Source organism: Protopterus annectens, chromosome 5.part1 (genome assembly GCF_019279795.1).
Source record: "Protopterus annectens isolate FY-2018-M chromosome 5.part1, PAN1.0, whole genome shotgun sequence".
NCBI classification, from domain to species: Eukaryota; Metazoa; Chordata; order Ceratodontiformes; family Protopteridae; genus Protopterus; species Protopterus annectens.
Window position 1 is genome coordinate 470120375 of NC_056736.1, and position 72089 is coordinate 470192463.

Here is a 72089-nt window from a genome sequence, read left to right on the forward strand (position 1 = left end):
ACCCACCTGACACTTACTGGGTTTAATGTTTAACTCTGCCTTTTTAAACTGGTCTGCAAATGCCTGATGCCTGATCTTTAATGTTTTTAATAACCTTTCCTTTAGAACCAGTACCATTACATTACTCTAGGAAGGGGTCTATGTGTGTGTCACACAATTCACACCCACGAACAAGTCAACAAGTCTTGACATGTCAAAAGTTAAGTTGGCACCTTGATCAGTCAGTCAGTTGAAAACTCAACTCAACTGAAATTTCTAGCAATTTGCCACCTTTTCTTTGCCACCTTATCAACTGTGAAGGATATTAAGTGAGACTACAAAGTGGCAGATAGTAGGCTAGGCTTGAACAACTGCCTTCCATCCCTTAGGAGTCCACTTTTTATACAGCAAAACTTCCTTGTCTGCCTCAATATCACCTGCATAAGGAATATCAGGGACCATAGCTAGAAGTGGCAGATAATAGGCTCTAGGTTGTACCAACTGCCATATTTCCACACCTTCTACCCCTCCCTTAGGAGTCCACTTTGTATACAGAAATCCTTCCTTCTCATATGCAGAGTCCCCTCTTCTTTGAGCCCCAGGTACTTCCTTAGCCATCTCCTTCAAGCTTTGTAATGTAGGGTCCATAAGTTGAGCCTGTCTCAACTCTGCATTTGTGACCCTCCCAAGCTCACCTTCCATAGGAAGCCTAGTAACTTCTGACAGCTGTACCTCACTGTCAGTCTGAGTACTATCACTCACCTCCACCCTTGCAGTCACCATGTCCAAGGGAACATCAGTACCTCCCAGCAGCTGTGGCTCACTTTCAGACTTACTGCTACAGGATAGCTCCTTCTCTGAAACAGCCACCACACTAATCCCAGCTTCAGGTATGAGATCTGACTGGGTCTCCCCCAGGCTACCGAGCCTACATGCCTGTCTCCAAGCCTGACTAGGTGTCATTGCATACACACAAGGCACTGCATCATCACAGTCATTCCTTATCAGGACATCTGCAGGAATATTCTGAAACATAAGCTCCCCTTCCACAGGAACGCTAATAATGTCCGACAGTTGTGCCTCACTGTCAGTCTGGGTACTATGTCTCACCTTTGTCTTTGCAGTGACCATATCCAAGGGAACATCAGTACCTACCAGCAGCTGTTGCTCACTTTCAGACTTACTGCTACAGGATAGCTCTTTCTCTGAAATAGTCACCAGACCAGTCCCATATTCAGGTATGAGATCTATCTGGGTTTCCCCCAGGCTACCAGACCTGCATGCTTGTCTCCAAGCTTGATTGCAAGTCAGTGCATGTACACAAGGTACTTTGTCATCAAAGACATTCGCTATCAGGATATCTGCAGGAATATCCTCAAACACACCTAGCTGCATGCTTCTTCTTCCACCCTCCCAGTCAAGATGAACCAAGTGAAAGGTATTTGGAATGGGGTCCCTCCCAAAGCTCTGACTGGATTGGACTGTCCAAGCAAGTGCTGCTCTTCTCTAACTACTGCAGGCCTTAAAATGGTTATATCAGAAGCTAAGTCTGTCTTAGAAGTAACCTGTTTGCCATCTACTAAGATAGGATATACATTTTGTTACTAGACTGGCACCCCCTGTTGTTTGCAAACAATATACCACTGGCAGTTTGTCATCACCACTTACTGGCTCCTTCACCCTCTGTTTCTCAGCTTTCCTTGATGGAAACTTTACTGCTATGTGGCCCTTCTGGTTAAACTTGAAACATCTAATCCCTAACCGTGTACTTGGACTAGTAGGTTCCCCTGTTACTGGTGTACTCTGTTGGAGTGGTTTAGACTGCCCCCTATGGGTTCCTTTATGTCCATGTGCAGCATTGAGTATCCCTTTCTTACACATTGGTGCTCTGCTTGCTAAGTAGAAATCTCATTTTCTCTCCAATTCCTCCGCAGAGTTACACTCTATGTCTGTTAACCAGATTCTCATGTAATCAGGCAAAGTACTGAGGGTTTTTTCTTTCACCAAAAGGTCTGACAGTCCCTTAAAAGTGGATACCTGACACCCACTCACCATCTGTAAAAGTTAAGTACTTAAATCAGCAATATAATCAGATACACTTTCATCTGCCTTGTGTCTGTGTTCATGAAACTTTTTTTCTATAAGCTTCAGGTGTTAGATTAAAACAATCAAGAGGACATTTCTTAATGTTATCATAATTCAAACAATCTACATCAGACAGTTTTGACATGTCCTTAACAGCTTTACCATGGAGTAAGGAAGTCAGGAGCTGATCCCAGAGCTCATGGTCAAAATCATACTGTCTGCATACCCTCTCAAATATGTGAATAAAAAAATCATCTCCATCCCTGTATTTAGGAAAAAGTTTACTGACATTTACAACTTTTGGGGTCTGGTTATTCCCCTCCCCATTACCTCCATGACTCTCTTGAATGGTAAGAGGCTGCACTTCATGATAGTGCTGTCTGTCATTTTCCTTACTTCTAAATGTTTGACCTCCAGTTGTTAGGCTTCCAGACACAGTCTCTCTGCTGATTCCAGTTCAAGACATTTGGCCTCCAGTTCATATTGATGCTGCTTCTCCTCAGCCTGCAGTCATTTGGCCTCCAGTTCATATTGCCACTGTTTCTCCTCAGCCTCCAGTTCATATCAGTGCTGCTTCTCCTCAGCTTCCAGGTGTAGTCTCTCTGCTGATTTGAGTTCAAGATGCTTGGCCTCCAGGCACAGACTCTCCAAGTCCAGATGGATTCTCAGGTTCTCCAAAGTAAATGTGGACTGTCCCGTCTCAGCAGGGTGCACATCTCCAATACCAAACTGGATATCCTCAAAACAGCTGGTTTGAGCTGAAGCTAGAACTAAGGCTGAAATCATTGCTTCCTTAGTCAGGTTGGCGTACACCAATCCTCAGGCTTCACACTTCTTGGCCAACTGGTTCTTTTTCAGCTTACTATAGTCTTCTGCTGATATCTTTACCTACTATCCCTGACTAACTAACTAAAAATCGATAAAACTGTGGTGGACTGGGACTTTGTATGTTTACTTTGTGGTTCTCGAGAGTGCACATCTTAATGACAACTGCCTACAGACTACCGAAGTGCAATTAAAAATACCACATTGCTGTCACCAATTAATGTAATGTCCAGATAATATCCCACTGAACTGCCACCAAATAATGTGGCATCCCTTACTATCCTTGGTCAGGAACTAATGAGATTTAATCCTCACTACTGACTCCAATGTGAGACTGTCACTTAAACAGGAGTAATATTTCACAATTTTCCACTAAAAGCATGACATGAACATGATCTATAGCCAAAACTGGACTGCATACTTATGTTCACCCCTAATGTAACTCCTTATGACTTACTTCAGAGCAATGTGTTCCATTTCAAGACCTCTGATACACTCACACTTAAATAAGTTAAATCTCACACATCCAAATACTTGTGGGAAAGCCTGAGAAAAATTTCCAGCTGTGTGCCTTCCCCAAAATAATAGAGTAATGCTGCCACCAGTCAAAGTGTCTTCATGTCCTTCTAAATGGGTGTCCCATTATGAAATATAAATATTAAAATAACTTAAGCAGCCAGGCTTCTGGAGTGGCCCTGGGAATTATCAAATCAAGTATAAGCACTCTCACATAACTAAAGGAAAACACTGATTGTCCAGCCACAATGTAAGTTAATAAAAAATATTTAATATTGAGCAAAATGATTAAAAATATAAAACAGTAATTTCCAATAAAGAAACAGAGCTCAATAACCAGGAAAATGAAATCAATACTGTAGGATAGAATTCCAACATTTAGAAAAAAGTCTAAGTGTTGTAACTGATTAGTTATAATTTTCCTTTCTGATTAAAGAACACTGTCCCTGATGTAAACTAAATTACTACAGTTCTTTTTGAGTCCTTTTTTGGGTATCCACTGCACAGTATATCTGTCACTGGCTGCCAGCTGTAACTGCCAATTGACTAACAACTAACTGTCTTCAGCAGGCTCTTTTATAGACTAGCCTAACCGTCAATTGTTCCAGTTCTAATTTTTATTTCATATTTTGAAAATCAGCAACAGCTGTTTTCTAAAGGTTCCTTCCTATCTTTCAGCTTCTGACTGTAACACATAGCAACTGCCAACATTCTGATGACATCATCTGCTGATCAGCTGAATTTGAAACAGTTTGCCTTTAGAATCTCTGTTTGGAAACATGTACAGTTAGAAATGCAAAAGGACGTTGTTCAAGTCTGTAGAAACAGATTATAAATCAACATGTAAGAACTTATTTACATTATTATAGCTAGGCATGCTGGTATATAATGCACATGTTAATCTAAAAGTATATACAAAAACTCAGCAGACATGCTAGCACAAGTAACAGTGTCTAATTTCTTCACAGCAACAAAGTGCTATAACTGTTGGGTTGGGAGAGGGGCTATCTGTGGATGAAATAAATTTACTCTCATTTGGTAAGTTTACACAGTCTGGCAAAATAGGACCAACATATATTTGTGTGAAATAAGTTGGAATACTTGGGATACTGTGTGTTTAATAATTTGTTTCATTTATTATTTTTAGCACTATTGGGCAGCAGAGATGTGCGTGGTCTAAGATTGGGCATAATTACTTAGTGCATGGGCTTTCTGTAGATGAGATAGCCTTGAATGCCTAGAATGTATTTGTGTAAAACAAACTGTACTACTTTATGTTGACCATTTTATCATAGTTAGACATTTGAGGTGTATACAGTCAAGTGGCTGTAATTGATGGGTTTTGGACATTAATGGATTATAGTGACAGCATTCTAAATGGTCATTAATCAGGAATGTAAATCAAAAAGAGAGTGAGCATTTATGCACTGCCCCAAAAATGATGATGGTGGTGGGGGACAATTTTCACATCTCCTGCCACTGTGACAAAGGATGAATGCCAGTCACATTTTTGCTTTGTAATGAAGTTATTTAAACACCTGTTGTTGCTACATTTGTTTTCAAATTTTCTGGGATATTGATGAGGCACAAAGATGTTTCTGTGATTTCACAGATGGACATGGTATCACGCTCTGTGAATCTATGGGTACAGGCTTCAGTAGTTTTGCTTCTGGTGTTTGATTTATTCATATTTAACATATGTCAAACTCTTTGGCCTGTAACAGTATACTTGAACTGCTGGCATAAATAAAAAGTCAAATTTTAAAAACATTGTCAAGTAAACTTTTGAAATGATAAAAATGCAATAAATCCATGACAAATCAGTAAATGACATGTGAATAGCAGGATTAAGACATTATAAAGGAAAAGGTTCTGTTTCAGATCTGAAATGCCACCATTTCCTTATACATTCCAACAGAGTGCAGGCCGAACTGTTATTCAAGATAGTATAACATTATGGTATTTAAAGGGTCAGCATGGGAAAAATGTCAGTGTTTTGCATGTATTTTCAGCAGAGTAGTATAACAGGGGGTGTTAAATGTAACAGGCTATAAAGCTTATAGGCTGAGTAAATATATATATATATATATATATATATATATATATATATATATATATATATATATATATATATATATATATCATGAAATATAGTCCTGTATGCAAGGAACAAGTCATAAAAATGAACAAATTGATTTAACAGAGGAGATGAACAGGCATATAACATATATGTCTTAATCCTGATATTCACATGACATATTGCTACCAACTCTCCATCACTTGGAATAAACTTCCCCTTGAAATCTGAACCCTCACACACCCCAAACAATTTAAATCTGCCACCAATGAATATTTCAAAAGTCATTGGTCCTGACACTGCCTTCACCCTCCCTGACCACAGCCATCTTATATAGTCACCATCAAATCAGTTTCTCTTCTTTCCCCATAAATCCCCCCTCTCTCATTCTCATTCTACTCTTTTCCTTCTCTTCATACTACATTTTAACCTTCCTTTCATTTGTAAAACTACAAACACCGCAAGACTTACTGCTACTGTCTAACTAATATGTAATACTAGTTTTAATACCAAACTCACCAAGCTTCTTATGTAACTTCCTATGTATTAAAACACCTTAACATTACTGTTAGCTACTTTTGTTTTTAGACTTGTACATAGGTTCATAGGTTGGTACTAGGCTATTGGCCCTAGGGCCTATGCAAGCTTAGCCATAACAATTCCCTGGATATTTCTTCCCACAATATTTACTTCCCATGTTTTGTGATTACTATAAGAATCTATATTATCATTGTATTTTACTTTTTTGTTAATCTGTATGTACTTATGGAGCTTTTCTCCCCGGGCCTCAACTGAAAAAGGGCTTTGGCTCAGTTGGACAATCCAGGTCAACAAATGTAAAATAAAATAAATAAATAAAATAAAATAAATATGGATTATAATATAAACAGGAAATAGTATTTCAAGCTTAACGGTGTTATAAAAAAGTTAATAATGATACTTTACATCCAATTGTCATCCTACATGTCTTGCAAAAACAAAATAATGTAAGCTAACTAACTGGAGATCTGAGTTGCATAAAAAAAGAAACTCTTGTTTCTCTTAGGTTAATTTTCATCTGTCATTGCATGTAACAGTATTTCTTAATTAACTATGGATGTAATCTTTTTTGACCTGTTTAGATATTTTGGAGGAATTATCTAGTTGGTATTTTGCTTTCAATACAACTGTTTTAATTTATGCAGTTCCATGCCTGCCTGCTAGTTAATGTTGTAAAGCCTATTTGAGAGACACTAAACAGAATGTGCAGTGTATCCAATGGCAGCACAGAATAGAGGCATTTAAGATTTTGCACATACAATTATTTACACTACCCATTATGCATACCTCTTAACTTCTTTGATCAGGAATTGTGGACAAAATTTAAAAATAAAGGGAGAGCAAAGGCCCATATTAGGGACATGTTTTAAATATTAGTGTAATCAACTTAAAATGTTAATAGAACAAGTTTTGTATCAAGTTGTATTTTTTGAATATATGAGGAACATTCTGCAAAATTCTGGGCAGTTGAAAGGTATTCCATTAAGTACAGCTCCTGTATCAACAGCATATAAAAGTTAGTGGAATTTTTCTTGCAAATTAGTTTGTACAAGAAAGATATAACACTATTTTCTATGAACTGCTCTAGTAGCATAAATACCACCTCCTGTCTACCCTGAATAGAAGCTACTAGTCTAGTGGGACTGACCTGGTCAAAAAAAGATAAATAAACAATAAAATTAATTGTCAGAGGTAGTATTTTTTGGTCATTATTGTCCCTTATACTTCTTTTCTTTGGGGGGGGGGTCCTTTCTTGCACAATAATGTGCAGTCCATCAAAAACATAACCAAGAAAAATGTACACTTCACACAAGTTAACCTGTGAGCAAAGCTACTCAAAGATGGTAGCTTCCCAAGTTAAGTCACAAAATCAAGAACTAGAAATACATACTGAGGCAGACTGGGACATGAACATCTGCACCCAAACAGCAGCCAAATAACTTACTGAGGACCTAAGCCAGCAAATACTTTATTAAATATTATGGGAGACACACCATTACATCATGGAATAGAGTGCAGGTTCATTGGTGGTATGTGTGCGTAAGGGGTGGTGACAGAAAAACAACATCTAGGTGGCAGTAGAGCAGATGAAGTGGGCCAACTACAGCACCATGTCACAGGTTAGAACACTGAGATGTCAATCATGGTCTTGTAGGATAGTTTATGATGATCGGTGTTAGGTAGGCTTCATGGTATGCATTTCATTAACCTTTAAGAGATTTGTGCTAACCATAAGACAGGCTGTCTCTCAATTCACCCCAAACAATCTTGATCATTGTGGATGGTCTGGAGAAGAGTATTAATTGAGTCTTGGCAATGGGTGGGGAGAGCCTAAAGTTACCTTTGGAAATGTTCTAATATGTTCTGCTTGCATGGCAACTAACCAGTGCTGAAAAATGCCATGCTCCAGAACATGATGGGGCAGGCTTGGGAAAATGTACCATTTCAGACATAATGCTACATTATTGCCACCATCTCCCATACGAATAGTTTCTCCTCAAAGAAATGATGGATGCCTTGATCTCTTTTAGAAGGGTTTTCTTCAATCCTTATATATGTCCCATTAACATTCTCCTCTGTCAGGAAACTGAAGGTTGTTATGCACCTAATGATTAACGTGAAGATTTTGTCTGTTTTATAGTGCTGTACCAGGTAATTTAAATGTATTTGTAACCAAAGGATATGACTAAAACAAAACTGATATACTCTGAATGAAGCTGGACTGTAGTGATTTTATCACTAATCTTTCAAAATATGAAATAACAGTCTATGCCTCAAGCAATGTAACATGGTCCTCCACACAGCCTACATACTAATGCTCAGAGCTATCAATACACTATCCATTTTCTGTGATAGTAGACCATACATCAGGGTTGACACTATGCACATTGTCAATGTTTGCTTCTGTGCATTCATAGATTCAAGCTGTTTGCAGAATATACAAAGCATGGGGGACAACGTACCATCTTCCAGCTATAGTGCCCTGCAGATAATTCCTGTTCCTCATGTTGTTTTTCTTTTCAGCTTTTCCCTGTTAGGGGACAACACAGCAGAACTCCGGTCCGCTAATGATTGGCAGTAGATTTGTATGGTGCTGAGTTGCCAGCCCGACGCCCAACCTTCAGCGAAGGCACGCCCTTTCACACATGTCTTTTGGAGGCCACTCGACTGCAGGGAGGACATGCAGACTCCACATAGAAGGCACTCCAGCTGAGAATTGAACAAGAGAACCTCTTGCTGTGAGGCAACAATGCTACCACTGTACCACCGCGGATGATGATTGTATGAAATGCTGAAAAGTCTCCTGACTGACCCTGTTATCTTCTTGAGTCATGCTGTCCCCTGGTTCTTCTGACTTTAATGGAAACCTTCCACAACAAATCATTTCATGTTCAGCATAGCTTGGGCTGGTCTTGACACTCTTCTCTCTTATGTCTTCTAGGAAAATTGATTCATGCATTGTTTCTGTGCCATGGTTGCAATGCTATGAGTGTACGATTGTGATAGGTTACTCCTTATTAACTGGCATGGTGGATGGCTGGCCTTCTTAACCGCAGCATTAGGTTGATAGACAGCTTTGGTTGGAGACACTAGGGCATATCTTACAACTTTACCTCAATATGAAGAACAGTTCCTCTGAAAAGTCTGAAAAGTTCTCTGTTCCATGTTGCTCCATATGTCAAGAGCTTGTCAAATATTCATTAACATAAGAAATAGTGAATCATATTAATTCATAAAACATTTTCTAATAGATTTTAGCCATGCCCTGATTTTCTTAGATAACATTTTTGGTTAGCATTTCACAGTTTGCCCATTTGTCCCACAGTATGACAGGCAGTGTTATACATTTTACAGACAGAAGATTAAGAGTTAACTTTATCAATGTTGATGTCCATTGATTTCTTAAGCTACTGCTCTCATTTTTGCAGCCAAGGCTTTTGCACATTCATTTTAACGTAGTCAGTTTCCAAAAGCATCAAATCTAACTTTTGCATTTGGGGTCGACCTTATCTGACTGAAACTTAAAAGCTGTGAGCATAATTCTTCAGTTATTACACCATGAAATTCACTTACTCACACAAATGATCCAGGCACATGCACTTAAATAATAATGCAGTTCAAGGAAAAGAATATTAAAAACACAAACACTTCGACAAGTGGTTTTGTGATATGGTAACCTCCCCTGCAAGTGGACTTTGCTTCCCCCACTCCTTGCTTATATATACTTAGACCAAAGTTTTTCCAAGACAGAGGAAGAGTGATAATTCAGAAAAAAAATAAACAAATAATATGATTCACTCTTTCACCTACATGTTGTGATAGCAGACTGAATAAAAATAGTACATTTCAAGCCTATATATGTTACTACAATACATAGCAATCAAAAAAAAAAAAAAACAAGCAAATACTCTCTCAGACAATAATGGTTGAATTACAGAAAATTAGCATTTAAATTATTTAGGTATTGATCAGCTAAAGCGAAACCTTGCTGTTGACATACTTATCCAAATGATATATGTATGCAATCAATGTCAGGCTGTGAGGTTTTTCCCAGTGACCCAGCAGTAATGTATAGGCTCCATCATAACCTGAATATGAACACCTAACTTGCTTTTCTACCTCTTTCTAGACTTTTCTGCCTCTTTTGATAATTTTCTCAGCCTGGTCTTTTGAAGCTAATTATATTGCAGCCATGTTAATTCTGTCTGGTATGCTGACAAATGTCACTTCACATTTTTACTGTGATGCAGGTTCACTTGCAGTTAATCCAGGCTACTGGGCTTATGGAAACATCTTTTTTGGTACTGCCTTGCCAGTTTCTACACATTTTGTTGCACTGCAGTTGTTTCATTTTGTGTGTAAATGACATGCATGTAAACTTACAGCTCCGAATACATTATAAGTATTCTGGACTTTATTTCCTCAACTTGGCATTATGCCCAGTTTACTGCATACATACACTACTTTGTTTTATTGGCTTTATAGGCATAAGTCAGCTATACTGGAAGCTCTAGTCTACAGTAGTATTTCAACAGGATAGGGAATCAAGGAAGAACAGTACTCAAATAATAAAGTGTTAACTACAGTTATTGACTTTTGGTGCACAGAATTTTAATTCCTGCTGGGTTCGCTGAAGCTGCATGAGTAAAGACCCTAATCATCATGATCAGCACTATATCTGCACTTGAAATTTGAAGTTTTCTTTTGAGTACACTGTTGTGTATTATTTTGAGCGATAAAGTTGGACTATGCATAAGATTGTCATGCAGTAATGCTCCAAATTCAGAGAAATGGCAGTCTTGTTAAGCACCTTTCAGACCTCAAAAGGTACTTAATAAGCTCTTCATAAGTAACCCTCATTAAATACAGTAAATGGTCACCACAGAAGAGGAATAGGAAGCACAGATAATTAAAGGAGAACTGCACCCACAGACTCAAAAACATGTTTATTTCATCATGGTTTGGTGTTTCCTACATTTTAACACCACTCAAGGACTATTTACAGGTTTTTAAATATTCTTATACATAATTTCTGAGTCTGACCTCATGGGGTATAGCATCTTTAAGTGATCCTGATTGTTTAGTCTGCTTCTAGGTATCCCACAATGCAGTGCTTGTCTGTAAAAACTTACATCACACAGGCCTCGTTCTTCCTAAAGCTCCTGTCACTGCATTGATTTTACATAATACGCTGCTGCCTTTCAGTCAGTTTTAAGTAACATTTCATGTCATACAATGACTACTTAAAACACAAACAGTGCAAATGCCACAGGACAGACTTTCAAAGAGCTTTTTACTGCTGCTTCTGTTTAGAATGGGTAAATAGCAGTCTTTTGTGAAGCCTGAATTGTACTATTTCAATTCATCTCCCATCCCCCTTCCCACCTAACGTCCCTAGCTAGGGTAATTTGAGCTGTTACCTGCTGTGATTGACAGCACACAGCAGGAGACTTGACTCATGTACTGTTTCCTTGTTCTAGCCTTTACTTTCTGTATGGTTGGGGATGGACCAGGGAGCTGTGACCTCACAACATGGGTGAGTTTTTAGGATGGTCATGGTAATGTCAGTATGGGGAGGGAATTGGGCAGAAAACTACCTGTACTCATTTACCTTGAGGACATCAATGAGTTGGAGACTGCAGCAAGCTTTTTTAGGGCAGGATAAAAGTTTTTTGAAAGTAAAACCACCACAGTATAGTAAGGTACTATTCTAGTGGAAGGAGACAGTCAATTTAAATATTTTAAATGCTGTATTGTTGTTTATTCACAGCAGGGACTGTAAATAGGGAGGAAGGACAGAGAAGTTGAGCATTTAATAACAGAATCCCGTTGCTGTCTTTTAATTAAAACAAAATAGTGAATGAAGTACTTTTAAAGTTATTTACCATGCCTGCTGCTCTTTTGTGGTGGCTGTTCTGTGGCAGTAGTACATGTATTGTGGCTTTCAAAACTGTATCACATTTAATTTTCCTACACTTTTTTCCCTCTTACTTTCATGCACCACAAAGAATTGTAATTTAGTCTATCCACTCATAACCTGACTTGTTATGTGTTTTTTACATGGATGTCAAGATTTATCTCTTGAGGTTGTTTCAAAGGGTGTTTTTTTATTTAACTATGCCTTGGATACATAACAGGTTGCTTACAATTAAAGACCTGGTTATAATATTCTATATGCTGACTGTTAAAGTATTGCACTGGTTATATTACTCTTTAGCTATTGAATACTATATTTGTACTAGTAAAGAATGATCTTTTAATGGAACAAACAGAAATGGCTGATTGAATTAGTATGCTTTAACTTCAGTCCTCAAGTGATGTTTATCTGCAAGTCTTTTCACGGAATTGTTCATATAACCTATGCACTTTATACATTAGTGGTATTATTTATTGGCTGCAAACATTCAGTTTTATTGCCTTCCATTAATTACAGTGCAAAATAGTTTTTTTACAGTTAGATGCATTAGCTTATGCATATTGTGCAAACTATTTGAAACTGCCAGTCTCTTAATTTAGCTAAGCTGAATGTATATTACATTTACCATTAACTAATATATGTTTGTATTAAAGCAAGCATTTATGTGATTAAGTTCATAAAGTCCATAATTATTGTGTATTTCTAAAGTACAAGCCAAAGGCTTTTAGTAAATTAGTCCTTATTTTAATGGATCATTTTAAATACTCTAAGAGACAGTTGAGGCATAAATAACAAAAGGCAAATATGATGATCTTTAAAGAGCAAATGAAGCAAACTACTCAGCAACAATGAACAGTCTGTGATTTAAGTTTTATGTTACAGATGTTCTTATCAAGTGTGCAACCAGATACATAGCATATAAGCTACAGTAAGCAAATCCAGTTTTATGGGGAAACAGTTTCCCAGCTAAAAAGTATTGTGTCCCCTTAGAGCAAAACATCTGGACAAAGCCTAAAATGATGGAAACACAAATAGGGACAGATTTTAAATATTGTTCTTACAAACTTAGAAAGTTGATAGAATAATAGGTTTTGCATTTTCTGAAGGATGTGGAGTCCTAAACTCAAATATTTGTCATTATTTAATGACTTCAATCCTCAGCTATACATTTAGGATACAGGCAGTCAGCAGTAGAACTAGGATGGGTCCAATGGGACATTCACCCTTGGTGCAAAGTGTTAAGGAGTGAGATCAGCCAAACCTGATCACTTTTCAGTACACACTGGCATTTAGAAATAAATACTGATATTGCATTTGCAGTCAAAACTGAGCACTACAGTGCTCCATGTGTGTTACAAATTGTAGCAAATGTTTGCTACACATTTAAGATTTAGTTGTTACAATTTAAAACAAGAATATTTTTATTTTGCTCTTCTGATCCATGTGTTTTATCAACTGTAGCAAGCAGTTGCTAATTGCTATGGTTTAAAAAGAAAACAGATTCCTGTAGAAGAGCTTTTATTTGAGGGGAACCAGAATGGGGGACAGCACCAGGTACAATAATGGCTAGCTACACCTCTACAGTAAGTTATCCTCTCCTTTTCCCAGTTTTGCATAGGCCAGAGTGCCACATGAGCTCTCAGTTCAGTGTCAGTCAGATACCTTCATTGACATTCATAGCCACCTTCATACTTCTTCTCTCATGCAATCCATTCATCCCTTGACTGGATACCCTCAAATCCTCTTGCATTCCTTCTATTTTTCTCAAATCTGCTTTGCTAAATCATCTGCTTTCCTGCACATATGACTAAACCACTGCAATGTGAGCTCCTTGACCTTGTCTCTAATAGTGGCTACTTTGAAATCAACTCTGGCATACTCATCTTTTGCCTGTCTCACATTACACATCTTAATGCCTATTTCAGGCATTTCATCTGCATGACCTCACGCTTCCTTAACTGCCCTGCTGTCACTGCTCAGCTTTAAATGCCATAAAGCAGCAGCACTGGTCACACCACTGTTTTGTACACCTTACTTTTCAGTTTCCTTGGCATTTTTCAGTCACACACTACCTCTGACACTCCATGCCAGTTGGCTACAGTCCTACTGATTCTAGCTTTAACCTTATCATTCAGATTTCCCTTCTTCTCAGTTACATCTTTCAGATACTTGAACCTATTAACCTACTGCAGTATATGCCTGTTATCTCATTTTCCATCTTCATCTGATCTCTGTCATTTGCTGCCATGATAACTCTTGTTTGTATTCAGTTTCTTGCTATGTGCCTTAGATTTTGCATTCTTACTGAGGCTATGATTCTAGTGCCACATCATCTGCTAACAGCAATTTTGTTGAACTGCTGTCTCCTACCTGTTTGCTGTCATAATCTATTATTAACAGGAACAAGTTGAGCTCAGAGATGAATCTAGATACATACCCTCTCTTACTGGGAGTCCTTCTGTCAGTCCAAACCCTCTTGCTGGTTTTTTATTATTATTATTATTTCACTGGATCCCCTTACATAGCCTGTACTAATTCTACCAATTTTGTACAAATCTAAAAATTCAGATTATCACAGGACTGTCCAACTCATCTTTCTTAGGAACTTGTGATACATCTTCTTGATGCCAAGGGATACCCAGAGGGACTTTGTCTATCATTTAAGATACATACAATAGGTAAAAAAGAAAATTATTCAGGCACAGATATAGCAGTATATAAGGTTGGCCAGCATTCAGAAGTCTGTGGTGGGACCAATGGCATTCCTTCTTTATCAGCAACATAGATGGATATCCCTACATATGGCTGAGTTGAAGTTCCTTGGGCATTAGTTGACTAAATCATAAGATGCTGAGGAACTGAATGTTGATTACTGTTTTCCACAGGAAGTCACTGCCGTTACAATTTCTAATGACCTCCATTGCAGTAATTCCCTTCTTTTGTGAGATTTCTCTCTTTTTCAAGTTGGTGCAGCTTTGGAGTTGGTATACAGGATCACAGGATCATTAGAGGTTACTAGGCTAATGGCCCTACATCCTGCTTAAACCTAGCAATCCATATCCATGCCACTATTTTCCAAATTATCACATGGGCTCAAATGGTTTTGGTATATGCCTGTGCCTTAAGGCATCTACAAAATGCCTTTGTCCATAAGGGCCACAGGTGACAAGCCAGGGTAAATTTGTGATTTCTTATCATTGGTCCAAATTGCATTTGGATAGGCTAAGGGAAGAGGTCTGTTTCACATGAATGGGATGCCTGTTCCAGAGAAGGAGTAATCTTTGAGACACATACCTGTCCTTCCAACATATTTTATGTCACAGATGAGGTTTAGCTCCTTAGGTTGGGTAATACTAGTGATTGTTTTGTGAATCTGTAGCAGATCCATTAGGGCTGGATTGGAGAATGTCTTGCAGGTTGGGATAGATTGCCCCCTCAATATATATTTAAGTTCAGGAGGTGTGGGGGTTTGCCCCCACATTGGGTGTGCAAGGAGCAGGGAGGATTACTTCCCTGCAAAAAAACATTTATACTTTACTTTTTCATACTTTCTGCATTATGGTCATTACTTTTGGACATTTCTGCTTCGGATTTTTCTAATCAGCATTTTACAGTCAAACCACTTATAAGAACATTTTTGCATGCCAAAAGAAAATGATCAAATGCTATTTGCTTCCGCTAGGCTATCTCTAAAATCACACCTTTGCTTAGTTTGAGATTCTTAATGATTGGCTTTTTCATACATTAAATAATACCTTCAAAGATATTCTTGAGTTATGCTGAGTATGATTATAGTTATTTTTATTCAAATATATTATAAGAATAATATGGTAGTCTATTTGAAGAATTTTATTTTCCAGTCACATCTATCAATATGACATACAAGACACAGCAAAATAATCTTTAAAGACTTTATTTCTGATATATATTAGAACATTTTACAATAAGCATATAATTATAGGTACAAATTACAAAATATATTACTAAACTATGAAAATGGGGCAACATATAGCTCAAATTCAATACAATTTCATACCTAAAATGTAATGCTGTTATGCTTTGATCACAATTTAGGTAACAATAATACATGATGAAACCTAATACTTATGAATCTCCTTATTCATACGCCAAACAGTACCAGAAATACAAGGCTTAGGGACCTGATTCTTGTCTGTGACGTGAACAGAACATGCTGGAGAGACAAATATGTGTCCCAGAGACTGTCCCTCCTATGGAACAGGCTTCCCATCCATGTGAAGCTCAGTTAGTCTATTACCCAGTTTAAGGCAACCTAGACAACTGGATGAGGAATAGGAAATTTTCACTGGGTCTGGCACCAATGTCCCTTATGGACGGAAGTAGTTTATAAATGCCTGGCCCTCAGTGTGCTGTTTGGATACAGGACATCATTATTCTTTTGGGAAAACTTGGCTAGACTTAGAAAGGTTCTCTGGATCATTAAGCTAGCTATGAATCTATGAATCTATGATTATAATTTATTAATTGTATCCTAACATAAACAAATAGTATGCTTTTAGATGGGACCCTAAATTGCTTGAAAAAGAAGTATAAAATACTTATGTAACTGCATAGTATTGTACTCTCTCAGAAGCTTAAAAGTAGAGGTACTAGGAGCTCTGAATATAGTTAGTAAAATGATGGTGCTGCCTTTTGGTTGTTTTATTAAAAGAAAGAGAAGGAGAGGCAGGGAAGTATCTAGAAATTCTTAAAGGTCAGTCTGATTAGTTTAATAGATCAGTGGCTGAAAACAGACTTACTGGGTCTGCGTACTATACAACCTTATAGGCTTTGGAAAGGTAGTTGGTGCAACTTTGATACTCGCAAGTATAAGCCTGAAATGGTAAGGTGCAAAAATGGAGACATAATTATACTGACGTCTTTCCGTCTGGGACTATACTGTTTGCTGTAGTATGCCAATCATGTATTTAGTATATATTTATTTGTAGCAGGAGTGAAGGAGCACAGGACCCTGCAAAAATAACTTTAAAGAGAATAGCCATTGTTGAAATTCACTATTCTTTTATTTCACTGTGTTTTTCTTCATAACTCTGATACTTGTAATCATAGATCTTGGAAGTAGAAAGGAAATCACTTAATACAGCAGTAAATTGCTCATTCCATCCCCAAACAGTTTAGTCTTTTGAAGTTTTGGAACCGTATTTAATTAACCCTTTTTGCCTTTCTTAATGCAGACTACTGTTTAATTTTGTAGTTGTTTTTTTTTTTAAGATATGGTATATGAATGGCAATCTAAAGGAATATGCCAGATCAGAAAACAGTGAGCAACATAGATTTTGCCAACATACCATTTTCTCAATGGCAAAGTCAGCTTTGAAGTTATAGCATAAAGTGCAGTTGTTTAAGTAAACTTCCCATAACAGTAGATGTTTGAATGATCACTGCTGCAGTGACCTTAGCTATTTGGGTAATATCCTGCCAAGAATATAACAGCCAGACAGCTTCCAAAGTTTCAGGGTACCTTCCATAAAACCAAACTGTCAAGCAGTTCTAGCTGAGCTGACTAAAAGACAAGACTGGGTGCTAAGCCCTTCAAAAGATTTTATGCCAACACTGAGAGAGAGAGACTGAGCCCTGAAAGGATACTAGCAACAACAAAAAATAAACCAACATACTCTTGCAAAAGCAACATATCAAAAATAAGGGGCATGGAGAGAGGAAGCAGCTATTGCAGCAGTGATCTTTTGAACATTTACTGTTATGGTAAGTTTAATTACACAATTGTAGTATGTTCATCATATTGATTACTGTTGCAGTTGCCTTAGGTATATGGGTAGATTACCCAACTTAAATATATCTGGGAAGTGGAGAAGGAATGGTCCAGGAACCCCTAAAGAATGGTCATAGCAAAGCCTGATCTAGATTTAGAGAAGGAATTAAGCTTGTAATGCATTTGTAAACATATGTACACAGGACTGACTTGCTGCTTCTAAAATATTTCTAGAATCCCACTCTTTACAAAAAGCCATGAACGAAGCCAAGGCCCTGATAGAATGGCCCTTGCAGAGGTCAGAGCAATCAGTAAAGCAGTTTTCCCTGATAAAAAACTAAAATCAGCCAGATAAGCTTGGTCAAATGGAGAAAGTGTTATCTTCTCTAACACAAAATTAAGATTCCAAGGATGGACCATCAGTTTTCTTGGAGGCCTCTTACGAAAAACCTGTTTCAAAACATTTTGATAAAAAAATGCATTAAAAATGCATTAAAAGAGGAGAAGAATCCATGGACAGTATGCTGAAATGGCTGATAAATGAACATTGATAGAGGAGTAAGAGAGGCCAGCCATAGGATAATTAACTAACACAAATATTATAAAACCAAAGAACATCTGGCCCTGAATGTGTGCTTGTTATGTTGCTGGCACCAGTTGGAAAACCTTTTCAATTTGCTAAAATTGATTTTCTAGTAGCAGGATTTCTTGCCTCCATTGGTACCTGCTGCATGCCCTCAGTAAACAGGTGCCTAAAGGGAATCAAGTCTCTATCATCCAGGCTGTCAGCTGAAGTTGATTGGGGTCAAGGTGTATCAAATACCTCAAAGTGTGAATAGATTCCATCTCTGAGGAAGCTTGTGGCAATTGCCCCTGGCCCTAGCCATTTCCAAAAGAAGGGAGAACCATGGTTGCCTGGGCCAGAAGGGAATAACTACAATGATCTTGGGAGATTCCTTCTGAATCCTCAGAGGTACCCTGGGTATTAGTGGAAAGGGTGGAAAAGCATACAGGAAAATTCCTGTTTAAGAACAGAAAAAGGCATCTGTCTTCCAGGCCTTCTTCCATGGAGTACTAGAGCAGAATTTTGCCAGCTGATTGTTCAAAAAGGAGGCAAATAGATCTACTTGAGGAACTCAGCATAGATGGATCAAATATTGAAAGACCCCCTGATCTAGTTTCCATTTTTGTCCTGCTTAGCCTGTCTGCCAAATAATTTTGTACTGACAAAACGTAGGATGCCTGCAAAGTGAGATTTTGCTGCAAAGGTACATACCATTTACAAAATGGTTAATTTGCAAAGGGGGTGCAATCAGTTTCTCCCTTGCTTGTTAATTAACCACATGACTGTGGTATTCTCTGTAACACTTTGAAGAAGTCCAGGGGACCAAAGATGATTGAGAAAGTTGAGTGCCTCGACTGGGGCAAGCATCTCTTTTATATATTAATGCACTTGTGTCTGTCATTAGTTTTCCACACACATTGTACTTGTATCCCTCTTGAAACTTCTCCCCAAGGAAATTGCGATGTGTCTGAGCTGGCTGCCTGCTTTGGAGAAGGAAGGGAGAATGGGAGTCCTGGCTTTAGAGAAATTTCCTGATTCCAGTAAGTGATTTCTCTTCTGATAAACTCCAGAACTGGGATTTGAAAAGACAAATGATGTTGTTGCTTGGACCAAAGAGACTTTAGATACCATTGTATCTTTTTCATGTGGAGTCTTGCTGGGGATATTATAAGAATCATAGATGTTGTGAGACCTGACAGTGACTGAAATCTGAGTGGAAAATCACAGAATTACATCTAGAGCTAGATTTATTTTTCCTGTGGAAGAAAATCTGCTTTTAACTGAGGTGTCTATCTGACTCCTCAGGAACACAATTCTCTGTGAAGGAGCCAAAAATGTTTTTGAGTGTCCCCTTGGACAAGTCCACAGCCAAGTAAAAGATTACTGACACTTTAAAAAAGACTCTGCAAAAACAAGCAAATCATCTAAATATAGAAAAATGTAGATATCCTGTAGCCTGTAATGGGGTATAACTGGAGCTAGACACTTTGTGAACACTCTTGGTGCAATGAATAGTCCAAATGTTTTTTTTTTTTTTTCTTAAACAAGAAACATCTTTATTAAATTATCATGTATGGCATAGGCCATGTTACATTTATATAAATGAAAATAAATCATAGCAACACAATCTCAGTTGCAGACATTATACATTCCAAACTGTGTGACACAACTGTAGTTGCAAACATTATACATCACTTTTAACATATCCAGTCATTGTTAGTCAAACATTACATATCTCATTCAAATCCTGCCTTCTTTTAAACCTCAGTCCTCCTCTGCATGTATTGATCCCACATTTCCCATTTTTTTCCTATGTAATTTGCTCCTACTCTTTTCTAAAGATCCCAGTTCCAGATGTTTTATCTCTGTTATTATCTTCACTACTTAAAGTAAAGTTGATCTAGACTTTGATTTCCATTTTCTAGTAATTGCTTTTTTTGACAGCCATCATAATTAGACTCAGCAAGGTTACTATGTCTAGGCAATTCCGAGTTTGTATCATAGCTCAAAAAAAAAATAATTTCCCTAGTTACTCCAACTTGCTCACCCAGCACCACCAACAGATCAGTCTGCAAGGAATCTTTAAAGTCTACCAACTAATTATATTCCCAGAAACTATGTTCCCATTTATTTCTTTCTGTCCCATCGCACCTTGAACATTTAATGCCTACCTGAGGAAAAATTCTTTGAAGTCTGCTTTGGGTATAAAAATACCTATGTAAGCACTTCCAGGCAAAGATCCAACATCCTCTAGATTTTGTTGCATATTTGGGAGACATAAATATATCCTCTCATTGTTTCTTTGTGAATTGTTTATCTAATCTCTCTTCCCAGTCCTTCCTAACCACCTTTGATTGAATCTTATAGTTATCATACACTATTTTATATGCTCTACTAATTATTCCTTTCTTAATGGCAACTTCTGTTCCAGATTCTACTAAAAACTCTATCAGTGCTGGTGTTTCATTTAGGACCCCCCTATTTCTTTCTCTTTGCCTATACTCTTATATCAGTCCTTGATATGGAAGGCAACTGTTAGCCTGCAGTCCAAATAAGTTATTGGTATCTTTCCATTCTATTACCTTTCTCTCTCTGGTTATTTGCTCCAATACCTTGGTTCTTTTGCCAGTTTTCTTCAATGCATTCCCACCCCCTCTTGCCTATTGCATGTATCCCTAATTGCAGTCATCCCTGTCAGCAAAATCTCTTTTCTCTACTCCTGTGTTGGCTTAGTTCTTAGAAGACCTTCTGCTACTTTATGAATATAATATTCTGCATAATTATTGTTGTTCTCCGTAAAGGTCTGCATCCAAAATCCCAGCCTCTCTCTGCTACTTGAGCTTCCACCTTGTTTCATCATCATCTCTTTCCACTTTGAATTATAGTTTTCTGCTTGTGCTATGTATAGGAGCCTTAACTGTATTGCTCTGAAATACCCCTTCAACTAGAATAATCCCAATTCGCCATGTTCTACTGGAAGAATAAACTAATCCCACTTGACTCTTGCCATCTTCCCCTCCCAGATAAATTCCTTCAGCTTTTTATTAGTTGTTATCCACAGCTTCTCTGGTTGATAAAAATATGCCTGACTAGGGTATAAGACTAAAGCAACTAAAAACATTTTAACCTCATTCTTCGTACTATCGATATCCATATAACAGAGTTCCATTTATGAATAGTCCAAATGTTAAGACAGAGAACTGATGATGTGTTCCAGACATGCAAAACATTAAGAAACACTTGAAGACTTGATGAATAGTAATGTGATGATAAGCATCTTTTAAATCTAAGGTTTCCTTAAAACTTGGATGAGGGAGAATAAGTAACAATTGTGAAGTGGAATCATTTTGAATATGTGAATTATCACAAACATGTTTAGGAAAGAAAGATCAGCAAATGGTCTCCAAACAGTTTCTTTCGTTGGCACTAAAACATCTTTGAATAAAAATTGTTACCTGCCTGGGAAAGAAGAACTGGTTATATCACTCCCTGGGAGAGGATGTGTTGAAGAAAGGGAAATAAGATGGTCTAACCTTAACAAAACAACCACTTCTTCACTCAAAACAAAAAAAATACAAGGTGTAAGCTCCAATAAGGCAAAACAAGAGACTTTCTTTTCAACAGTTTATTTGGTACCTCGGCCTTTCCCCTTCAAAGACTATTCACATTAACATACATTCTTCTTATATACCCCATTCAATGGAGTTAATTACAATCCAATCAAACTTAATAGGCCACCATTTAAAGAAATAACATAACTTTTTTTATACAAACATTTTGTTGCCTATAAAAATCATTAATATTTTTAAAGTTAGGCTACTATCAATATTCATCCCCCTAGGTTGTAAAGTCCTAAAGTTTATAATCATCCAATACTGTAGTTTGTCTAATTCTTCCTTAAAATTTTCCCCATCTATCAAAAATGGGCAAACCAGGACACTAAAAAACAAACCTGAATTACTACCTCCATGTGTGGATAAAAAATGTTCAGCTACTGGACTAAAGACATTCTTATTTCTAATGTCTCTCAGATGTTCCAGAATTCTTACCCTCACCTTCCTTTTAGTTTGTCCAACATGCCATTTCACCTTGTCATACTCACAACCTATTATATAAACAATACCTTGTAAATTACATGTAAATCCTTCCCTAGCTTTTTACCTCTTTCCATTAATCTCTCTCCCATCCAGATTTCTAACCCTATTACATACACTGCAGTTTCCACATGACCACATTCCTTTTCTCCCTATGCCTTTTGTTATTAATTCTCCATCCTCACTTAATATTTCCTTTAAAGTTGCATATCTACCATACAAAAAAGTTATATGTTCAAGGAAAATAGCCCCTATGTTACCATCCTCCTTTACCATATACCAAAAATCCCTTATTATTTTCTCCATTCTTTGGCAAAATGGTGAGAATTTCGTAACAAAAATATATATTTCCTTGTTCTTGTCCTCCCTGAACATCATTACTATCCATATTAAGACCTACTCTGGCATTCCTATTATTTTTTTGTATTTCCCTTCTTTCATCTAAAACTATCTTTTTAGCATTAATTATAATATCCTCTGGGTACCCCCTACATCTTAACCTCTCCATTGTCTCTTCCAAAACTTCCTGTTTAAATATTTCCTCAGACGTATTCCAAAATACCTGTTTCATCTCGCCCAGTGGTAAGGACTTAACTAAATGTGGGGGACGCATACTTTCTGCATGCAAAAGTTATTCACTGCAGTGACTTTTTTATATGGTCTAAACTGTATGTGGTAACCATCTTCCACATACAGTTCCACATCCAGATAGGCGATCTTTATGGGATTTACTTCATACACAAACTTTAAGCCATTACTAGTGTTATTCAGTTCTGCCATAAACTCACCAAACGTTACTTGTTCACCCCCACAAATAAATATCAAATCATCAATGAATCTTCCAAAAAATATCACATTATTAATGAAAAAGTTATTCTGGTACACAAATTATTTTTCAAATTCTCCCATGTATACTATAGGATATGAGGGTGCAAATGCCAATCCCATTGCTGTACCTTTTTTCTGTAAGAAAAAACGTTTTTCCCTATCTAAAGTAGTTGTGAGTCAAACAAAATTCCAACAAGCATAGAAGAAAGGAAGTTCAAGGTCTTTCACCCATAACTCTCCCCATTGCTTCCAATCCTCTCCTTGCCTCAATGTTTGTATATAAGGAACTAACATCCAGTGAGGCCCAAAAATAATATTTCTGCTACCCAATGTCCTTAATCTTCTCACATAGCTCTATAGTATTTTTATATGTGATGGCACTTTCTTTAGATATTTTTTCAAATGAAAATCCAAGACTTTTCCCACATTTTCCATATATGAATCAGTCATTGAGACAATAGGTCTACCAGGTGGGGAGTACAGCTTTTTATAAATCTTTGACAATGCATAAAACCACGGGTCCCTAGGTTCCTTCTTAAACAATTTCTGTACATCATTATTAGTAAAGAAACCCAGCCTTTCACCCTTTCCCAATATTTCAAGCAGTTCCTCATTAAATCTAAGCCTTGGATTCACATCCAGTTCTATATACTCACTGCTTCCCCTAGTAAATCCATTACCATTTTCTCATAATCTATTTTATTAATTGCCACCCAGGTTGCCCCTTTGTCAGCTTGAATGAAAACCAGGTTATCTAATTTCAAACGCATTCCCTGTAATTCCCTCCATTCCCTTTTAGATAGATTATATTTCTTTTTTTTCACTGAGGAATTGCTCAAATTCACGTTCTGTTTGCCCACACAATACATTTTCATACATCCTAATACACATGGGAAGCTTAGGTCGCATAAATTTACTTTTATTCGAAGCAGAACTAGGTACCTCAAGACGTCCATAACCAGTATCAAACTCATTACATTGCGTGGTTTCTGACTCATTGATATCATCATTTTCCTTGGCATCTTCAGACCAGTTATACATTTCTATCATCATTTCAGTTTCATAAATACTGACATTCAATAGTTCATCATCAATTTCACATCCTTCATCTGCATTCTTATTCTCACAATGCTTCTTATTACTAAAAAATGCCCTTAAATACAGTTTACTGCAGAATCTTCTAGCATCAATAATCACATCAGCTAAACTGGGTATTCTAGTAGGTACACATTTTGGGCCTAATTCCAGTATCTTAACTAGTTTTGCAGTTAAATTAAAGTCAGATAAATTCACCACTTTTAAATTCTCATAAGATATATTGGATAAAACTACATTTTCAACTCTTTCCACATTTTTAACATTTTCATTTAAAAATTATTGTGACCCAACACCAAATGAATTCCACTGTGCCCTCCTTACCGTAATTGCTTCATCTACTAAAACAGAGTTAACATCACTATTAAATGGTAGAATAACACCATCAGCAATAAAATCCTTCATACAAGATACATTACTTCTTTAATTATCATCACTTTGTTTCATGTAAAACTCATTTGCTTTTTGATAAACATCTATTGCTTCCTCATTCACGTTTTTAATACATTCATTAGCCCAATGAGCATTTATTTTAACACCATAGTCATATTTATACTGCAACAGATAATTAGCATTCAAAGCTTGTGTCACATTACTACAAAACTTTTCACAGGGTATGTTAATATTAAAGTCAACATCAGTTACATCAGTTGTAAACTGTGATGAAAAATGTACATTTAGAGTTCGTTTTTTAAGCTCTACAAAAGGAGAGGGTACATTCTTACTGTTAGCTACTTTCTTTTATTGAATTTCTGACATTAATTGATTGAATAGATTTTAAATTTGTACTTAATTGAATGAACTAATTTAATTTAATCTAATTGGATTGACCTAACTGCTGGGTCTATTTAAACCCTATTTGTACAAGGTTCACTGTTCTGAAGAAGTGCACTAAATAAATAATTTTGTGTTGGTGGACACAGACTTGTTTGCTTGTTTGTGTACTGTGACCGGGTTTACGTTTTCTTAGTTTGGATGCTTGCTTGGTTCTACAGTTTGTTATGGCATCTGGCACAGTTGCAGATTCAAGCTTTGAAGCTGGCGTTACACCGGAAGTGTTGAGAAGTAGAGACAACCAAGAGATTCCGGCTGCTTCATCTAACACCGAAAAAGGACTACCTAATTACGCTTTGGATATCCTCCTTACTAGACTTGATAGTATTTCGCAGAGGCTCGACTGGCTGGATACCCAGCAAAAAGAGTTGCGTTCGTTTCTGCCAGGACCAGCAGTGTTACCTGCCTTCGACGAGAACAACTCACAACTGCCTTCCTTAATATGTGGTGGTGATCGAGGAAGCACCACTTCACATCTTACATCAAACCGAACCCAGGGTTGCTCACTTGTGCTACAGGAGCAAAATAAGGTAACAGTTTCATCTACTGATGTTTTACCTAACTTAGCGACGGAAAGTCTCAGTAAAACTGGGGCGAGTAAAGGCAATGTTGATTTTACATTTAATAGAACACAACCTTTACGTGGTGATTCTAATGCAAGGACTGTGCCCTTAGTGCAAACTAATGCAGCTCTAAATCCTAGTTTGACCAACGTAGGTACGAGCATTGGCAATACTACTGAGGTGAATGGAGGAGTGGCTAGTAACATTTTAATTGACCCTGTCAATGGTTTGCCACCTTTACGTACTGTACCCTGTCCTGGGTTTACAACAGGATTGGAGCTAGTGGCTCCATTGGGGTCACTTACTAATGGAAGAACTAGTATGAATGGACAACCAGAGATTAATGAATGGCTGACTGAGGTATTTTCTTTTTCACGGAGTTCTTCTGTGAACCTCGGTGGCCAGCAATACAATGAAGGAAACGTAAGTCCTACAAATGACATTAGTCTTAAATTAAAAACACTGGATGCTTACTTAATTAAAGTTAAGAAGTTACAACTTGAAATATCCTATTTTCAAGAATGTTTGAAACAAAAAATTGTACCAAAAGGCCTTAGGCATTACCAATATCCAACCGGACTTATAGCTAACTCTGACTTTCATAGTGATTTGTTGGTGATGTTTGATCGTCAGGGTTTCGAGTTGTTAAACTTAATGATCAAGCACTATAACATCTGGGTGAATGAATTACTCACTAAAGTGATTGAGCTTGATAACAACATTAAACTGAATGACCAGTTTCTCAGGTACAACTACGATTATACACGTATTTTTACTAGTATTGATCAGTACTTGGGTAAGTTGAAAAACAACAAGGTAAAGAAACTTGAACGTGACATTAAGGCCTATTCTGAAAAGTCCGCTTACCCTTCGCCATCTGTGGCCCAGGTTTGGCATGACCCATTAACAAGTAATGATTTGACAGTTGGTAATAATGGGTCTGTTGGTAACCATCATCAAGGTGGGACATTTAGGGGGCAGGTTAACTATGGCTACGGCCAAGCTGCAAACCAGCGACCTAACACCAACCCAGATAACCAACCTGAGCTAAGAAGGAGTGAAAGGTTGCAGCAATTGTATGCTAATAATAATACTAACGCTGGTACGGTTGACCAACCCAATGAAAATTTTCAATCAGCCAATCAATTGGGGGCGAAACCAAAGCAAAGGAAGAACTACCAACAAAAAACTTTTCAGAGGAGACAGAACAACCACAAACCGTGAATGCTGACATTTTGTCTTCACTTGTTAACAACTACCAAACTGACATCCCTACTAATGATGACTCTATTGTATGTATTACTAATGAGGCCGACACTGACAAACAGCCTACTATCAATACTAATAGTTTAGGTGACTTTAAGGTGTACAATTTTTCGTCGGCCAGCATTCCTTTGGACATTGTGGACTTCCTGTCTAAAGGGTATACTTATGTGCCTTCGCAAGGGTTTGACTTGGTTAAATCTGTCATAGATTTAAAAGTGTTTACTAGGAAGTTAAACTTTATGTTAATGATGGGTTCAAACACTAACACTCCTGAGAGTAATTTGTTTTACATCTCTAGTACATTTAACCCTCCGTTGCATCCACTAGTACAAACTTTTGAACAACTATGTGAGTTGGATTTTAGACAGTTAATGAAAAATAACAAAAAATTAAGTGTCAATAAGGATATTATAGCATTTGAAAAACAATGCTTGGAATATATAAAATCTCAGAGTATACGTATTTGTAAACCTGATAAAGGTGGGGGTCTTGTAGTTTTTGACAACAATGACTACGAGGAAAGAATGTTTTCAGTACTAGACAACCCAGCTTACGTTTTAAGCTCTAGATCTGAAGTTAATGGTGCATACAACAAGATTAAGAGCTTTATTGAGGATTTGTTTATAGAAGGGAGAATTGAGCAAGATATTTACAATTTCCTTTCCACATCTTTTCCTAGATACCCTTGTATTTTTGGTATCCCAAAAATACATAAAAATGAGGTTAACCCTCCATTGAGACCTTTGGTTGATGGGAGGGGTTCCCCCACTTATGTATGTGCGAAAGTTGTTGACTCGATCCTGGTAAAATATGTTACTAAACAAACCCAGATATGTAAGGACTCATGGTCCTTTCTCAAGAACTTGAACAACTTGGAATTTAAGATGGATTACAACTTCTTCACAGTGGATGTTAAAGACCTCTATACCTGCATACCACAAGATTTGGGTATAGAATGGGTGAAAGAAGAGGCCTCGTCGGAAGAAATATCACTGGTTACTGAACTTTTAGAAGTTGTTCTTAATAACAACTTCTTCATGTTTGGTGACAATAACTTCTACCTGCAGAAAGTAGGAGTAGCTATGGGTTCCCCATGTGGTGCGAGTATAGCTAACTTAGTTATGGCATACTGGGAGACTGAATTTGTTTTTGGCAACATGGTGCTTAAAGAACAAATAATTTACTACACGCGGTACCTAGATGATATTTTTATTCTTCTCAATGGTGACTTAGTTAGCAGTAACAATATGTTAAAACTGTTTAATGACTCCACCCATTTTTTGCAATTTACGGCTTGCCTTGACACAGAATCAATAGCCTTTCTGGATGTATGGCTTGTGAAGAATAGGGAATTGGGTACAGTTTCGGCTTCAGTGTACAGGAAAAGAACTTATTCCAATTCTTTTCTGCACTTTACTAGCTGCCACCCACACCATCAAAAACGGTCAGTTGTTAAGGGCCAACTTGTGCGAGCAGCACGTATTGTGAGTGATGACCAGGTGTTTAAACAGGAATGTCAGTTTTTAAAATCCCTGTTCTTACACAGAGGGTATCCTGAAAATTTACTGGATGACCTAATTGTTGAAGTCCAAGTCAAAAGATCTAATGGTATATATCAACCATTATTGAGCACTAACCAACAAATAATTGCTGAAGACTTGTTAGAAGGTTGTGTTAATCCCACTATGACAGGACAGGGTATTAAGGTACAAGAAGTTCCTAACTTGATTACGACATATAACACTCACAGCCACCTATGTTTTCAGATAGTTAGAAAGAACTGGGAATTTTTCAGTATTAACCACACTATCTGTGCAAAACTGGGGAGTGCCCCGAGTGTTACATATAGGAGAGGTTATAATCTTAAAAACCATCTTGAACGCCAACAAAAGGTAACCCCTAAGATTACTGGGATGTTTAAATGTCAGGATTGTAATTACTGTAAACTTGTGGACAATGTATACTCTTTGATGATTAATGGTCATCACATTAAATTTAAAGCTAAATATAACTGTAATAGTAGAATGGTCGTATATGTGGCAAAGTGCCAAAATTGTTCTGCATTCTATGAGAGATTATATGAACACCAATATGCCATTAGTAGAGTGAAATTAGATAACGCGCTGGCCAAACATAAACTTAAATACAACACCCATAGTTTCAAATTTGCAGTGATTGATCAAGTGACTCCAACTAGGAGAGGTGGTCCAGCATGTTTACACTTGGAAGAACTTGAGTTAGTATGGCAAATAAGGCTTAATGCCTATAACTATCCGGGACTTAATGAATCCTGTTCAATCAGCAGCATTTTGAAACTTAAAAGTTTGAAACGCTGAATAGGACACTGTTGAAGTTTGTCAGAATGCTATGTAATCTAATATTTTATTATATTTTTTTATTATATTCTATTGCATTGTATTCTGATTTCGCCAGTGTGTGATATGTGGATTTATTTAAGGTTTTACAATATATTATTTTACACTATGGCTCTATAAATAATATAAAATATATATATTTTTATACATATACATATGTTGTTATGTATATACACACACCTGCTATATATATATATTTATATTTTTATTCTTATACTCTTATATGAAATGTTTAGGTGGTGTTATACATCTGGGTCAGGTTACTAGCCCATTATTGTATTAGTCTAGTATTATATTTCTTATTTTATTAATCATTATTATTATTTTTTATATGTTTTTTCGACATGCTTGATTTTATGAAAAGTATGTTCGATAGTGATCAAGCACTAATTATATGCATGATAAGCTACTGTAAGTAAACGAAGGCAGGTTGGTAAGATTGTTGGGTATTTTAAAGTATTTTAAAGCATTTTTAGAGTTTATTGAATTTCTGACATTAATTGATTGAATAGATTTTAAATTTGTACTTAATTGAATGAACTAATTTAATTTCATTTAATTGGATTGACCTAACTGCTGGGTCTATTTAAACACTATTTGTATAAGGTTCATTGTTCTGAAGAAGTGCACTCAACGAGTGCACGAAAAGCGCTTCAAATAAATATTTTGTGTTGGTGGACACAGACTTGTTTGCTTGTTTGTGTACTGTGACCGGGTTCACGTTTTCTTAGTTTGGATGCTTGCTTGGTTCTACTTTCTTTTATAACTGCTGCTGCCATTGTTCGTGTCGAACCCCCCCCCCCCATTTTGTTTCCCTTTTCGTTTGAAACTCCTCGTTTGTTTGGAGGAATAATTTGCTGTGTTTTTTGAAATTTCTCCAGTCTTCTCATCACCAACTTCTTTAAAGGAGACACTCTTTTTTACTTCCAAAGCTTGCTTCTGTTGATGAAAGAGAGGAATCATGGGACCTTCAACCTTGGGAAGTCCCGCCCCATTTCTTTGACTTGCCCAATCACTTATTGTAACTACCCGAATAAGCAGTCTTGCTATTAAAGTCACTGATGTCACATTCTAATGTTTTCTTTTTTCTGTCAATTACATTATTTTCGACTTCTGCTACATGTTTTTTTTATCCCTACCATGATTTCTCTATATTTGATTTCCAAGAAATAATTTAGCAGAGAAAACTGTAAAGCTGTTATCTGACTTCTAAGCTTCTCAATCTGCTGCAGGTTCCGTTTTACCAGAATCTGCAGCCTAGTTAAAGTACATCTAAGAGAAGCCTCTCGCCATTCAGTAAGCAAGTCATTTTCCTCCTCTAAAAATTCACCAGCAGGCAAATGATAGATTCACATCCCCTCAGAGTTATGTTTAAAGAAATGTATTTATCCAAAAGTTTAACATAAAAAAACACAGTCACCTCTTTAGACAACAAACGCTCCAGCTGAATAAATTTCTCTATACTGCCATCATTATTTTTAACTCCCCATAGTCATCCTTGGCCAGTTTAAGCTTTCTTTCCCAAAGAACATCAGAGAGCAGGATACCACCAGCATTCCCAACTTCCTCCATTCTTTGCAAGGATGGAAACTCAGCCATTGAAGCTTATAAGCACGAACCTTAACAAAACAACCACTTCTTCACTCAAAACATAAAAAATACAAGTTGCAAGCTCCAATAAGGCAAAACAAGTGACTTTCTCTTTTCACCAGTTTATTTGGTACCTCGGCCTTTCGCCTTCAAAGAATATTCACATTAACATACACTCTTCTTATATACCCTATTCAATGGAGTTAATTACAATCCAATCAAACTTAATAGGCCAACATTTAAAGAAATACATATTTTCTATACAAACATTTTGTTGCCTGTAATAATCATTAATACTTATAAAGTTAGGTTGCTATCAATATTCATCCCCCTAGGTTGTAAAGTCCTAAAGTTTATAATCATCCTACACTCTAGTTTGTCTAATTCTTCCTTAAAATTTTCCCCAACTCTCAAAAATGGGTGAGCCAGGACACTAAAAAACAAACCTGAATTACTATCTCCATGTGTGGATAAAAAATGTTCAGCTACTGGACTAAAGACATTCTTATTTCTAATGGCTCTCAGAAGTTCCAGAATTCTTACCCTCACCTTCCTTTTAGTTTGTCTAACATGTCATTTCACATTGTCACACTCACAACCTATTATATAAACAATAACTTGTAAATTGCATGTAAATCCTTCCCTAGCTTTATACCTCTTTCCATTAATCTCTCTCCCATCCAGATTTCTGACCCTATTACATACACTACAGTTTCCACATGACCACATTCCTTGTCTTCTTCTTATGCTTTTTGTTATTAATTCCCCATCCCCACTTAATATTTCCTTTTATTTTTATGTTTTGAAATAAGAGGGTTTAGTCTGGTGGATGAGGAATTATCTCCTGAAAAGGAGAGATTTCATCCCACTGCCATTTGTATCCTTGATGAATGATCTTCAGAACCCATTTGTCTGATATTATCTGTTGCCAAACAGAAAAGTGGATATTCAGACATTCTGTAAGAGAAGAATGACTACCAGGGGTGGAAGGGGGGAATAAGGTACCTTAAATAGTCTTTCTGACTTGCTGGACTGTGGGGGGTCCTGAATTATTTTTGAAACCCTCCCCTGCCATTTCTTTTTAAATGTCTGTTTACCTGCATCTTGTTTTGACCATTTATTTACTTTTGTTTTCTGACAACACCGGATGAGGAGTTAGACATTTTGGAAAAGGAGGGCTGAAAAATCTTAAGAGATTCCCTGTATCAAAGTATCCTTTCACCACACTCTTTGATAACCTCTATAGCAGAGGAATCAAAAAATAATTCTCTGCCCAAAGGAGAATTTCAAATTTCATTTTCTCATCATCTGGGAGTGTCTGAAAATAAAATTCTAGCTAACATTCCTAGCCCACTGTGGAAGTCCAACACGCTGCTAGCATAGTTAGTTTTGCAATAACCTGATTTTGATTTATTTCATTAAACTCTACCTTTTATTTTAAATTCTAGAAACGCTTTGGAGCACATTCTGTTGTCTATTTTGGAGATTATATTCGGCATCCAGTTACTAATTGCAGCAGATGCTTCTTAAAATTTAGTCAGCATGTCCTCATCTTTCAGTGTCATGATTTATGTTCATTTTACTATGTCCCTATGAATTGTTGCTCTTTCTTGTGCTTTATTAAATCTGGACATCAAAGGGTATAACTTGGATTCAGGTTTCACAGTCTGAATTGCTGCAGACTATTTTTATGCTGTATAAGGATTACTTTCAGTAGTCTACAATTCAGCTTTTGCTGAAAACTTCCAGCAATGTTGTATGACATCACATCTGCTTGTGCCACAGCAACCAATTTTAACTCATCTGGTCTCAATTTGTATTTTAAGATATATTCATTTTCTGTATCACGCTCAGAATTATTACCAGTTCTGGGAAGGAGATTTGTTTCCAGTTGCCTACATGAAGCTTTTCAAATCAGCTTTCTTTCAAATGAATTCCTTGTTTACTATAATCACAGCAATGCCTTGTTTTATGAACTACTGTATGCTCAGAACATGTTGCCTCACTTCTTGTGCTATGCATTTCCCAGTGTCCTCCTTGCTTGGGCACTTTGATTTATATATTCTCAAGTTTCTTGGAGCATAACTAGTATTAGAGGCTCATATTATTTACCGTTATGCTAGAGAACAGGTGTTTATAATGATTAGACTTTTATTACATGACCAACCCGTTAGAATGATTTTTTTTTTTTATAAAATTTGATTGACTGATTTGTTTTATATTCTTATCCTGTTTTGCTTTAGAAGGACCAGCTTAAATTATTATATTACAGTATACGTCTAACTGTGACAATGATGGACAGCATATGTGCAAATCAATATCTGCACGCTACATATTTCAAAAAAAAAAAAAACGTTAACAGTTTTGAAGCCTCTTTACAAAACTGCAAGCTTAGCATTGCGAAAGTATTTTGATGCCAACACAGCTCACAGTTTTTTTCTTCCTGTTGACACTAAGCTGACAAGTTCTATTTGCAGTCTATCTCTGGGATTGAGAAACATGCTGAATGTGGCAGTGTAAGGGCTGCTGTAGTGATAATGACTTGCAAGATGTGGCTCAAAGACATTATCAATGAAGAAGGAGGCATTTGATGTCACAACTATTAACTAATTAAGAAATTTGCCCGCGCAAATGTCAGCGGTGGTGAATAGAAGAGTGAACCATAGATGTGGTTGCTGAATTCTTTAACAGTGGTAGTGGGTATGCTGCATCCATACACATATGTCTGTAAACAAGCTCAGTCTTGCATGCTATGAGAATTGCTGTAAGCCATTATATGCAGTTCCCTGCAAAGTTTATTCATTTAAACAGGAATTCAGAAAGGGGGAAGAGAAAGCAGATGAACAAACACACCTAAGAATGCAAGGAAGGAAAGTCTGGTATTATGGATGGAGAAGAAGAATTGATATATATATATATATATATATATATATATATATATATATATATATATATATATATATATATATATATATATATATATATATAACATGTGGCTATTTGATTTTGCAAGAAGGATAAAAGGGAAAATATGTAGGCAGAAGGTTGATAGAAATTGGATATAGAGATGAAAGTAGGGGCAGATAAACACACATAAAACACAAAGATTGACAAAGGAGGTGATGATGCAAATGAGGGGGTGGCAACGGATTGATACACATACTGCCAGAAAGATCAGTGGTGATGGGGGAGGACTGGACAACAAACAGGGGAGGGAGCCATAACTCAACTTGTTAACACAAAAAATCTAGACAAAACCAAAAATAATGGGGGAAAACTCCCTAAAACTATTGCTTTTATAAACTTTGAAAACTGCTAGAATAAAAGGTCTTGTGTTACCGTGCATTTTCTGAAAAGTATGAAGTCTGAAACTCAAGTTTCTGTCATTATATAGTGAATACAGTCTTCACTGATTTGCCACAAAAGTCCAGAAAACCAAAATGTTTGTGTGGAACAGACCAAAAATATGAGGCAAAAATCTGGAATTCTGTGAAAATCTGAACAGTTGAGTGGTATCACGGGAGATGGACACAAGGAAAAAAAACACCATGACTGCGGATAAAGTTAAGGCCCATCTGCTGTTTGCTCTTTGTAGGATGGGACTCAGGCAGAAATAAGTTACCTCTGTGACTGCCCTCCCCTCTGGTTCCTGCTTCAAGTGGCACACTAGGCAGTGGTAGACATTTGAGTAACTTTGTTAGTCACATGATAATAATCTTCAGGCATTCACTTTGGCTGATGAGCAGTCATTCTAAAAACTCTGGTATCATCTCCTCCAACTCTTTCCAGGCAACATGATTTGATTGACTACTGTTGTCATCAGAGGGTGGGACTGCTCCCCTGATCCAATGAACTAAGACCTGAGGCCCACCAAGGAAACCTACAGTTTCTCCTGCTACATGATGAGGCAGATGGTGAACCAGCAGGAAAAAAACATGGAAATATGACATAGCAGGGATTGCTGATACACCACCGGTATTTAACTCTGGAGGGAATGGTAACACAAATGGAGAAAAACACTGGAGTAAATGTTAATACAAATAAAAGAAAAACAAAACAAACATGACACTGAAATATAAAAATGTGTGTGAGAGAGAGATAGAGAAAGACAGTGACAAAACAAAAGCATTATTATTATTATTATGATTGAGTCTGTTAGCTTTACAGGTACATACAGGTAGACTAAACATTTGCTAGGTACGCAGTGATGGAAGACGACATAATGATAACTGAGAATAAGAAGCTATATGTTCCTATGGGAAGATGTGTGTACAACAGTGCAGGAGCATGTTACCAATGGCCTTGGTGAGATATGTGTGACATTGTCATCAGTAATGTACTGCTGGCCATCAGAAACCATGGAAAGTGTGTGTGGGTGCACCTGCGTGAATATGTAATGTGATATAGGGACAAGAAAAGCCCATGAGGATATGGATACTGTTACAAACTAACAGTCCTACCATGCCAGTGTGGTGTACAAAGGTAGACAAGACAGTGGTGGTGACATGGGCAGTTGTCAGCATATGGAAGGCAACTACTCTAATGTAAGAAATGTTTACTAAAAGATTGAATTTCATAATGTACGGATGCCATTGGTATGAACTGGCATATGAATGGACATCTGGTGGGTTGATGCATGCCCACTATGTGGAGATGTGTGTCCTGCTTGATTTATGACCTCCTCATCTGTGGAAATGTGTGCAGCATGTTTGCAGCATGGTAGTGAACATGATGAAACGTAATGCTGGGCAAGGGACATGTTTGCATACAATGAATGCACAGATCCCACAAACATGCCATGTGTGCACATCAGGAAACATGCCTGCATACATACAGAGTGTGTGTCCAACAGTGTATAGTGTTGCCATATATGGGTACTATAGTTACCTCCACACTTACAACTTCAGGTCATATACTACTGCTGATACATGGATCTTGACTACAGTATGACAAAACTCATATTCACTGCTTCATTTGCAAAGATATTCCATCTGTTTCAAAAAGAGGAGCCTATTTTCCTCTATCTGCTCAGGAGCTGAAAAACAGTAACAACAAAGACAAGCATCTTACATTAAATGTCCTGCAACAGCTCTTTTACCTATATGAAAAACACAGTGTGATGGCCTGTAATATATGCTTACTGTATATCTCAGCAGCAGTCTGCCTGACTTCATCTTCCAACTGGCATATAAGGTCAAGGTGGTGCTGCTTCAGGTGGCTGTAGTGGTGCCTGCAATGCTCATCAGAGCAGGTGATACCAGCAACAGCAGCAGCCACTGCCCTGGAAAGGATATACCAGGCATCCACCTTGTCCTTTTGACAATTATAGGAGTCCCTCAGCAGGTGATCCTGGTGAAGTTTATGCATAGAGTATGGAAATATTTTTGACTCATAAGAGCAGCACTTGAGAGCCACACCACTCTCAGTGCCTTCTGAAGCCATAGCCACTCGTCAGGTCATAGTGCAGAAATATGGTAGCTTACTCATGTCCATTCTTATTGCTGCTGTAGACACTGATTAGTACAAGTCATACTGCCAACACATTTTAGCACATTTATATATGGCATGGCAGGATGGCATTAGAATGCGAACTACAGCAGGTAAGCAGTGCCACAGCAAAACAGTAACCACACGTGTTTCTTTTTCTGCACTTTAGAGCCTCTAGAGGCCATACAAATAGAATAGTTGTACATATGCTCCACCAAGGCCACACCGACACATGCATATTGTGCTTCACAAGTACACATATTTGAGTGCAAAATGTAGAACAAGCCTTTATAAGAAGCCTTGATCATGTGCACAGTACAGAAAAGCTGTGTTTCATAGCATAATGCCTTTGCTAAGAGACTCAGAATTGCACAATAAAAACAGACAACCCCATTACGTTTCTCATGAAGCTATGAAATAAGTGCCAAATGAGGAGGTCTGATATGATGATTGCAGAGAACTGACATATACACTTTTGTGTACTTTAAGAGAGGGTTAAGGCTGTAGAGAGGATGTTACTCAGTGTGAAGCCTTTGGCAGTACATTTATCTGCTATTTTTCCATCTGGGGGAACTTGTAACCTGCATCTACTAGTAGTGTGATTCTAATGGACCATGTAGTCCACAAGCTGCCATGATGTGACTACTGTAAAACTATGGACTGCATTATCTCAGGCATCAGTAATCTAGACAATGACCTGTCTTAACCCTGGACCTTCATTGTCAAAGAGAGGTCCTGCCTCTTTCATCTTATTAATTTCTTTGAAAAAGTAACTGAAGCAGTGAATAGTGGTTATACAGTACATACAGCATATGATGACCTGGCCAAGGCCTTTGACACTATTCCCATGCAGACATTACTGACAAACTTGTACTGTAAATCTTAATATAAATCTTTATAATATGCAGTGGTTAGATTAACTGGTTGTCCGACAGAGCACATGTGTTTAGAATTGCAGGTGCTATTTCTGAAAGCAAAAATGTTGCCAATGCTGTACCCCACAGCTCAGTTTTGGGCGTTGTGCTATTGGGCTTATATTTTACAGACCTTCAGGTAGGCAGTCCTGACTTATGGCTAAACTGGGATTTTTATTCCATCTTCAACTGACTCACAATTGCTCCAACATGGGTTAGACCATGGTAACAATTTATATATGGCTAATAGTCTCAAATTAAATGCAAAAAATGTAGCATAGTTCAAATTATGGTAAACAAAAGAGTTTTGTTATCCATACTGGAGATGTACTCTTCCAGTTAGATACTGTTGTAAGAGATTTGGGCACTCTTATTGATATTTTTTCTCATTTGGCCATCATGTCTCCACAGTAGTTTGGCAAGCCTTTTATCTGGCCATCTAATTTCACTAGATCCAAAAAAGTGTTAATTCCTCTTTACTTGTATCTTATCATACCCATTTCTGAATATAATGCATCTTTTAGCATGTATTTGCCTAAACATTTGAGATGCCTGAGAGATGCATAACTAAAAAGATCAGTGGCCTCAAAAATCTTAGAGATCAGGAGAGACTGGCAGCCCTTTTTCTGTACTTGGTCTCATTTAGACTCCTCCATGGAGATATGTGTCTAGCCATTTGAGCCATGAAAGATCCAATGCTATTTGACCTCTGATTCCTTCACAGAACTAATGGCACCTCAAATATTCTGTTAAAGGAACTAAACCTTCATCAGTAGGTAAATCAGACACGCATAATTGATTCACATCACAATGCACTCCTCACCTTTGGAACAAACTTCCACGAAATGTCAAGAAGGGTAGCACTCTTGCCACTTTCAAGGTAAACCAAGAAAATTTTATGAGTAGCCTTAAATTCTTCCCAAGTCTATCATGTTTGCAATCCTTGAAGCTAGATGGAAATTTTGAACAGGGTTTCCTTAAAACTAGAGGGAACTCTTGAATAATATTTTTTGGCTAGGTACTGCAGACTGACTGCCTAGTACTTACCTATGGACCTGGTTGCCTATGGAGGCAGCACATTTTGAACAGCTCCTGCATGGTGGCTCTTTACACATGGCAATGATCTACTATTTCAGAGTAATAGAGGGTGTAGAATATTAGCTGTGTATGGATAACATGGTGTTACCAATGGTGATGGCATACGCCACTTTGGCTGTCAGGTGCCAGAACAGCCTCATGCATATACATACATGCTAAAGCAGCATATACCCAAGTGTATTTTTATGATGTCTCCTTTAAACCCCAGATTTTACTCTATTCAGCAACTCTGGTAGTCATATCACGTCATGAAATATTTATATACCTTTCTGAACTGCGTTACCATACTGTTTACCTTCACTTGCTTGCACAATGATCATGGTGGTAATTTTCATGTTGTTATGTGCCAATTTACATATTAAGCTGGCCACAGTATTTTGCAGCCTGTTACAGTAACAATCACCTGAGTTACCACACCCAACTTATGGCTACTTATTGCTCATTTTTGTGGTGCTGTGGTGTTTGCTTCTGAATTAGGGCATGTCTTAACCTATGCAACTACAAAGATATTTGTGGCTAGCTCTCTAAGTTGTTTGATAATTTTGTATGATTCATTTCATGAATTCCTTGCTGAAATTAATGCACTCTGCATTATCCTGTCTCCCTCCATTCAACTTAATAAACCAAACATAATTCTCTCAAGTTAATCTAACTGTTCAGCAGGAATGCAACAGCATCAAAATAACTGGTGTGCATTTCTGAAATGGGCCAGAAACTGTCTTACTTTATAAGTGTTTTAAACAACAGTCAAGTTAGCACTTTTGTGTTTAAGCTTTTTAAACAACAGTCAAAAACAACTTTCCACCTTGTCTTTCCCTGCTCCTGTTTCATGTTCAAGCCAGGTTTTTAAGAGAGAGAAATAAAAGCCTTTTTTTCCAAACTGTTTTTACAAAGCTCATATTGTGTTTCCAGAACTGACACTGAACCCTTAACAAGCACATCACTTGAAACTCTATAAACAATAGAACACCCCTCAGCTTGGTAGTCTCTGCATGTTGTCTTAAAGAGAAACCTCCCCTTTTTATGACAGTACAGGCCAAGTTCATATGGGCAGAAAGGGACATACATAACTGGACTCCCATAGTAAGTCTCATGATTTATCCCATTTTATCACATCTTCTTTCGAGAGTAAGACACAGAACAGGATGCAAAATTATAAAATGAAACTGCTGTTTTCTTTATTAAGTAATTAAAAGCAAAAAGCTTGAAAAGTCCATCACATTCTTCTGATCTCATTTTGTTTTATGGCAGCATCTCCATAAAAGCTAGCCAGTTTTTGCATAGGTATTTGGCACCTCCAGGCTTGTTGCTCAGCATAATGCATCCAAGATTATCCAAGTGCAACTAATTCTGGGCAAGACAGCAATCCAAATTGTAACTTGCTACAGATCCCCCACCATACCGCAGGATTCCCACTCATCATTTCTTGATACACTGGAAAATATTAGGGTACAGCCCAACACCCTAATAATGGGCGATTTCAACTACCCCACCATTAACTGGGAAAACTACTCATGCACCAACTCTGTTGTGCAACGTTTTCTGGAACTCATAAATTCCAACACCTTGGATCAACTTATCCACACCCCCACCAGAGACAGCAATATCCTAGACCTGGTCATTACCAACATGGGCGACCGGTGTTCCACATCAGAGGTCAATTCCTCATTGGTCAGATCTGACCACAAGCTAATCAGCCTAGACATCCCGCCCCCACCATCCATTAGGGATACTACCGTAAAAATTTTCTCCAAAGCCAACTTCATGCTTCTTAAGACAAAAGTGGCAAACTTCACGACCCATGCAGATGGACAATAGAGGTATGACTGCTGAATCCTACACAAATACACTTTATAAGCACTTACACGAGTGCATGGATTGTGCTATCCCTAACAGAACCAAGATGCTATCCTCCAAAAAAAGGAAGCCAATCTGGTGGTCCCCTGCCATAAACAAACTCTACAACAGAAGAAAGAAACTGTTGAAAAAAAGAGTAAAATCCCATGACTGGAAGAACTCCCTGGTCAGCCTCAGTAAGAAGCTGAGATCCCTCATAAAATCCTCCAAAGCTAGTTATGAAAACAAAATCACCACTGATTCTAAAGACAACCACAAAGCATTCTATAGCTATGTCAAGACTCTCAATGGCAACACTCAGATCTGCTCTGAGTTACAGCACAATGGCACTAAATTTACAGACCCAACTGATATTGCCAACATCCTGGCAGATAAGTTCAGTGCTAACTTTACCACCCCACCCCCTAAAGGGCCCAGCTCTATACCGGAAGAATGCAAAGTTCCTATAATCACGGCTGCACAGATAAAAATCACATTCTCCAAAGCCAAGAACACAGCATCCATGGGACCTGACAACATCCCAGGCTGCGTTCTACATGAACTACAGAATGAACTGGCATCCCACCTAAGCACCATGTTCAATCATAGCCTCATGTCAGGCTTTGTGCCCACTGAATGGCGCACAGCAACGGTTATCCCACTCCACAAAGGGGGATCCACCATGGACCCTGGGAACTACTGCCCCATTAGCCTAACGAGCCTGGTCTGCAAGATCATGGAACGTATCATCATGGAACTTATAAACACAGACATTGGTAATCTCCAAACTCTGGACCCCACCCAGTTTGGGTTTGTAAAAGACAGATCATGTCTCCTAAACCTGATTGACTTCTTTGAAGCAGTCACCAAAGCCGTAGATGAGAGTAAGGTGGGTCACACAGCCTATCTAGATATCGCCAAGGCTTTTGACACCATCCTCCACTCTGGAATTATAGATAAACTCACTAAACTAGGTATAAATCCCTGTGTCACAAGATGGGTTGCCAACTGGCTCACTGACAGAACCCACACTGTGAAAGTAGCAGACTATAAATCCAACTTTAGACCAGTGACAAGTGAAGTACCACAAGGTTCAGTCCTGGATCATCTCTTGTTTGGTATCTACTTTTCTAAAGTACAGGCTAACACAGAAGGTCTTTGGCTAACAAAGTTCGCAAATGACTGTAAACTAGGAGCAAGAATTGAAACTCATAACAATGTGGACATCCTACAAAAGGGCCTCACTGAGACAGATGTCTGGTATCAAAGCCATGGCCTCAAGCTTAATGTCAAAAAGTGCATTGTCATCCCCTTTGGTAAAAACTCTGTACCCATGAGCAACCACATAGGTGGTAGTCTACTTAACAACAAAAGTGTGATAAGAGACCTTGGGACACAGGTGGACAGTAGTCTCTCCTTTGATAATCGCATCGCCACAGTAGTCAGGAAATTCTTCTACGTAGCACACCTCATCACAAAAGGTTTCTCATCCAGGAAAAAAGAAGTCATTGTTCCCCGCTACTCGTCACTCATTAGACCCATTATAGAGTACAACATCCCTTTTGGTACCTCACAAGACATCTACAACAACTGGAAAGGCCACAGAAACACCTCACAAAGAGGATTACCAGGCTCAAACAGATGCCCTACGCAGACCGTCTCAAAAAACTCTAGCTTTACTCCGTTGCATATCGCCTACTCAGAGGCAATCTCTGCCTAACATACAAAGCTATGTCAAACCCAGAGTTGTTGGACATGCTCCACTTAAAGAAATCCCAATCTCTCCCAGCTGCACGCTCTAGGGACCTAAACCTTGCCACCACAATAAACAGAACATGCTGGAGGGATAGATTCCTGTCCCAGAGACTTCCCATACTCTGGAACAAACTACCTATCTATATCAAACAAAGCTCCTCATTAGCACTCTTCAAGAAAAATCTTGATGATTGGATGGGAAATAGGGGCACAGGAAAATAATTTTCTTGGGTGGCGAAAGCCAGGGTACCTTTTTGGCTAGGCTTGTATAGGCCCTAGGGCTGATAACCTAGTTCCAACCTATGAACCTATTTGTTTAGCTATTTTTGACAGATAATCTTAAGATTTTGCCTGACATTTTAAGCTGTCTGTTAGCCTGATTAAAAGTACCATTTGGACTTGATAGTTCATCCCAAGTGACCAAACATAAGCACCTGTACCCAGATCTGAGCAGATACCCACATCACTGGCAGTGGTTTGCTACCTTTATAATATGGCAGAACTGGTAGCCTTCATTAGCAGTCTGTAGAGTCATGTATATGTGTATGAGATAAAGTAGCAATGCTAGTGATATGTTATCCACACAGGGGAAGGCGATAAGACCATTATAGAATACTCCTCATCATCATTTGTCTCCAGTGATGGGAATCAATGAACAGTAGCAGCCGATTGTTGGTTGGCAGGTATGAGGGCCAAAACTGATACAAAAGAAAGTTTAAGTTACTTTTGATAAGATAGCATGAGCAGGCTCTAAGCTGAGAGTGACACTGGTGCATTTCTAGGAAGCAAATGCTTTAAACCTCATTATACAGCTTATGGTGAACAGTTTGTCTTGGTGTGGCAGGTTTTGGTCATAGCCTAAGGCAGGAGTGGACATTTGCTGTATGATCTTAAGTCTAACCTCATGGCATACTACATTATGACAGCGGCATAGACTGTGGTGAGACCATAGCCCATGACCATCACATTTTAACTGGGAGGAGCGCAATAAATATTATAAACTGGGATTATAATGGTAGTAAAATAGTTTTGTCATTAATAGGTCTGTGCACCTTTACAGCTACAGGGTAAATATACATAACTAGGTACTATAGGCAGAAGTTTGTTTTATATTTGAAGTTATGTGTCAAGGATTGTAACTTAGTAAGAAACACATGTGACTAATAGGGTATATCATTAACTTCCTGGCAAGTTACTTTAACTAGTATAGAATACTGATGTTCTTTCTGAGGGACAGTGTAATAAATCAGTATATATTATTGACAGTTGATTGGAGAGAAGTTAGATTTTCCTTGCAGTTAGATCTAACAAGGGTTGAGAAACAATCTAGCTAGGCCAAAAGAGCACCTTTTTCTGTAGCCAATCTTCCACTGATCAGTTTATTTTTGACTTAGTAAATCTGACATGGTACTTGAAGTTGAACAATTGGTCTAACTCAAGCATTATATATTTGAAGTGTAAATTATCATCAATGATTCATGATAGTTGCATGTTATATGCCAGCTATTAGGAACTGCTGTCAGTATTTGTCTTGTACCAGAAATCACTTTATTTGTTTTATGAACAGGTTTATTATGGAATAGTTGTTTCAAAATTTGAGCTAGATCATTTTTTCATTTTTTTTAAATCTAGCTTGTTGTATTATCTCTGTATATTACCATATTAACAACATATAATATAAATGGAAGCTGTAGTAGGTCAACCACAAGTGTGTTAATAAATGGGGGAGAACAAAATTGGGGATAATAATGATCCATGTGGTACTTCTTTTGTTACAATCTAGGAAGGGGGTTAGATGACTCAATTTCAACAGATAATTTTTTTTTTTTACTTAGGAAGTTTCTAAGCTATGGAAGGGTGTTTTCTCATTCCTGCTGTAATTAGGAAGGTAAAAAAAAATTCATGGTCAAAAAAGTCAAAATGTTCAGTGAAATCAGTAAAGACTGAACTTATGAGTACAAGATAAATATTTTCTAGGATGCTTTCAGTCAGACTAAAATCTGTTTTGCTTTGGGAAGAGTATACTAAACTTTTTAGTTTAATTGGTGAGCAAATGGTGATTGGTCTAACATTATTGGTATTTTCTGTTTGGGTAGTTTTAGGGATTGACTAGAGTATGGCTGTTTTCCATTCAGCTGGCATTATATACTTTGTGAAGCAGAGATTGTATAAAGTAACAAAGAAAAGTGTTATCTGTTTTTTGCACATCATAATGAACCTGAGAAATAAAACATCTGTGCCATCTGTTCCACCAGAAGTGATTAATAACTCAGGGATATAGTGGAGGATAAATTCCACAAGAATGCACACAGTCACAACTAATAAACACCAAAAGGCACTAAGCAGAGCTGGGGATCCCAAAACGTACACTGTAAAGCCAGGTCCACAGAAAAGAATTATTCAAGTACACTGTAAAGCCAGGTCCATAGAAAAGCTTTATTCAAGTACACTGTAAAGCCAGATCCATAGAAAAGCTTTATTCAAGTACACTGTAAAGCCAGGTCCATATAAAAGCTTTATTCAAGTACACTGTAAAGCCAGGTCCATAGAAAAGCTTTATTCAATACACTGTAAAGCCAGGTCCATAGAAAAGCTTTATTCAAGTACACTGTAAAGCCAGGTCCATAGAAAAGCTTTATTCAAGTACACTGTAAAGCCAGGTCCATAGAAAAGCTTTATTCAATACACTGTAAAGCCAGGTCCATAGAAAAGCTTTATTCAAGTACACTGTAAAGCCAGGTCCATAGAAAAGCTTTATTCAATACACTGTAAAGCCAAGTCCATAGAAAAGCTTTATTCAAAACACTTATTTTAAAATGAAATAAACCAAAAAGTCAATAAATTAAGCACTTCCATCTGTGCTTATTCAGAGACTTCTTCAGAATACCATACCAAGCTAGTCAAATGTTTTTACATTAACATTTTGAATAAAATACACGTCCCCTAATCACTGCACCAGACCATCCCAAAAGCACAATTAAACATGTAAATGCTTCCCTCATACATCTCATAAAACACATTAAATAAAAATTTTATGCATTTGAATTAATTTCGATATAAACCTATTAATTTACATTATTAATAATAAATGTTAAAATGTATTGAGAGGCTTCAGTGTTTGCTAGGTTATATTTCACATCACCTTTTTAACAGTCATAGTATGGGTTAATGTTTTTGTTATTTTCATTGGCTAGGGTTTTAAGGGTGGGTATTTAAGTGTGCTGGATGTGTTTAGTGTTGTGATTCTGATGAAGTACTTATATGAAAGCGCTTAATCTCTATTTTTGTGGACAAATACATTCTTTGGATATTTACTGCAGTGTCACTGTTTTCTGTTCCTGGATCCATTCTGTTCCAGTGTGGTTTGTGCCTTCAATGTGCTTTTGTGTTTGGTTCTACAGTTTTATCTTTGGGAGCAGGATGCCTGGACCTGGGCTGAGTATAGTGACATGGAGAAGTTAAACCACAGTGTTGGTTTATTAACTCAGTTGATGCATGAACTAAATGCAAAGGTTAACAGCATCCAGAAACAATGCAACCATGTGGCCTCTAGAGAAAATGAGTTTTTGCAAACGCCTGCCTGTTTACTAACTGCTGGGCAGAGGCCAAACATTACAGGTGGACCCCACAATAATAGTCCTGGCCATGTTGTAGTAGCCATAAATGATTTTAAACAGTGGCTCAATGGCTCTGTTTCATTTGAGGGCTCTGGAGACAATGAACAACCTTTAACATTTAAAAATGCCTTGTCTTCTTTTGAGAGAAGCATTTTTAAGTGCAAAAAGTTGCAACTTGAAAATGCATATCTACGTGAAAGTATAAAAGTGAAAAGAATTCCTAAAGGGCTAAGGTCCTGAAAGTTCCCAAATGGGGTTAAATCTGGTTCCCCATTTCATAAAGAACTTCACCAGTTATTCAATTGACATTGTTGTAAATTGCTTGAATGCTTGATTAAGCACAACCAAAAGGAAATCGAGGGTCTTATCCTCGAATCAGAAAAGTTAGATCAAGCTATTCATAATGACCTCTTGTTTCCCCACCATAAAAATGACTATATGTGGCCATATTCAATAAAGTAGATGGTGAAATAAATAAAATAAGAAACACTAAGGCTAATAAATTTGAAAGAGACTGCATTTCCTATGCGGAAGGGAAGGCGTACCCTAAACCACCAATGGCCAATCGTAATGAAGCTGGCGATGATGTTTTTCAAGGGGAGGATTCCAGGAGGCCTGTTAATCAGGCACAGGAAGAAACAGAGGCCCCTTTAGGGGGCACCACCATGGTGAACCACGGAGGTCCGAACGGATTCGGAACCAAAGGAATTATCATCAGGGAGCATATCGGCATACAACTGAAATTTGGCTCAATGGGAACAGAGAATACTGAGTGCATTCGCACGGACTTGGAGAGAGGTGGTTTGAGTGATTATGGGATTTTTGGCGCTCCGTCTTCTAGTAAGTCAACTTTTTCAGATTTATTTGATAAATCAGCCAGCAGTTTATTGGATTGAAGCTTGGAAAATGAATTAGTATTGGGGGAAGGAGGCCTGGACTTGGAGGGAAATGAAAAAAGTCCTGAAATTAATACTGTAAAGACTGTCAGCAATAGAACAGGTGACTTTATAGTGTACAATTATAGTGATGTGTTTTGCAATATTGAAAATGCAGAATTGTTGAGTAGGGGGGACTTTTTGTTCATCTGCTAATCTCAGGATTGATAGCCTTTTAATTGATTTGAAATTATTTCTCAGGAAACTCAACTTCAAGATTTTGTTTCAGGAAGAGGGGGTTGATGTTGGGGATATCATCAAGAGAAGTAGCACTTTTAACCCCCCATTTGCCCCTTCCTTTGATTATTTTTGAGAAATTGGTGGAGTTTGAGTTCAGGGGCCTTGTGGGGAAGGGCTCCTGTAGTGATACATGGGGGAACTTGAATGTTGTCAAGTCCAGCATATTGAGACAACTTTCTGGAAATAAACAACTGAGGGTTATGAAACCCAACAAGGAGGGTGGGGCGGTTATTATGAGTAAGGTGGAATATATCAAAAATTACCTGTGATGTCAACAATAGTGATATGTATGAAGAGACTTCCTATGTATGAAGAGACTCCCATCAACATTATCAACTTGGCATACGAACGTATTGATTTTTATCTCCAAGATATGTTGGATGAGGGGGAAATTACACCTGATATTTTTGACTACTTCCAGGTCAAGTACCCAGTGGTACCGTGTATCTTGGGTATACCAAAGATAGACAAGAGCACCACTGATCCACCAATGAGGCCCATTGTTAATGCGAGAAAATCTAAAACCCACCCCCTAGGCAAGTATGTGGATACTATTTTAAAGGATTGTTTAGGGTCCTTTGACTACATTTATAAAGACTCCTGGGATTTTCTTATGAAAATGAAAAATGTCAAATTTAATGAACATTGTGTTTTTGTTAAAAGTGATGTGGTTGAACTGTTCAATACCATCCCACATGATGTGGGATTAGAATGGTTTCATGACTTCTTGTGTGAGTGTACTAGCCTGGATAACAACACTGTTAATGTTCGTGCTCTGTGCATGGAATTGGTATTAAAATATAACTTTGTCTATTTGGAAGGTTAGTACTATAGACAAAGAAAACAGGTAGCAATGCAGGCTTCTTGTGCCCCTATTTTCACAAATATTGTACTGTTACAATGGGAGAGACACATTCTATTCCCACATTTTGAGAGAACACCTTGGAATTTGTATCTCTGATTTTTGGACAATATTTTTATTGTGTGGGATAGAGACGTGAGTGAAATTGAGGGGTTTATTAAGTTCATAAATGCATCTACCCCTTTTTTGAGCTTTACATATCAATACAACCCCTTTAGTATGAATTATTTAGATGTTACCATGTCCAAGGATATACAGAACAAGAGATGGGTTAGCACCATATATCGAAAACCAACCTACAGCAATAGTATATTAAATTTTGAAAGCAACCACCCTCCTCATCAAAAATTTAGCATCATTAAGGGGCAATACATCCATCTAGCCCGTATGGTTTCAAGTTGGGAAACCTTGAATAAAGAATGTGAGAAAATGGGATATATGTTTTCTAGCAGAGGATACCCTACTGAGATGGTCACACAGGTGTGTAGGGATATAATGTAGGGATATATAGAGTGACCATGTCCAAGGATATACAGAACAAGAGATGGGTTAGCACCATATATCGAAAACCAACCTACAGCAATAGTATATTAAACAGGTGTGTAGGGATATAATGTAGGGATATATAGAGTGACCATGTCCAAGGATATACAGAACAAGAGATGGATTAGCACCATATATCGAAAACCAACCTACAGCAATAGTATATTAAATTTTGAAAGCAACCACCCTCCTCATCAAAAATTTTGCATCATTAAGGGGCAATACATCCATCTAGCCCGTATGGTTTCAAGTTGGGAAACCTTGAATAAAGAATGTGAGAAAATGGAATATATGTTTTCTAGCAGAGGATACCCTACTGAGATGGTCACACAGGTGTGTAGGGATATAACAAGTTAAAAGGCAAATGGGAGAGATTATTCCTCTCATTTGTTCCCATGAAGTTCCAGGGAGCAATTCTTTTAGGAGAGGTGGTACAAATAGTAGGTTGGATTTACAAGGAGCCTTTATTACACAATAATATAATAAGGCTGCCCACATTAGAAGCATTATTTATAAACATTGGCACATTTTTTCCCATTTTAAGGAAATGAGCATGGTGGCAAACAAAAAACCCCAAATGATATTCAGGAGAGGGAATATCTTGAAGAATCATTTGGAGCAGGGTGCCTTTGACCATGGGTTGGAGTTCACAAACAAAAAATGGGGAACTTATAGGTGTGGCAATTGTGCCCAGTGCAAAATGGTCTTTGAAGGAGATTGTGTTACAGTGAATCATTTTAATTTTTTTTCAAGGATTCACAGTAATTACAACTCGGTGGGGGTTATATATGTTGCCAGATACTCAAAATGCGAGTGTTTCTATATGGGAAAAACTAAGAGAAAGTTCAAGGAGCATATGTATGAGCATGGATTAGACATCAGGAAGGGGGACATAAAAAAATGCATTGGCCAAGCACATTAATGAGCATAAGGACCACAGCTTCAGCTTCTTTGATTTGGAACGTTTACAAAGAGACCTCGGGGGGGGGGGGCTGTGAAGATCTGTTAGAAACCAAGGAGCTGAGGTGGCAACTGAGGATCAATGCTACTACCCCTCCAGGCTTCAATGAAAGTACCTCTATAGCTAGCATTTTAAAATTGAAATCATATGTGGTATGATTCCACATATATTTATATATATATATATATATATATTTTTTTTTTTTCAGGCTATCAATCTGTTTTAATATGTACATATGTTGCTTACTTACTTTTATGAAAACATTTTTATGAATTTTATGCATTTGAATTAGTTTTGGCTATTAATGTACATTATTAATACTAAATGTTAAAATGTATTGAGAGGCTTCAGTGTTTGCTAGGTTATATTTCACATCACCTTTTTAACAGTCATAGTATGGGTTAATGTTTTTGTTATTTTCATTGGTTAGGGTTTTAAGCGTAGGATATTTAAGTGTGCTGGATGTGTTTAGTGTTGTGATTCTGATGAAGTACTTATACAAAATGGCTTAATCTCTGTTTTTGTGGACAAATATATTTTTTGGATATTTACTACAGTGTCACTGTTTTCTGTTCCTGTGTGGTTTGTGCCTTCAACGTGCTTTTGTGTTTGGTACGTCAAATAAAATAATATAGCACATAAGTATATCTAAATAACATTTAAATATATAAATGTTTAAAATTCGGCAGCTTTACATATAAATCTTAAAAACATGTTTAAAACCATAAGTAAAATAATTAAGCTAGCAGCATGACATTGAAGGACAATGACTGATACATGAGATAAGAAAAAAGGCTTGTGTTTCAGCTCCCTTCTGTAAGCCCCAAACCTTATCTAGCTAAGGCTTTCAGTTTAAGAAAGCATGCCAATGACAATGAGTCATTTAAGCCTGGCCACTGTGTGGCATTTGTTTTAATTTGCCAAAGTGCCTCATGTTTTTCTAGTATTAACGTCCAAGGGCCCCCTCTTTTATCTAGTTTGAGGGCTCCAATGATGACAAATTTAAAACTATGCTCCACAAATTCAATACAATGTTTGCTAATGCATTTTTATTTTTTATAACCCTCAGATGTTCATAAATATCATTTTTTAACTTCCTCTCCGTTTTTCCTACATAGAAACAAGGGCATTTTAAACAAAATGCACAGTATACTACTTTCTCCATGTTACATGAACATCTTTTGTTTAATTTTATATTAATGTTATTCACATTAAAAATACAGCCTTCCTTAATGTAAGGACAATAATTACAGGCAAAAAAAGAGTCAAATTTCAGCCATTCATTCAGAATGAACTGTTCATTAAAACTGTTCATATTGTTGCAGTTTGTGTCTTTTTCAAAATGCTCTCATACACTTCCAGTTGCTGGATTACCTCTCCCTGGTTGAGTTTGTTTTAATCCAGGGTTGTTTTGCATTAAAACAACATTTTGGGATGCATTTAAAATGGCCAGCTGCTCCTGCACCAAGCGTTGAACTGAATTACTTCCTGGTGACATCGGGACATTTTCTGCCTGCTCCATTAAAGGCTCACATTGAGAAAAATAACCCGATTGGTTCTTCTCCAAACATTCAATCCATTGAGACAGCCACTCCAGAGAGGAGTTTAATGCGGCTAGTGAACTGTTTACTATTTGGGTAAACAGCAAAATTGATTCCCCCTCTTCAGTGCCTGAAGCCATAAACTCCACAAGGGTATTGTGGATATACTTTCAAAGAATTGGATGGTAATGACAAGTGATAGGGAAATTAGGGAGTCTGTTGGTGAGAGATCCATTATTGTTTACAGAAGGAGTAAGTGTTTGAAAAATATTTTAGAAACAACCCCAAGGGACCAATGAATGGTAATATAAGTAAGTGTGGTGCCTGTAATTATTGTCCTTACATTAAGGAAGGCTGTACTTTTAATGTGAATAACAATATAAAATTAAACAAAAGATGTTCGTGTAGGAACAAGAAAGTAGTATACTGTGCATTTTGTATAAAATGTCCTTGTTTCTATATAGGAAAAATGAAGAGGAAGTTAAAAAATTGTATTTATGAACATCTAAGGGATACAAAAAATAAAAATGATAAAAATGCATTAGCTAAACATTGTATTGAATTTGTGGACCTTAGTTTTAAATTTTTCATCATTGAAGCCCTCAAACTAGATAAAAGAGGGGGCCCCTGCACATTAATACTAGAAAAACATGACACACTTTGGCAAATTAAAACAAATGCCACACAGTGGCCAGGCTTAAATGACTCATTGTCATTGGCATGCTTTCTTAAACTGAAAGCCTTAGATAGATAAGGTTCGGGGATTATAAAAGGAAGCTGAAACACAAGCCTTTTTTCTTACCTCATGCATCAGTCATTGTCCTTTTATGTCATGCTGGTAGCTTAATTATTTTACTTATGATTTTTAAATATGTTTTTAAGATTAATATGTCAAATTGCTGAATTTTAAACATTTATATATTTAAATGTTATTTAAGTGTTATTTAAGATATACTTATGTGCTATATTATTTTATTTGATGTGTTTTATGAGATGTATGAGGGATGCATTTACATATTTAATTGATTGTGCTTTTGGGTTGGTCTGGTGAAGTGATTGGGGGGCATATATTTTATTCAAAATGTTAATATAAAAACAGTTGAATAGCTTGGTATGGTATTCTGAAGAAGTCTCTGTATAAGCAGAGATGAAAGTGCTTAAATTATTGACTTTTTGTTTTACTTTATTTTAAAATAAGTGTATTGAATAAAGCTTTTCTACGGACCTGGCTTTACAGCGCACCTTTTAGGATCCCCAGTTCTGCTTAGTGCCTTTTGGTGTACATCATGGAGGATGGTTGGAATGGTAACAAATTCACAGAGAATGTCTGAGGGGTAAAGGTGTCCTGAAATAATGCTGTGACCTGTTTAAGTGGGTCATTATAATGGGAGTGGTGATGTAGTTAACCAAGTTTCAGAACTGTTTCTTACTGCTTTTATATATATTTTGAGATCTATAAAGGAAGTCGCCTTTATGTTGTCTAGTAGCTTTTTAAAAGAATAAAATTAATTCTCTTCTCAACAGCGAGTACCAGGAAAATGCCTTCATTGATATTAAGCTGCATGCCTGTCTTTTTAAAGTCATTTGAGTTCTTTAGTAATTTATTGGTTTTGCTTATTCTTGAAAAGCCTAGATACTTGGGAAATATATACCTTAGAGATGCAATAAATGCTATAATATATATTTGCAGTGTTAGATGGGTTACCCTTTCTTAATCTAAGTTACTACTTACCATCTCTAAATATTTAGCTTTCACTCTATAAATTATTTAAACAGTGCTAGTCTGTTGCATTCTATGTGCATAAATATGTAAATGATAACTTTTATTATCATTAAATATGCTGTAAAGTCTACAACTGTTGCTTTCCTCATATTGTTCTCTTTGCACAACATTTTTAATGAATGCATTATTTTTTAAGCATGCGATGATCTGTGGTGGCCTTAACTAAAAACGTAATTAAGGTAATTAATTATTTTGCAGATATCCAAGGCAATCCTGGGGCGTCATTAAAGCTGTGTACACATCACAGTGAAGGTAATTTAATCAGCCATCTTTGCGCAGTGAACATCATTGCTAATCAAATAAGCAGGAAGCCAAGGCATGCAGCATCATGAGCAGCCTCAGCCTGAGTCCACAACACTGGCTTGTGTTCATGTTGCGATAAGGAAGTGCTCAATCTATGTGTGTGTACAGTGTAAGCAGAGGCCTGTACACAAAAAGCTACAGATCCATAAGCAAGTGTGCAGGTATGGCACAATAAATGTTTAGATAGGTAAATCAGGAATATATAAGCAAGGGAAAGCCTAGCAAAAGCTGAACAATGCATGTTTATACTGTTTTACATTACACTGAATGAGTTCATGCATGTTCAGGAGGAAAAAAAAGGAGAAAAACATGCGTTATTGGAAACTACATACAAGTAATAAACATTTTGAACACCACTTGTGCACATATGCGAAAAATCTTATTACATAAATACTAAAAAAAAAAACGACATAAATGTCTGGACAAATGAAAAAAGTTATGGAACATTTTTACATATTTTTCCTACAAGTACTAAAAGTGGATACAATAAAAGTTGTGGCAGTAGCATGCAAGCCATGAAGGATAGGATGTAAGATGCAGAACATATCCAAATTATTATAAACTGCAAACCTCAAGGATATGCAACAGAAACACAAATGTTACGTGGAACAGAAAATAAATTATTATGATACATAAATTGTTGCAGATGTGGAAATCATAACAGTTGAGTTCTACGTTCATGAGAGATGTGGGACATGTCATGAAACCCCCTGTACTCTGATCAAACTCTTGCCTGAAAACGCTCATATGGAGGAAGTTCAGTAGAAAATGTTATATCTGTGAATGAATACAGACATGATTAAATCAGAGAACAAGAACAGCTATGAAAGTGTGGCATCCAAGGAGAAGTAATCACAACACAAGTGTGCATTAATTCAGTATTGTGTAGCAACAATTGGTTCATGCATTGATTCGGTGTGTATATCAATTGGCACTGGAAAGCCTAAATACCTATGCAACAATGACACTGCCATGGACTCTGAATGAGCTGTATTCTGATTCAGGCCCACTCCCATTTGGAATCACTCTGTGGGTTATAACTCATAACACTGTCTGTACCTATGTCAATGGGTCCTTTATCAAAGCTTGCATTAATTTTATCAGTGTTTCCAGGGTTTCAGACTATTGCTGGACTGTCCAAATCAGCTTTCTTCAGACCTTGTCATATGTGATCTCCAAGTCTAGGAAGGCCCAGTTAAACTTTTTTTTCCATCGCTAGCTTCTCTATCATCTATTCAACTTTCTATTTCACTGCAAACATCAGGTTGGCCATTCCAGCTGAGCTGGAGCCTGCTGTCTTCCCTGGCCTCATTTTCTTTAGTGAAGCTATAACTTTTTCCTATTGTAGGTTCTTCTTCCTCTTTTATCATACACAATGCATAGGTCAGTATATATTCTGTGGGGCTTTCTTCATTCAGAAGCTGCTTGAAGTATTCCTTCCATTTGCCTTTGATGTCCTCTGGACTGGTGAGCAGATTGCTGTTAATATCGCTTATGAACAGTATCTGCTGATTATACTCTTTATCCTACTTTCTATGCCTGATGGAGTTTTTTGCTACATCTCCTGATTCACATTGCAGAAGCTGGTAGAGTGTATGACTGCTATTTTAGCCTCTTTCTTAGCCAGCCAATATCCTTTCATAGCCTGGTCCATCTTTTCTATTGCCTATTTTTTCCTGCACTGTCTCTTTCTTCAGATAACTTCATGGATTTCTGCATTCCACCACCAACTTTCCTTGTGTACCCTAGTTGCATACTTTGGCTTGGCAACAAATCTGTTCTATAGCCTTTTCAGAGCTAGTCATTCTTCATCAACTCCACCTATTTCCTTTTCCTCCTGTGGTGCTAGAACCCTGAGCATTTTCATTTGTTTTCTTGTGTTTTCATGTCAGTCAGCTTTTATGTCTTCAGCTTAGTATCTAGTAACCTTACAGCCTTCTCTGACCACTCCCTGCAGCTGAATGTGGCCACTGTTTAACTAGAGAGGACTTTGCAATCTCTGATTCTATCCCAATGCCCTTTCGTTATGAGGAAGAAGTTTGCCAGAATTTCATTTTGACTTGTTTTGTATGTAATCTTGTGACGCACTGTCTTGGTGACCCATATGTTGGCAACAGATGTCTAGAATGGCCTCTCCTTGTTCATTCCTGTGGCCACAGCCACGTCAACCTCGAGGTCTGAGGCAGTCTTCATATCCTCTTCTGACTGTCCAAATATGAACATTAAGGCCTTCCATAGCTGATGGAATCTATGCTTTTTCTAAGTATCACAACCATGCTGTGGGGAATACGTTGAGATTATGAGTACTGTCCTATCTTTACCCTGGAGTATCCACGAGTCTGTCACTAATTCATATGATGACCCACAAAGTTTTCAAAAAACTGTCAGCCTCAAAACAATTCCCACACCATTTCTAATCAGTCCTCCTTCAGAGCAGTAGGCTCTGGATTCCAAGTCAAATGGCTTTGCTGCATTGTCCTTCCAGCTTGTATCTTGGATACACAAGATATTCAGTTTCATGCTATTAGAGAGTTCCTTATTCAACGTGATGATCCTTTGCTCATTTATTTGGTGAGTTCATTGGTTTTACAACAAGCTTTCTTTCAACAGAGCTTTCCAAGGTATACCAGACTGGGCAGCTGGATACCTGACTCTCTGTAGCTTATTGATCCAAGGCTGCTGGGATTTATGGCAGACATATTGCATAATGATCAACAGAGAAGTATAGACAACTCCCACCATAACCAGAGGTACCTGGCATGGGTTACAATAGTCCCATTTATCACCAGCAAATACCCAGTTTTAGCAACATTATTTAACATGACCAAATCACCTAGAGTAAATTTTATACCATTGACTGGCTAGCTCTGACTCTGTTCTAAGTCTGTGATACATGTTCTACTAGATAGATGATATTGCACATCATAGTTGCTGACTAAAGCAGCTGATCTACACAACTATTCTCCTGATAGGGATCTCCTAGTGTCTGCGCTGTTATACATGACTCATTTCCATTTTTGGGTGCAATCTTTTGGCATTCTTCTAAAGTTCAGCCTTGAGATGGAAATACCCATTATGTTTTGAGATGGAAGAAGCCCCACACAGACACAGGAAGATCTATAACCTCCATATATGCATTGGCTAGAGGTCAGAATTGAAGCCTGTATTTTATATTTGGGAAGCAAAGATCTCAGACAGCATGTCAGTTATGTCTCCTACTTTTAATCATTTGTAGCTATTAAGATAATAATGTTATTAGTGATCAGTGTTTGCCATCCTGCAATTTAGTTTCTTTTCTACCATGCTTTGTTAAAGTAACTGATTTGACTACACTGGCAAAACAATCATTTTAGAGAGGCATGTTTACAATGGAAAGTACTATGTATATTTACATTGTGTTGTTATAAGAAACCCTTGATGAATCATACCAAATTGTTAGATGCTTGTTTGCCCCAATGAAATCTGAGATGCCAGACTTATTTCCATAATGATTACAGTTACAAAATGACTCAAAAATGCTCATGAGTATTTTGTTTAGCATTACAGTTTGAAGTAACACAAATTATCTGTTTGATAATGCTAAAACATTAACATGTATATTTCATTTTGGACAATATTATTGCCCTGGAAAAATATATCTGTCACATGCATGGCAGATAAAGTTAGTCAGTTCTTGATATTAGATGTGCCCTATTGGTTTGGTTTAATGTTCTCTTGTGATAGATTATTTGTGTCTCAAACTTCCTGCTCTCCTTATATGCAGCCTGGGATATTAGTCTATATGGCAGAATGAGACAGCAGTAGACAGATGTCCCAGTGAAAGGAAAAGGAGAACCTATTCCTTGGCACATTTCACAACAGAAGTAGGCAAGCTTATATGGGGAATATTCACTTGATTTCTTGAAGTGTGACTTTTGAGTGTCATTGGTAAGCTCACCAGTGACAACACTGGCATCCCCTATGAGGATATCATTGCCAACACCCCTAAAAACTACCGTGTTGTTTGTTTTCTGTCTACCTGGATGCACTGTGTTACAATATTAGACTATGTATGTGTACCAGTGACATCTATATGCAACATTTTAGCATACAGAAAGAAATGACTGCTATGTCAAAATCTCAGCCTATGCCCTGCAGCAGGGCTATGTTGTGTGTGTGTGTGTGTGTGTGTGTGTGTGTGTGTGTGTGTGTGTGTGTGTGTGTGTGTGTGTGTTTGTGTGTGTGTGCCCACGTGTGCATGTGTGCGTGAGTGCGTGCGTGTGTATGTGTGTGTGTGTGTGTGTGTGTGTGTGTGTGTGTGTGTGTGCCCACATGTGCTTGTGTGTGTGTGTGTGTGTGTGTGTGTGTGTGTGTGTGTGTGTGTGTATTTGGTGTATGCAATTATATGTGAGTATCTTTGTGCTGTGCATGCATCTGTATGTAAGAATGCATGTGTGTGTTGCGTGTGTGTGAAAATTTAGATTAGAAAAATCAGCATGCATTAAGCTGCCACCCTATTCAGCACATGCAGGCATGCTGTCTGAATTAGCTATCACTCTGTATTAGCATGATATATGTATTAAAATATTACAATGGGTGACAATATCTAGTCTACTTTTTACATAATAAATAGAAAATGATATTTTCCAAAAAGCCTTTCACAGAAGAAAAAAATGTGTTTATTTGTTTGCTATGGGTTACAGATGACAGTACATAGCAGACAGCTAAACCCTAGTACAAAATAATTGTTACATCATTTTTGGGACAGGGCATTTTGGAGAAGGCCATATATTCATGACACATCGCAAGTAAATAGGTTTGCATAAATCATAGGTGGCAGAGTAGTGCAACAGTTTGTGCTGGTACCTCACAGCTCTTGGTTCTTTGGCTCAGTTCCAGGCAGTGAGTCCTTGTAGGTTGTACCTTCAAATATTTCCCTTTTCCTGTACTTCACAGACATGGTAAATTGGCAAATATCTGAAAATCCCAGCAGAGATGTGTGTGTGTGTGTGTGTGTGTGTGTGTGTGTGTGTGTGTGTGTGTGTGTGTGTGTGTGTGTGTGTGTGTGTGTTCTGTGATGGACTGACATCCCATCCATAACTTCAAGTCTGTGCCTTTATACTTTTTACCCTCTGCTTGCTAACATAGCCTCTGGCTTCCCTACAATCTCGAATAGGATAAACTGGGTATAAAATAATTAATGTATAAATGTTACAGATTCCTGGGCATTGCTCATCACATGACTTCATTATAAATTCTTTTAAGCCATTCTGTCTTTTATGATTATCTATCTGTCTATACATATATATATATATATATATATATATATATATATATATATATATATATATATGGCAACATTGTACTTGATAAAACAGATTGAAGTACTGTTATACCAAGAAATCATGAATGTGTACATGCAAATACTTTTTTATACTTTTTTATAGTTAAACTGAGCAAGACAGTCCAACATTCAAACAAGACTAGCAAAGTGTAACTCTGTATATATTACTGTCTGTCTTTAACCTGAGATGTGAATAATTTCATTATAACACCATATGCAGTCATAAATGAGATATGAGGATTTTAAATATTTTATTAGAAGCAAATGAAATGATGTAACACTGAGATATGTTCTCCCCATGAAAGATGATTTGGTTCTGTGAATTTCTCGAGTTTTCCAGCTCATAAATATAACAACATAAGTGACTTCTCTGAAGTAATTCATAAGTAATATGAAAAGTAATGACTCACTGTAGTTCTTTACTCTTTATGACATAATAATAAATAATTGTAATTACAGATTACTTTTTTTGACAGTGTGTTAAATAGCTATACATGATTACATTTCTGAGAAGGTAACTAATAACTGTAATTAATTTGTTTTAAAAGAAGCTTGCACTACAGAAGCCACAAGGGAAAGGACGACATAATAATATATATTAGAAAATTATGTATGGATTTTGTACCTCTTAAAATGCCATTACAACACGGTTCAAAGGGAATTGTGTGATTATACTTTTCTGTATATTGCAACAAAATTTTATAACCATTGTAAGGACTGCAGAACTGACAGTATTAACTGGAAATAACTATTATATACACATCTACCACTTAGAGTTGGACAACAGTAAAATGAATTGCCATAACATATACACAACAGGTGAACATTTTTAGTCTATTGAATACTGAAACTAAAAATCATTAACCTGTAAGAACACTGAACTCTGTAATTAGATATTACAGTGTAGCAGAAATGAAAAAATAAAATGAACAATGTAACACTGAACCTTGAAGAAAGTATCATTTACAGTTTTCCTTCTGACCAACTTAGGCAAGAAAAGTTTCAAACTAAAACATGATGGCTGGTTGAAAAGCATTACTATAAGTAGTTGATTATGAAAGGATCAGGAGATATTTGGTCTCAATATTTTATTCTAATTTGTTATGGAATGATTACCAAACTGTGTATAACTATCCACTTTCTGGCTTAAGATAATGGAAATGTAGAACCTAAGGCCAGAAAAAAAAAAAAAAGAAACATTTGACCCGTTTAATCTATTAATTTTCCCTAACTCCTGAGCAAGCTTCAGTTTGTACTTCACCGGTACTTTTTTTCCAGATCTCATAAGAGATACCCTATAGCTGTCCAATTATTCCTGAATTCTGTCACTGCCTTAACTTATTACAGGTTACTGATGCCTCCAGGAATTTCTCTAGTTACGTCCTACTGATACCTCAAGGCGTCTAATCCATCATTTTGATATTTGCATTAATAATTCCAAAACCATGCTACATAAAAGCCACTTCTGAGATTTCATCTTAAAGCGTACATGATGGGCAACACAGTTGTAGTGGCAGCTGATCTCTGTCTAGTGCTGTTACTGCGATTTTAGTTGTTGCTCATATACTATATATTTATGTTGTCATATATTTCATATTTGTATAAATATCACAACAACCAAATAATACAAATAGAACTGCATAGCTTTATATGAAAGCTCACAGATGAGCAAATAAAATGCTGCTGAAAATGTGTCTACCTTCAGTAGTTACTGAGATATTGTAAGTTGTTTATAAAATATTACAAAATTAATAATCACTATGTTTAGTATAGCACATAAAATCCAATTTAAGACAAATAATCTAATGAACACTACCACTGCACTTTTATATTAAAATATGTTTTCTTTGCATTTTAGAAACTTGAAGCCTTCAATGGTGGTAGAGTGGAACATCTTAAATGTATAAGCTATGTAAATTTGGCTTTTGTTAAAGGTCAAACACAGCATCCTTCCTATCATTTGCCAGCCTTTCAAGAGACACTGTACAATATAAGCACTTCTGTTACAAATGTACAACTAGATTTAATAACTCTTTGGCAAAGTTAAGACTATAAACTTTTTATAGAAAGTCCTGGCAAGAGTAGCATTGCTAGTGGCTCAGTGGGTATTACATTTGCTTTAATGTCAGGGTTACCACAATGCCAGCGGTTCTATTCCCATTCCATCTGATTGGACTTGTGCTTCAGTATAGACTGGGGAGGTTATGATACTGAAGCACTGTCCTTCAAATGAGGCATTAATCTGAGGTTGCATCTGTCTTATTTCATGTTGCTTAGATGGATGTTAAAGATTACATGGAAGTTATCAGAAATGCAGTACAAGGTATTGAAACTGTAGTTTTGAGGCATTTCCATCAATGAAACATTAAACTAAGCTTGCCTATGCCTTAGCTGGTGGCACCTTAGGCAGATAGTAAAGCTCTACTACAGACAAAAATGAATGCATATATATGAGTATACTAAAACTGAGTAAAATTGCTAAATGTTGATGTCACTAGTTGACAACAAAATATCAAAACAAAAAAAAAGTGAATGTATCACCGTGCATGGATGCACTAAGAAATAACCTTGGAGCACACAGGACAAAAACTCAAAAACAACAAGTAAAAATCAGTGTTTTTTGCATGGTGTAAGCTCCCTTTCACCCCCAACATCCTCTGCTAATTTATTATTCTATCTTCAAGATCACACAATACTGGTGAGAGGGCATATCCCCCAACCCCAATAATGTAACGTTATTGCACACCTGTCAACCATCTACGTGGTTAACCATTTTATGTTGTCATGAAGTTCAATATAATACAAACCTACCAGCAGCACGATAAGTAATTATAACTATGTTTTTTAACCTTGAAAGCCATGATGAGGCAAAACACAGATGTGATCTTGCTTTCATAGAAAGTTACTTTTCACCCATAATGCACTATCAGGGCACAGGTGATGAGATGTCTTTTCTCTAGTCATACCTGTCAAATTATAATTCCATTTACTGATAAATTAGGCATTGAGAAATGCTGCTAAGTCTTAGATTCCTCAGTACAATCATCAGTGGCTGATTTGCAGTGACTTCTACATCTGTAATTCCTACATGTGTGTTAAATTGTCTGAAAAAAGGGCTTCCAGAATTGTAAAGACATAATTGAGATAGCATTGTTAGATCAGATATCATTTAAATGTCAAATCTGCAGTATTATCTCTGCCTAAGTCTAGAAATGCAGCCATACAGGCTTTACATTTTGCATACAGTTTCATTAAATACATGTTCAATAAGTGAAAATAACCTTCAGTCAAGAATAATGATAAAAACAGAATGTGTGGTACATTGAGTACAAACACATTTTGTTTATATGCTACAAGGCTACGGAACTAAGGCTAAAGAGGCATGTAGAAACTTACAGCATTTTTGGTATTATTAGGAAATAATTCGGATACAGTTTGTTAAGTTAATTCATTTGGACTGATATGCAGAAAGTCATGGCAGTGCAGTCCTCAGAAGGCAGTACAGATACTCAGATATGAGTGCAGAAGTCAGGTAAAATATTTAGCATTTCAGAACATTAATTATACTATTTAGGAGGGGATCCAGATGAAGAGATGATAAGTCTGCAAGTAAAGGAGAGTATTATTGCTGAAATTGAATTCATCCTCAAGACTTGATGAGTACTTTCGTGAAGTGGACCCTGTTTTTTGCAAAATCTCACCAAGACAACACTGATATATAGACTGTATTTATGTAGAATATATTATGGACAGAAGTAGATTAAAAAATAAAAAAAACATAGCTGAGTACACAAGACCCAGGATAAAAAAATGCCCAATCCTTTTAGGCACACTGGTGCCAGGACTGGAAAAGATGACAGTGTAGAATCTTCAAAATATGGAAACATTCCTACAATGGGGCCAGGCCAGGCCTGGGGGAAGATGGCCCCCCTGTTGTAGAAGGAAGTAGTAGTCCATAAAAATCACAAAAACTGACAGGCCAAAGAAGAGCAATAAAGATGATAAAGCAGATTATTGAGGATAAGAAAGAAATTATGTATTGTCACTATTATGCAAAAAATGCAGAATTTCCAGTCACAAGATATACAAAATGATAAAGAGAGAAATTAGAGAAAAGAAAAATACTTCCACAAGAAAAACTGTCAGAAGCTTCAAATAAAAATTTGAACTCATTAATACATCAGATTTGTGAAAAACAGTATATAGATGAACAAACATTGATCTGTTTGGAAAAAGAAACATCTGAGGAAGTGCGAAAATATAAACAACAAAACCTAGAGATTTTTTAAAAGTACAAAAAAGAAATATGGACATGGGAAAGAAAGACAGATTTGATATGGTACAATATTTATGCACAGAAGAAAGCCAAATTAATCAATATAAAGAAGGTAGCCCCAAAATATTTGAAGAGAAATAAAGGCAAAGGCATCCAGATATGGAAAATTTCACAACAAAAATAATATCACAAAAAGGGATTGTTGAAAAGAAGATTAGTAAAGTAGAAGTTAAAAAATAGAAGTTGAAGTTATGGAGTGCCTGCGAAGTGAAGGATTTGGTGTAGAAGGTCTAACGCAGGTTACATCACAGCATGATGGAATGAGTCCCCAAAGTCAGGAGAAGCAGGAAGCTCAGGAGACATCTAAAGAAGAAATATGGACATGGGAAATAAAATGAGATTTAATATGGTATAATATTTATGCAAAGGAGAAAGCAAAACTAACCAATACAAAAAGAGCAGCAACAAAGATATTTGAAGAGAAATACAGACAGAGAAATACAGACATGGAAAATTTTACAATATAAAAAATAAGAAGACAGAGGAAAAGCAGAAAAGGATATCAATAATGGAGAAGTCAAAGAAATAGAGACTGAGGTTATGGAGTACCTGAGAAGTGAAGAATTTAGTGTAGAAAATCTAATTCAGAAAGCACCACAACAGGATAGAGCAATGGATATCCAAATTAAGGGGAAATGAGTGGAACAGGAAACAATTGATCAGGTGCAATATGAAGATATTTTGGTGCCTTCGCAGGAAATTAGTATAAACATTCACTTGAAGATGGACAGCAAGGGAAGGAACAGGAAAGTATGGAAACTCAGATGCAGTCAATGTTGAGGAGTGATAGGCCAGTGAGTTCTCAAATGACAGAGCAACAGATGGCACAGGATGAAATTGAAGAGACTGTGCCACAGGAAGAGACTACAGAACTTTCTATAGAATGCCTGCAGGAAATGGAAAACAAAAAATGTGCCCTCAGTTTAGAAGAAATTGAGCTAAGATGGGAATTGCTTGTTTCAATAGACATAGATAGACATATTAAGATCAATGAAACAAACAGACTGCAGAAGGTCAACAAAACCCAAAAAGTCAGAAGTTTGATAAAACAACTGAGCACAGTAATTAGGACGGTCTTTTTAATTTCTCTATGTCTTTTGGGTTTCTAATAGCATGACGGGAATGGACCCCATTCCTAAGTTAAAGTATGATTAAAGTTCATGAAATTAGTATTGTTTCAGTCTTTGATGTCAGCCAGTAGTGCTCTTCAGAGTATCTGCAATGTGCTCAGTAATGACTCCTTTGGCAGTTCTATGGAGTTACATGTATTCTTAGCATATCTAAATATGGTTGCAAATTCTTTTTTATAAGACCCATTGCTTCTACTACTCTTGGAACTATCTGGGCATCTTACTTCCACGTTGCGCTCATTTCTGCCTGCAGATCCTGATATTTTATGACTTTGTGTCTCTCTGTGCGTAAGACACTGTAGTCACTGGGTGTGGCAATTTTAATGATCAATGCTACTCTTGTCTTCTTTTATTGAACCACTATATCTGGTTTTCTAGCATCTATCTTTTGTACTGTTGGTAATGGATGACCCCATGTGATGTAGACTTCTTCATTTTCTATGATGCTTTGTGGTTCATATTTCCAGTGTTTTTCGGCCACTTCAATACCAGAATGTTTCCACAATCTCCAGTGCAACAGTCTCACCACATTATTATGCCTTTCAGTATACAGTCCATAGAGATCCATGTGATATAATAGAAGTAAACAGGATATATTACTGTGCAGCTAAATTAATTACTGATAAAGTTCTATCACAAGAATACATGATAGTGAGGGAAAGGAAGGGGTGAAATCAAATACCATCATGGAAGTATCGAATAGATAAAATTATAAAGCAATTAAGATAAGAAGTGTCACTTTTAGAAGAATATAGAAGAGGGAACAGATCAACAAAAATACTAAGAAAGATAGGCATGATAAAAGCAATGTGCTGTATTAGAACAGACCAGGATCTTTCATGCACTATTGGAAATAAACTAAAAATCTCAGCACAGGAGGAAAAACTTAGAGGATACATAGATAAATATAAAGGAAAAGTACAAAATAAGCAAGTTATTGATGATCCAAAAAAGTTTTATAATGAATTGGGAAACAAGGTAAAAGGAATTCAAAGACCACCAAAAAAAGAAGGAATAGATACATTTTGTAGGAGTATATATGAAGATCCTGTGGAACATAACAAAGATACTAAATGGATAGAAAAAATAAAAGAAAGAATAAGAAGTTTAAAGGTACAGGATATGAAATGGGATGAAGTAACCACCAGAGAGATTGAAACAATGTGGAGCTCATGTGGAGCTTTTCTCCCTGGGCCTCCGCTGAAAATGGACCTACGTCCAGTCGGACACTCCTGGTCAACAAATTTAAATAAATAAATAAATAAAACAAAGTTAAGAAAAGCCTCTAATTGGAAAACCCCAGGCCCAGATGCTGTAGCTAACTTTTGGTTAAAAGTATTAACATCTTTGCACATAGATTTAACCATGAGTAAGAACTATTTATATATGCACCCCAAATAGACACCAACCTGGCTAATAACAGGAAAAACAGTGCTCCTACTTAAGATTGAACCCATAAGCTACCCTAAAAATTATAGACCAATAACTTGCTTCTGATGACGTATAAACTATACACAGAAATTGATGCCACCAAAGTTTATAGTCATTTAGAAGAAAACTCAATTATATAGAACAAAATAGCAATAAAAGAAAGTCATATAGAACAAAGGATCATTTGTTGTTAAAGGACAACAATGGAGTTCTATTACTAAATACTCAACTTCTCTGTATTTTTTCTCCCCGTTTGCTATCCCTGCTATGAATAAACAAAAATACAGCATTCAAAATATTTTAAATTGACTGTTTCTCTCCACTAGAACAGCATCTTACTGTACTGTGGTCGTTTCACTTTCAAAAAACTTTTGTCCCATCCTTGCTGCAGACTACAATTCACTGATGTCACCAAGGCCACTGAATGCAGATAGTTTTCTGGTCATTTCCCTCCCCAAACTGACATCACCACTACCGTCCTAAAAATCCATGCATGCTGTAAAGTCACAGCTCCCTGGTCCTTCCCCTAATCATACTGAAAATAAAGGCTAGAACAAGGAAACAGTACATAAGTCAAGTCTCCTGCTGTGAGCTGTCAATCACAGCAGGTAACAGCTCAAATTACCCTTACCACTTAGACAGCTAGGGAAGTTAGGTGTGAAGGGGGATGGGAAATGAGTCAAACTAGTACAATTCTGGCTTTACAAAAGACAGCAGTTTAGCCATTCTAAAAAGAAGCAGCAGTAAAAAGCACTTTGAAAGTCTCTTCTGTAGCATTTGCACCGTTTGTGTTTTAAGTAGTCACTGAATGGCATGAAATGTTGCTTAAAACTGATTGCCTGAAAGACAGCAGTGTACGCATGTAAAATCAATGCAGTGACAGGAGCTTTAGGAAGAAAGAAGCCTACGTGATGTAATTTTTTACAGACAAGCACTGCATTGTGTGATACCTACAGGCAGACTAAACAATCAGAATTAGTTCAAGATGCCAGACCCCATGTGGTCAGACTGAGAAATTACGTATAAAATATTTAAAAACCTGTAAATAGTCCGAGAGTGGTGTTAAAATGTAGGAAACACCAAACCACAATAAAATAAACATGTTTTTTGAGTCTGTGGGTGCAGTTCTCCTTTAAATGAAGTCATAGTGGAGAACTGTAAAAAGAGGAAGAATTTATGTATGGCATGGATTGACTACAAAAAGCATTTGATAGTATCCCACATTCATGGACAAAAGAATGCTTAAAAATGTATAAGATATACCCTACAATGATCAACTACATTACAGTGACCATGAAACACCGGCAGACCCCTTTGCAATTAAGCCATCTTCTCTTTGTCTCATCTTCTCTTTGTCGATGATTTGAAACTGTATAACTCATCAGCTGAGGAACAGAAAGTTCAGCTGTAAGTTGGCAAAACATTTTCAGATAATATAAGAATGTCATTTGGTCTTGATAAATGTGCAAAAGCAACCTTTAAAGCAGGAAAACTGCAGCACCAGGAAAACATCAGTTTGGGACAAGAATGTGACATAAAAGAACATGAGCAAGAGAGAGTGTATATATACTTGGGAAATGATGAAGGATCAACAATAAAACATGAACGAATGCAAATAAAACTTAGAAAGGAATACTTTAGAAGACTTAAGTTAATCCTAAAAACAGGGTTGACATCTAGAAACAAAAGCCAAGCTATAAACCAATTTGCTCTTCCTGTCCTAACTTACAGTTTTGGAGTGACTGACTGGCCCCAAAAGGTGTTGCATACATTAGATAGGAAAACAAGAAGGATGCTTCATTCTCACCAAATGATTTATAAAAATCAGTGCATACCAAGATTATATATTCCCCATTCTGAAGGAGGTATGGGCCTCCTTGAAAGTGATTATATGTATAGATCTACAATCATGGAATTTCACACATATCTGCTGACCTCACAAGACTGAAATGTAATGAAAGTTTTGAAACATGAGGAGAATAAATCTAAGATGACTTCTCTGCTTAATGTAGCAGAAGAATATCATCATCAAGCAGGAATGGAAATAAAACCATAAGTAGATAAAAATAAGGCAGCAACTGAATGTGCCAAAAAACAAAAAACAAAAGAAAGAATATAAGGTGAAGGACCAGATGAGAAGATGAGAAATGTGGAAAATGCATAAATATATTTGCAAGAATAGAAAACATCTGGAAGAACCTCATATTGATCAGGAATGAATGCAGGAATTGTTAAGGAGAGGCAAATTCAAATGAAGAGATGAAAGGTTAATATTGATGGCTCAAGATAGTGGGATACGTACATGACGGTTTACAAAGGCCATTGAATATGTGGCATAAACAGACAAATGTAGGTTTTGTAAAACAGAATTGGAAACCATTGCACACCGCTTTGCTGGTTGTGAAATACTAATGGCAGAAGGACAGTATACTGAAAGGCAAAATAAAATGGCAAGGCTATTGCAATGGGGATTGTGGAAACATTATGGTATTGAAGATCCTCAAAAACACTGGAAACAAGAGCCACAAAGCATCATAGAAAATGATGGTCTACATCACATGGGATCATCCATTACCAACAGTTCAAAAGACAGATGAGAGAAAAACGTATATGGTGGTCCAAGAAAAAACGACAAAAGTAACATTGATCATTGAAATCGCCACATCCAGTGACTACAGTGTCTTACATACAGAGAGATGCAAAGTCATAAAATATCAGCATTTGTAGGCAGGAACAAGAGCAATGTGGACAAAAGATACCCAGACAGTTCCAATAGTAGTAGCAGCAATGGATCTTATAAAAAAAGAATCTACAATCATATTTAGATATGTTACTAATACATGTAGCTCCATACGAGTTGCAGAAGGTGTCGTTACTGAGCACATTGCAGGTGCTGCAAAGAGCACTTCTGGCTGACATCAAAGATTGAAACAATACTAATTTCATGAACTTTAATTGTACTTTGACTTAGGAATGGGGTCCATTCTCATCATAGTATTAGAAACTCAAAAGACTTGGAGGAATTAAAATAAGAGGAAAGGGATGAATGCAGGGGACTGTTTCAGTTTATCAGCACTGTTATTGAAAAAAAAATTCAGATATTGTTGACATCTACCTCCACTGTACATAATAAAGCATTCTTAACCAAACTACAGTGTGTGCAGACTTTAGTCTGAAAAGTACAAAAAGATTTTGCCCATAAAGGAGAGACTGGCACCTGTTCATTAGAGTTCTGGGTAATTAACAGATAAAGACATTCAATCCAGTCTCATCCCAGTTTCTTCCAGGTTTTCCCTGTTAATTCCAGTATCCTACATTCATATCAATTATTTTACATAGCCTTTTTTCAAGGGTAGGATTTTGTGAGTTTCACAATCTGTCTTCCCTGGCTTCCTTTCTTGAGTCAGTCAGGGTATCATATTTTCTGCTTTGCAAATCTTAGCTAATTAGTGAGAGTGGTCTCAGTGGTTATCAAGTTTCTTCACTTTCAGACTAGAAAAGACTTAGGTTTTAGGCACATGGGGACCAAAGAACTGCAGCTATAAATGAAAGCACATAATAAAAAGAGGTATGATTTAAGTTTTGATTGTAATTTGCTTTATGACTGCAGTGGGTATGAAATACATCCTTCCCAAAATATATACATACCTTGCTGTGTGTGATTTCCTTTGCAAGTAACTTTTTACCATAGTAGGTAAAATGATGTAAGAGCAAGGGAAAGTAATTCTTAAAAAAATGCATCATGAGAGATCAACCAATTCCTAAATAAAGTGTCATAAGAGTTACTTCAGCCTCAATGTGATATGCACTGAAGAAGTTGACTAGGATAGACATGCCACATTGGAGAAAAAACTGCTAAGTCATGCTTTTCAATATATATGAGTCTGAGGATAATTCTGTACGGAAGAAAATTCACTCTTTGGAAAATATGTATGCACTAGGTACAATTGTCTTTAAAGACTCTATGACAGTTATCAGAAGTACATTTGTGGGGTTGGGATGTTACAGTTTTGATATGATGCCCAACAGAAGAAACATTAAACTCAGATCTCATCTTTCTTAGTTGTGATAGCTTAAGTCATTCAAGTCTTTTTGTATATGTCCATTTCATACCCATAGCTCCTTATATCTTTAACTAAGGGAATTATCAGCTAATAATAAGCAATATTAGAAAATGTGAGGAGTTATTAATAAAATGACACAAGTATTGTTAATCTAGGATGTCCTGTAGCAGAGAAATTAATCCCTGTTTGTCATGTATTATTCATATTTTTATATTTATGTTCATAATTTCATATTTGAGAGTCCTATATGATATTAAGCAGTATAATGTGATATGCCATATTGGAGACAGGAAAATTAATTGTCAGTGTCCTTTTCTACTACACCGTACCTGAAATATTGCTAGTTGTTTCTTAGTAATTATGAAAGTAAATAATATTTCCATATGTACACAATGGTTCAAAAATCAAGTGACTTACAAACTGTCACATGACATCAGGCGAAATCTTAGATGTTGTTGAAGAAAAAACTACCATTGAAATTTGCACTGTAAGTTGCACATCTTGAGTGATATCTAGTGTTATTTATATTTATAATTATAGAATTAAGCATATGTTTATTATTTCTGTAAATATCTCAGTAGACATGCATTCACTGAGGAATTTCCTGCCATATGAAAGCTTACATATGGTTAACAAAAGTGCTCTAATAATATATGTCTACGCTGTACAGTTTCCAAAATATGACAATACATTTGTGAAAGTATAACAAAACTTTAACCAATGGTTTCACCTGTCCATTTGCTATATGGTACTTGCCATGTCCTATTTGTAAGACATGCAGCTATCCATCTTATCAAGAGTACATCAATACCTAGTTGTTTTAAATTACTGATAAGTGTTTTGTGCATGACCCTTTTAAATGCTGAAGTTAAATCTATATAAACTACATCACAGTGCAATTTTTCATTCATGGCTGCTATTATAGTGTTATAGAACATCATGTTACAGGTGATAATAAATCTAGTTTCAACATATGCATGCTGATATATGGTTTTAAGTCCCAACCTATCCAATTCTGACAATAACTTATCCAATATTACCTTCACCATTATTTTTCCACAACAAGAAAGTAGACATAAGGGTCTATATGACTCTGGGTTTGGCCTATTCCCCTTTCCCTTAAAGACAGGTTTAATAAGTGCATGTCTCCAATCTTGAGGAATCTCCCCATATCTATATGCTCTAGAGAATAATAGATATAATGGCATGGTAAGCTCTTGCTGAAGTGTTCTCAAGCCATTGTTACTAATTTCGTCTCCTCCTTGTCCTTTGTTTGGATCCAATATGTGCAGTTCTTTTTCAATATAATCTAATTTGATACTGAGGTTACCTGGATGTCACTAGGACAACTCATCACCCCTTTTGTGGAGCCAAACTGTTTTGCATATGATGTTGTAAATATATCTATAATCTGTTGAGTCTGAGAATAAATTGTAGACTCTGCACACTGTTTATCAATTTGCATTTCATTACTCCTTCCACAGCTTATGTATCTATAAAAAGTTTTCCTATTAAACTCAATATATTTATATAAATTTTCCTTAAATTTTTCTTGATCTTTTCTCACACTATTATTAATCTGTTTGTCCAACTTGTTTATTTTAGTTTTCAAAGTTGTACTTTGACCTCTATTCCATTTCTTATATTTTTTGTCTCTCACCTTAATCAGATATCTTGTTCTTATGTAAATATATACCCTTGATGTTGTATGCCTAGCTCCTGAAGTTAAACATTTTTTGTTTTTTTTGCACTCAATTTCTCTTTCATATATTTTCACATTCCATCTGCAGTTTTTCTACTGAACACCTCACTCCAGTTAGTTTTACATAGTGGCTGTTTTGCTACCATATAATCTGTAATTAACCTTCTGTGCATTGGTTTAGATTTCAGTTTGGCAGAATTATCTAGCAACAAATTAACCTTTATAACCCCATGATCACTGCACATCAATGGTGGTAAAACTTGACTCAAAGTAACAGCAATTTCTTTAGTAACACAAATAATGTATAGTATGTTCCATCCCCTGATAGTTTTTTTTTTTTTTTTTTTTTACAATCTGAAGCAATTGTTGTTCCTGAATATAAATTGTGAATAAGTTCCTTCTAATGTTGTTAAATCAATATTAATCCAGTCTATTTCTGGTAAATTTAAGTCCCCAGCTGAATCTATAGCCTATCCCATATCCATCCTCATAAATAGATCCATTCAGGAATCCTATGTACCTACCATCTGGCGTCATGCTTTCATAATCTCTCTCCACAAAGGTGGTAAGAACACAGACACTACCAATTTCAGACCCATAGCTATACTCTCTCCTCTCTCAAAAATTCTTGAGAAAACCATCCACTCTCAGCTAATTCCCTACCTAACCCAGCACAAACTCTTCTCTCCCACCCAGCACGGCTTCCGCCCCTGCCACAGCACCATGACAGCCCTCCTCTCCTTCCTTGAAACAAACAACCTAGCACTTGACAACAGCAAATATGTATCTTCTCTATTTCTTGACCCCTCAAAGGCATTCCACACAATCTCCCATTCCCTACTCCTCTCCCAGCTCTCACACTTGCACCTATCTCCCACAACCTTAGCCTGGTTCTCCAGCTACCTTTCCATGCACCAACAGGCTGTATAATGGAAAGAATCAACCTCCCCTTTCTTACCTACACCCACTGGAGTTCCTCAAGGATCAGTACTGGGCCCACTCCTCTTTAACTTATTCATCAACAATTTCCACCACTCCATCCCTGACGCCTCAGTCATCCAATATGCTAATGACTCCACCATCATCTGCTCAGCCTCCTGCCCCTCCAAACTCCTACTTAATACCCAAATAGCCTTCTCCAAAACTGAATCATGGATGCAGTCTCATCACCTAGCCCTAAATGCCAACAAAACAAAACTAATGATTTTCACTCCTACCAAAACCTCACAATTCAAAAAGGACCAATTTACCATCAAAAACCACAATAACTCCCCTCTAGAAATTGTACCTAGTACCAAGCTACTTGGTATTACTATTGATGAAAACCTAA